At 47.2% G+C, this 72,089-nt stretch overlaps 2 protein-coding genes across 4 annotated transcripts in view; both read right to left on the bottom strand.

Moving 5' to 3' along the window:
* loxl2b (lysyl oxidase-like 2b) overlaps positions 1 to 8,528 on the bottom strand; it is a 118,337-nt gene extending 109,809 nt beyond the window's left edge. Inside the window, exons 1-2 of the mRNA XM_084307669.1 lie at positions 8,390 to 8,528; positions 401 to 808 (exon numbers count right to left, since the gene is read on the bottom strand). Coding sequence (XP_084163795.1) covers positions 401 to 758 — 358 coding nt within the window. The 5' untranslated portion in view covers positions 759 to 808; positions 8,390 to 8,528. The remainder of the gene's footprint in view (positions 1 to 400; positions 809 to 8,389) is intronic.
* A 14,463-nt stretch (positions 8,529 to 22,991) lies between these two features.
* Positions 22,992 to 45,459, bottom strand: cyb561a3a (cytochrome b561 family, member A3a). 3 transcript variants are annotated; one of them, XM_084309333.1, is made up of 6 exons: positions 45,316 to 45,459; positions 36,089 to 36,293; positions 31,538 to 31,746; positions 26,444 to 26,598; positions 23,356 to 23,524; positions 22,992 to 23,247 (listed from the first exon to the last, which is right to left on the bottom strand). In XM_084309333.1, the coding sequence occupies exons 2-6, from the start codon at positions 36,273 to 36,275 to the stop codon at positions 23,221 to 23,223; spliced, it is 747 nt and encodes a 248-aa protein (XP_084165459.1). In that variant the 5' UTR covers positions 36,276 to 36,293; positions 45,316 to 45,459; the 3' UTR covers positions 22,992 to 23,220. The 3 variants fall into 3 exon arrangements, with proteins under 3 accessions (XP_084165459.1, XP_084165460.1, XP_084165461.1); XM_084309334.1 differs by having other exon boundaries at positions 45,383 to 45,416; XM_084309335.1 differs by lacking the exon at positions 45,316 to 45,459 and adding an exon at positions 36,807 to 36,912.
* Positions 45,460 to 72,089: the final 26,630 nt, after the last annotated feature.

The raw sequence follows: 72,089 nt of genomic DNA, 5'->3' as shown, positions 1-72,089 counted from the left end.
GTAGTGTGGTAGTGAAAGGTTAACCGTCTGTAGTGTGGTAGTGAAAAGGTTAACCTTCTGTAGTGTGGTAGTGAAAGGTTAACCTTCTGTAGTGTGGTAGTGAAATGTTAACCTTCTGTAGTGTGGTAGTGAAAGGTTAACCGTCTGTAGTGTGGTAGTGAAAAGGTTAACCTTCTGTAGTGTGGTAGTGAAAGGTTAACCTTCTGTAGTGTGGTAGTGAAATGTTAACCTTCTGTAGTGTGGTAGTGAAAGGTTAACAGTCTGTAGTGTGGTAGTGAAAAGGTTAACCTTCTGTAGTGTGGTAGTGAAAAGGTTAACCTTCTGTTGTAGTGTGGTAGTGAAAGGGTGTTAAGCCAGTCACGATGACTCGCGGGACTGAATAATAATATATTTCACTCACCCACTCCTTTCCCGTATTTGGAGGACGGGGCCCAGGAGATGGCCTCCATGTAGCCCAGCTCGCGACACACCACCTGGGCGGCGTGGATGGAGAAGTCGTCGTCGCACACCGTGCCCCACTCGCCGTCGTAGAACACCTCCACGCGCCCCTCATTGTGCTTGCGCTTGTCCCCCGCCAGCCGCAGCTGGATCCTGGGCGTGTCGGCGGGCAGCTGGGGGGCGGTGTACTGCTCCTGCTCGGGGTCCGGGAAGCCCGGCGGGTACCCCAGGTGCTCGTACTGGGCGAGGCTCGGCGACGGCGCCAGCAGCAGCCCCAACAGGATGGCCAAGCGGCAGGGTAGAGACCAGGCGACCGGCATGGTGGTGTTGGTGGGAACTCAACACACACACAAGTGATGACAGAGATGATCTGTTGAACAGTGGAGAAGAGGAAGAACACAGTACTAGGTTAAAAATCCCTTGGTTTGCTCTCTCTCTTTATCTCTCCTCTCTCTCTCTTTATCTCTTCTCTCTCTCTCTCCTCTCTCTCTCTTTATCTCTCCTCTCTCCTCTCTCTCTTTATCTCTCCTCTCTCCTCTCTCTCTCTCCTCTCTCTCTCTTCTCTTTATCTCTCCTCTCTCTCTCCCCCCTCTCTCTATTTATCTCTCCTCTCTCTCTTTATCTCTCCTCTCTCTCCTCTCTCTCCTCTATCTCTCTCTTCTCTTTATCTCTCTTCTCTCTCTCTCTCTCTCTCTCTCTCTCTCTCTCTCTCTCTCTCTCTCTCTCTCTCTCTCTAGGTTTCACTGACGCTGTTGCTTTAAGAACACAAACCAATAGCTTTCTGTCAAACTGTTTTCTCAGACAATTGTTCAGCCAATAGGTGACCCATGGACCACCTGACGAGCCTCCTCATTGACCTCAAACCTATAGTAGGAACCTGTGGAAGGACACAATGGCCAACTCCTCCCAGAGGAAGTCAGTGAGTGACGACCAGACTGCAGCTCCTGCGTGTCCCTGGGAGCCTTTGAACAAGAGCAATAAATAACATGGACTGGAAGATACTCCAGTCCTTCTACTCCGGGGCTGTGGAGAGCACCCTGACTGGGGCTGTGGAGAGCACCCTGACTGGGGCTGTGGAGAGCACCCTGACTGGGAACATCACTGCCTGGTTTGGCAACTGCACCGCCCAGGACGCGTGTAGCCTTTTTACAACGCATCCGCGTTTCCGGCGCTCTGATTGGCCAGGTCATGTGACATGTGCGCCCAATAGCGTGTTTGCCTATTTCCGCGTCGAACAGGCTGCAAACTACCTGGCGTTCTATCGTCACGCTCTAAGACAAACTCTAACCTTAACCAATTTCGAAGAGTGCCTAAGCTTAACCAGTGTAGAAACTTTTGCCGCTCATGTCACATGACCTGGCCAATCAGAGCGCGAAACGCGGATGCGTTGTAAAAAGGCTTCAAGCGCCCAGGACAGGAAGGCTCAGACTCAGCTTCTTCCCCCAGGTCATCAGAACACTGATCTCTCCACACACACACACACACACCACACACACACACACACACACACACACACACACACACACACACACACACACACACACACACACACACACACACACACACACACACACACACACACACACACACACACACACACACACACACACACACACACACACACACACACACACACACACACACACACACACACACACACACACACACACACACACACACACACACACCACACATCCTCACTTCCACTCTCACACACACCCACACACCTCACTTCCACTCTCACACACCCACACACTACAAAAAAGGTCACTTTAAAAAACATAACTGTATATTATTAGTATATTATTGTATATAGTACTCATTACCTTTAATTCTTAAGTTTAGCATTGTATTTGATTCTTATTACTTTTTATCATGTTTATTTGATTATCTATTCTATTTTATTTTTATTTTTATTTTGATCTTTCTCCCCCTCCTTTTTCCTCCATTTTCTCTCCCATCCCAATGTTAGTCGTTATGCCAATTCCCAATCCCCTTCCTGGTCGTGATTACTGAATACTATATTATGTATGTAACTCTTGTTAAGGTCCTGGGATGGGTGGGGGGGGGGGGGGGGGGGAGAGCGAGCAAGTGTCAAGGGGGCCGGCGGTGGGGGGGTTTGTAACCGACCTGTAGGAGTCGCTGTCCACAACGTCCAATCCCCACCCACCGGCTTTCCCACCCTCTAATACTGCCAATTGTGTTAGTATAAACGACCGGCCAAGCCGGAAGTAACGCAGAGAGCTGTGCTCGATACCAGCATATCCTGCGTTAGTGGCGAGCGCCTTGCCCACTGTGCCACCCAGCCGCCATTGTCGTTATTATTATTATTATTATTATTATTATTATTATTATTATTATTATTATTATTATTATTATTATTATTACTGTTATTGTCCTGTGATGTCTTGTTTATTAGTATTGTTACTGTATTGTGTTGTCTTGTTTCGTGTTGAAAAGGGAAAATAAAGAAACATTTGAAAAAACATACCCGTTACAAAACGGATGGCTAGCAGCTGGAATCAAGCCCACCGGCGCTGGATCTCCTGCCCGGTCTAAACGTCAGCAGTGATGTTGTCATTAGTGGGGTAACATGTCCATATAGAACTAGAGCTGATCTATATGCTTTGAAGCTTCGCATAATTTATATCATTTGATAATTGATGTCAGAAGAATCACTATTGGAATCCTTCCTTTTCGAATGTTTTTTGTTTTTGGTTGTGTGTGTTGTTTGTTTACATCAGCATAAGAAATAGATTATAGAAATAATAATAATACGGCATTCATTGTGAAAATGGGCATCGTAAGAACTTTCAGAAAACCTCTACTACCACATTGCTCTACTCTACTTTACCACCACGTTAACCCTTTCACTACCACACTACAGAAGGTTAACCCTTTCACTACCACACTACAGACGGTGGTAGTGAAAGGTTAACCTTCTGTAGTGTGGTAGTGAAAGGTTAACCTTCTGTAGTGTGGTAGAAAGGTTAACCTTCTGTAGTGTGGTAGTGAAAAGTTAACCTTCTGTAGTGTGGTAGAAAGGTTAACCTTCTGTAGTGTGGTAGTGAAAGGTTAACCTTCTGTAGTGTGGTAGTGAAAAGTTAACCTTCTGTAGTGTGGTAGAAAGGTTAACCTTCTGTAGTGTGGTAGTGAAAGGTTAACCTTCTGTAGTGCGGTAGTGAAAGGTTAACCTTCTGTAGTGTGGTAGTGAAAGGTTAACCTTCTGTAGTGTGGTAGTGAAAGGGTTAAACTTAAAACTTTCGCGCAGGAAGAGTGAAGCTTTGTTTATTCTATGATAATTATACTACTGAAGCTTCAGAGCCCAAAAATGGTATTCGGGACACAGCGCTCACATAGAAGGTTCAACTACTGCGATGAACATGGGTCATTTGACTGTTACCACCTCACACATTCTATTACAATTTTATAACATTACTTAACCCTTTCACTACCACACTACCAAAGGGTTAACGCTTTCACTGTGGCAATACAGAAGGTTAACCCTTTCACTGCCACGCGACAAAGGGTTAACAACCACACTACAGTGGTAGTGAAAGGTTAACCTTCTGTAGTGTGGTCGTGAAAGGGTTAAAGGGCAGAGGCTTTACTTGGCGCTGAGAGATCAAGTATCTGAAAGTTAACCCTCTCTTTACTGGGTTCCTGGGGCAGCAGAAAAACACCATCAAGAATGGATCAACTTGGAATCAGGTCTCTCAGCAACAACTAATCAAAACAGAGTAAGGTATCCAGGAAGCCCATTGGCTCCCCGCAGCTTTAAAGGGACTCATCATCCACACGAGTTCACATGTGCCCCCCCCCCCCCCCCCCCCGGGAGAGAGATAGAGAGTTTGTTCTGTTCTTGACTTATTGTTATGTTGTCTTCTTGACTTGTTTAAAGAAGACCTGTACGGCCCATGGGGACATTAACGTGTGTTGTCGGGCCCTATAAATAAATTTGATTTGATTTGATTATGTCACCGGGATGTAAATCTGGGGCTCATCCAGAACCAGCCATGGTCTCTGATGTCGTGGAGAATAATAAGTTGGTCAATGAATCAATGATGATACTAACCAGAATCTACACCTCATTTGGGTGCATGACACCACAAACATGACACCACAAACATGGGCCCACAATACTATAGTTTGCCCACAGGACTATATACTTGCATAAACAATCAAAACATACCTGTTCATACTTCTCTGATTCATATTCTTCACACATAACTTTTACACACACACTGTATTGTTATTTCATTTTAATTAGTGTATATACTTGAACACATCTTGCCCAGTTGTACAGCCCTGGCCTATTCCTAATTTATTTTGTACTTATTATATTCTATTGTGCTATATTTAATTTAGTTTATATCCAATTTAATTGTATTCAACCTCTTTATTTACAGTTGTACAGCCATGGCCTGTATTTTATTTCATAATTATATTCTATATTGTGCTTAACTTAGTTCATATTTCATTTTATTTTACTCCATGTCTTTATTGTATTATCTGTCTGTTAATGTCTGTCCGCTAATGTCACACCGAAAACGACCAAAGCAAATGCCTTGTATGTGAAAACGACTTGGTAATAAAGACCTTTCTTATTTCTGATTCTGATTCTGACAATGGCAGGGCTCCATTCGTGGTCTATGGAGCAGTGTCATATTTCAGAGGGTTTTAACTTTTCTCTTTTTCATTTCTACAGTAGTTTCAGCCGAAAGCAATGCATGCATATATTCATACTATCGCCTGGACTGTCCTGGTAGACAGGAACATACTTATTGAAATTCTTTAAAATGGGTGGCATGTAGAAAACGACAGTAACGTTAGATGTCAAGAACTTTGACTGGACCAGCATCCTTGAAAGGCACTGCCTTTAGTCTTAACATTATACAGATTGTTGTGAAGGGCCAGATTAAACCGAATATATATATTTATTTATATATATATATTTAATTGTATTTGTATATTCTCTAATATTCCCTGATATCCCTTGTATATTCCTTGTACAATATGCATTGAATATCCATTCTAGCCTACTGAACATCCCATAATAGTCTCCATTCTACTATTGGTCGAGACCTTGGTGCCAGGCTGCCATACCCCCCAGACCCAGTTCAAACGTACCGCTCAACATGTACGAACAAGTCCTAGTTCCGCGTAGGAATCTGGCTACCGCACCACTAATGGTACTATTTGTTCATAGTGCGTATATATACTGCGCTACTAAAGTAGGACTTCCTTTTTAGTCCAGTTTCTTACCCTCCAATAGAGTGACAGACGTAAAGCCTCCCCGCGACGCCACGTGTGGGAGTAAGGCCAAGTTCGGCCTACCATCGGTATTGAGACATCGTGTATATTAATATTTGAATAGTCATATTTGGCACTATATCGTCGAGTTGGACGTAGTCTATTAAGCTAATAATAGTCTATTCATATGTAGTGCTTCGTGCGGTGAGAATACTATCGTAGTCAGCACCCCCATCGTTTCGGGTAGAACTGGCTGCTTATCCAGGGTGGCCGACCCCATGTGAGGCTGCACCCGAGGAGCCCCAGAGCCGACGAGCGAGTGGACCTGCATACCGGATTATTCTACCGACGACAGCCCGCCTTCCCAGGCACGGATTATGCTTTGTATACAGTGATTATTCTATGGATAAAGACCAACACTGCCGTGTGTTGGAAACCCCCCCCCCGGAGAGGACGACAGGTGAGGAGACGCTCTACACGACGAGGTCGCTTCACGTCTCTCCATCGTGGACCGGAGGAAGCCGGCCCACAGAGAGTCCAACTGCTTTCATCTGTGGATCGAGGATCGCTGAGGCACCGAGCCGCACAACCGTGGGTTCTCCCAGGATACCCTCGGCCAGACGGATACAGCCAGACTCTACCCCCCCCCCCCCTTCTCCAGTTGTCTTACAAGCGACCGGAATTCCCCCCTAGTGTATCCAGTTCTATAATCATTAAAGTATCATTGCTATTATTCCTTAAATATTCCAGGTTGTATATTTACCGCCTGCGCCACCAGAGATTGGACGTTCTCTATTGATATACCAACGAATACTCATTTGCCATAAAAGTGCATCCTATTTCAAATCATAAATGTAATTAAGTGATTGCTCTACATACCTTTTGCTATGTATTAATTATTATTAAACGCAGACTTTCGACTTGGTACATTTGTGTTGGATCGTTTCATCTACGTGGGAGTGTTTACCATAATTATTTATGCCTAGTACTGGGTGGCCAGAGTCTAAAGTACAAGAGGTAGTGGTAGTAAGTATCATATCTAACAATACAGTCAGGGAATTGTACCCCTCAGTTACACAGATAGCACAAACAATATCAAAAGTAAACTGTGTAATGTAAGTACCTACACAGCCATTTCACAGACAAATCCCACATAGCATAACGCATTACACGCGGCTGGTGGAGCTGTAACAGAGGGATGAAACCAGCTTCCATTATCATGTCAGTTCCATCAGAGCTTTCTGTGACCTCTACTCAAGTTGCACCTTCCTCCCAAGAGACTAAACACACATGACTCAACAACCCACTATTGGAGGGGAAATCTGAGCGTATAGGTTCAAAGGTCAAAATGTCAGGTCATAGGAATGTCAGCTCTATACTACATGGTCCTTTTCTAATCCAATTAACCGTAAAGCATCATTAAAATGATAGGCGATGTGTCAAGATGAGAAGGGCTAAAAGCATAAACATAGGGCACATATAGATATAATAGAGCAGCAGTTAGACTGTCCACTTAGCCCAGTGCTTCTCAAACTTTTCTGTCAGGCCCCCCTTTGGCGGACCAAAATATTTTTGGGCCCCCCCACCCCTCGCCCCAACAAAATAGTCATGAAATGGGCCATGTTTAAATTTATTGAAATAACACCAATATCGTGACCTTTCAAATTGGCCCTATATTTTGTTTTCAGAGCTGTCATGGATGAAAAGCCAGCTTCACACAGATACTGTATGTGGTGCTGAATGGTATCAACACCTTAACTGCTGCATCATGAGATACTTGGTACTCAGCACCACACTCTGAAACTAGCTCTCTAGGTGGTATCAGATGAGATTTCAAAGAGTTCTTCCAAGAGTTTGGATGGAGATGTGTCAGAAAGCTTTGTCTCAATGTTGTCTGTAAAGGTTTTTTTTATCCAGAGTAACTTGGTGATCCTTTTCTGTGTTTTATTAAATAATGATTTTCAGATTTTGAGAAATTGTATTTTCATGGAGAACAGTGCAGCTGCAACAGATAGCACTTTAGTGATCATTTTCTGTAATCCATTTTTTTTTTTTATAAATCTCAAGGCCCCCCTGTCATGCCTCTGCGCCCCCCCCCCCCCCCCCCCCCACACTTTGAGAAACACTGACTTAGCCCACTGTAGAGTACACTTTGAAATATTGAAAATGACACAAGACAAAGGGGGGGGGGGGATTTGTTCCAAAGGTTCCTCATGACTAAAATACAATCAAGATCAAGATTTGGCAAGAAAGGTAGTAGTTCAAAATCAAAATCACCTTCATAATATAATAGGCTCATAGGTCTACATGTGAAAATTTGTCTATGCAGTATACATCATGCCACACCATAACAGCCTGATGAATTGAAAATGGGGGACCCTGGTGTAAACAAGACGAACGTCTTTCTCTGGTCTGCATCCCCTTAACAATTGTGTGTATTGAGCTGTACTGTACTGTACCCATTCTGCAATCTGTTAAATAAAGTTTTCAATCAATCAATCAGCCTGCAACATCTGCTGGGCATCACATGTGCATTGTCCACAATAATATGTTACAATAAAGGAACGATGGACAGAAAGTTAGAAAACACAAACAAGCTTCTTCTTTGCACTTTGACAAGTTCGAGGAGGAGATGCTAAATCGAGATATCATTCTAGCATCATTAACCAAAGTATAAGTGTCCAGCAGTTCAACTTACAGTACTTTGGTTTTCGCCACCGAGAGGGGTTGTTTCCCTGTTAATAATCTCTGGTCCGATTGCCCGGAATGTACCCTGTGCGTCGACCTGCTCCTCCACACCCGGACTGGAGAGACAGCTGCGAGCTGCTTCTCGGAGTCTCTCCGTTTAGTCCGTTAGCTTTAACTCCCTCCCTTGCGGATTCAGTGGGGTTTTCGTCCACGTTAACCCCTCCTGCCCACACACACACACACACACACACACACACACACACACACACACACACACACACACACCACACACACTTGTACAATGACCTCACTAATGGCCTAGGAGCTGGAAATAGCGGATTCCAAGCGCGGTGATTATTTGGAGCGACAGACTTGTACAGGACAGTCAGGAGGAGTAGGTGGGGTTTGGTTTGGGCTTGCAGCGTCCCTGCTCTCTATTCGATATTGTTATTATGCTGCTGTCTCAGTTAAACAATTAATGTTACAAACTGCGTGAGCGCATTAATTAAAGTGTTATTTATAGCCTTCTATTGAATAAGGATGGGATTGAGGCCATGGTTACACTGCTGAATACAGCAACGTTTTTGTTGCTGAATGATTACGTTTGCTGTCCAAGTTAAAAAGAAACGCAGTTTTTGGTGTAACCGCAGCCTGAGACACATTTGCGGGGGAAAACACGTGGTAACTGGTTAATATCACAAACACCCAGTGATGCAGTCGTAATATGGGAACTGCCCAAACGCCCCCGCGCACGCGCATACATGTTCCCTCGGTTGCGCACAGAACAGATGATTATTATGCATAACAATGTTTTAAATGTAATTGTGGTTACAATTTCTTTAATTGAATTAACTTAAACTAGAAAAGTAAATACAAACTAAATTAACAATGTAACTTATAGTTAGTTTACAGAAGGACAGTTTCCTTCAGACTGAAGCACAACTTGTCTCATCCTTACAGTCGGGAGTGGGGACCACAGATCAAGCAGCCCCCCACCAATTGGTAGCCTACAGGGCTTGTATTTTGGTTTGGCACTTCTCGTTGTTATGCTATCGGTATCCTATTATTATGCAAAGTCTAGGTGATAAGTGCCGGCCGGGTAATTATCGCACGGCGCAACAAGTCCAGTGAGAACGCATTTTTGTGTGCGCGCGTGCACATCATTGCGCGCACTTCTGCCTCAGTGACCTACTACAACGGCGTGTAACCGCGTGTGTGCACGACTGCATGCCTGCAAACACCCCCAAACACTGAAGCCCAGGGGTCTCATCCATCAGCTATTGGGGGGCTAGGCGGTTGGCCCAACAACAAAGCGCCAAGTTTGTCGTTTGTTGGTGTTATGGCTTATGTAGGATTACTGCTATTACCAACCAATGTGCCTAACCAGATGGACTGTGAGATGCTCGATTCACTTTAACCAGAGACCATATTAACCATTGTTTTTTTTACTTCAAGACGAATGGGGTGTTTAATCGTAACTTTGATTAAGGGGGAGCGGGGATGGGATAGTCTTAATGGACCTATGACTACTTCAGTGGGAAACGGAAGGAAGCTGACTATCTGTAGCGGATGGGTCATTAGGGTTAGAATATATGGTAAGTATAAGAAGTCAATCCTTATGGTTGACGGAACAGTGTATAGATTAGAAGGGGGGGGGGGGTAAGGGCGGTCAGGTGGCGTAACGGGGATTGCGTTCGTCACCAACCCCAGAGCGGCTGGATTCGCCTGTTCGAATCCAGCTCACAGCTCCGGGGTTGTCACCAGCTTGGCTGGCCGTTCACACTAATACAATTGGCAGTATTAGAGGGTGGGAGAAGCTGGCGGGGTGGGTCCGGGTCGTTGTAAACAGCGACTCCTACAGTTCGGTCAGGGCGCCTGCTAAGCGCGGATAGGATCTAAGTGGGATAGTGTGATCCTTCCACACACTACGCCCCCTCTCAGTGAGAATCCACGCTGCCAGGTGAAAAGAAGCGGTTGATTGGGTGGACGTGTGTCGGAGGAAGCGCGTGGTAGCCTCCACTCTCCCAGACCGACTGTGGGGGGTAAGTGCGCAGCGACCAGGAAGGGGATTGGGAATTGGCATAACGACTAACATTGGGATGGGAGAAAATCGGAGGAAAAAGGAGGGGGAAAAATATCAATAAAAAAAAATAAAAAAAGGGGGGGGGGGTATAGGTGATAGATTAGAAGGGGGGTATTAGTGTTCCCCCTCCCACCTCCCCCTCCTCCCAACACCTTAATGTTCATTAAAGGTAGAATCTGTAATGCCGGCAAACAGCGACATCTATAGGCAAAAGCGCCCTGCATGGTACTTCACGTTGTTTACATTTTTTGTCGATGTATGTGTGGGATTTTTTGGTAACTTTTTATAGTGTCAATTTCCACAGACCTCTCTTGGCAGAGCCTGTGGCCGGCAATGTTAACCCTTCCCCTATCTAGTATGTCACAAATGTAACAGTACTGCATACCTGTCTGTAATATATGTCATGTACCCCCCCCCCCCCCACCCCCTCCTAATGTACAGTTTCCTCCCCCTCGTATATTTTCTGTTAGAATCTCTGTTTAAGTACTGTATATTTGCATATCTTGTATGTCACAAATGTAACAGTATATCTGTATGTCATCTATGTCATAAATGTCATGATATAATATCTGTATAATATCTGTATATGTGGTGTCATAAATGTCATTATGAATTGAAAATGGGGGACCCTGATGTAAACAAAACCAACGTTTTCAATCAATCAATCAATCCCACTCAACTCCAACCCATCAGACCAAAACAAAACATGTAAACAAAGTGTAATACCAAGCAGGGCTCTTTTGCCTAGACTAGAGGTAGCTGTTTGACTGCATTAGATTCAACCTTTAATGTCTCAAATTACAAAGCAGTAGTCTAAATGAAAGTGTATAGACAAACTGGAATGATTATAGGCATTAAGAGAATGTGGAAAGTAATGGACAAAGATAGCGCGCACACGTGCAAACACACACATTCAATGACGTTTTATTATTACCGTCTTAATAACTGATATTATCCATGCATTGGTCTCACAGAATAGCGTACTGTTGGCTACATTAAAGCCTTTTAATGGCCTGTAAAATGTTTTACGTCTCTCCATTTCATTGCAAGCGATGAGTGTGTAAATGTGCATGGTATGAGTCACTCTATTTCTGTCCCGCTTTATTCTCTTCTTGCCCCCTCTCTCTGTGTTTCTCCTCCAGTCTCCTGTTAGAACGCATCAGAGAGCTCGTCTGTGAAAGGCAGTGATGCCACAGATTACTTGTAAAAATAATCTGATTACTCCTTTAAAAAGTAATCTAGTTACTTTACTGATTACTTGATTATCAAAGAAGTAACTAGGTTACGAAGTCGTCGTCCCTGCTGCTGCCACAAGAATGACAACATTTTTTTTTTTTTAAATAATGCTTTATTGAAAGTGCATATGTCATAAATCATGATTGGCTGCTCAGACAGGTCATCATGAGACGTCATCAGCCATCAGGCCATACTCCGGTCTAGGTGACTGCACCCCTGGCTCTCTTATCATCAGCATTATGAGATAGTAACTAAATAGTAACTCACAGCCACTTGGAAAAGTAACTGTAATCAGATTACTGGCTTGTAAAAAGTAACAAGTTAGATTACTATTTACTGAAAAAAGTAATCAGATTACAGTAACTAGTTACTTAGTAACTGGTTACTGGCATCACTGGTGACAGGCTGCAGTGGATTCTATCTTATGGAGAGGAGTATACATGATACTTCCAGTGTATAACTGCTAAGCAGACCTCAGAAGAAGCTTCTATCCCCAGGCCATCAGGTTGCTCAACGAACAATAACACTATACAACAACCATCAAATGCACTCACAGCACACACAACCACACGCACACACTCACTTTAAACAAACAACTCACTGCAGCACCCACTCTACACACTTTAGAACACCTAAACAGTAACACACTTTATATTTATTGGCAAAGAATTTGCACTACAACCCATACCTCAGTACACCTTACTGTAAATTGTACCTAAATTGTACCTCATCCCATTTCTGCTTTGCACTATATAGTATATTGTATATTAGTATATTGTATAGTATATTGTATGGTAACTCAGTTACTTCTACTTGCATTGAACATTGTACATATGTACATACTGAACACTTGTGTATACGTACGTGACTTCTATTTTATACTTGCTATACTTATTTTATTTCATACTTATCTTTTTTGTCTAGCACAGTCTCTGGAGCGTAACAGAAAGAAGCATTTTGTATAAAAGTATTCTGTACTTCTGTATGACAACTAATAAAGAAACTTGAAACTTGAAACTATTAAGGAGAAGGGGAAAAGTAAACAGCAAAAAACAACCTTTACACGTGGAAGCCTCAAAATGAGTATTTAAGAAAATAAATCAAGTCCAAAAAACAGGACAACACTCAATAAAGAGGTTTGATTGAATTGATTGAACATTTTATTAACAGATTGCAGAATGGGTACAATACAGTACAGCTCAATATACACACAATTGTTAAGGGGATGCAGACCAGAGAAAGACTTTCGTCTTGTTTACATCAGGGTCCCCCAGGTATTATAGAACAACTGAAATAAGCCACAAAGGCACCTCCTAATAACGGAGTTCATACAAATAACTTAAATAAAAATAAACCTCCACTAAGGGAGTTTATGTGTAGTAGTGGACTAATGACAGTTCAAAAGGAAACAAAAGAAAACTGTTGTGAAAAGAAACACACTACAATAAAAGGTTAAGCTATTAGAAAATAAAGTGCTAAATAAGCCAGTAGCCTAAAACCAGAATGGCCTAACCAGACAGGCTCAATGCTGGCAGAGAATAGCACTACACTTTAACATAACAAAGCCTGGTCGGAAGGATAGCCAACACAAAAGGGAATGAGAAAGCAGCTGACCCTGCGAGACTCAAACTTAAATAGACTCAGCTACCATAGGCACAGCTGCACTGAATCAGGTTCAATCAAGCACACACCTGCCCTACCAAGGGGCACTTAACCACAGAGCCTGTCCATCACAGGAATACGAAACAAAGCAGAAACCAAGACATAATGACATGAGAGTGAGGTGGGTGAATGATCCCATGGGCTGGTAACTCGCTCTCTGACCGCCTGCCTGCTCTCTCTTCATCTTCAGCACCAGGTTCTGCCACGTGCGCTCCAAGGTCACGCAGGGGTCGCCGTGCATGGCGGTGTGAGTGGCGCGTGGGCTGTTTGTTTTTCCTTCGGTCATGACATGCTTTATCTGGTAGGGGTTGATGTGTGGGGTGGTTGGGGGACTGGCTGTGGGGGGGGGGGGGGGGTTCACATGCCTTCGAGCGTCATTGTAGGCTACTTATTTTATACCTATTCTTAAGTCTGCACATTTACATTGCACTACTTTTATTGTCTTTTAAACCTATTCTTATGTCTGCAATTTATGCATTGTTTTTTTTATTCTGTCAATTGTGTGCTGATTTAATGCCTATGTTCATTTTATACTAATTGCTGTGGGGCACTCTGGACTGCGGTCCATGTGTTAAAAAAAGAAAACGTCTCGACGACATTGAAAATGAGGGTGACCTCAATTCTCTTTTGGAGAATAAATAAAGGTTTGAATGTGTGTGTGTATAGTGTCTGATCTCTGCGTGGCGCCACACTAGTCATCATCGCTGAGGTGGCTGGTTTGGAAGTCTCTGTGAGGTATACAGGTGGCATTCGATATCACGTGCTCCACTGCTTCCGTCCTCAACCTCTGTGTCGTCAGCGTGGATCGTCGCTGGGTGCCGGCCAGCCCTTTCAACAATGAGCAGAAGATGACGACGTGCCAATAAGCCACTTTGATGGTGATTGCTGTTATATGGACTCTCTCTCCATCCTCATATCCCTTCATCCCAGTGCAACCCAACTGGCACAAAGTGCTGGCACATGGTGCTCCCATTGATCTCAAATCTAGAGATCTGTCTGCGAGTGTCATGCACCTCCAAGCCACCAGGCCCCCCCCCCCCCCTCCCCCTCTCTCTGTCTCAGGCTGAGGTTAGACTAGTGTATTCCTGGCGTTTTTTTATACGTTTTTGACGACGTATCATGTCCTATCTACACAGAAACGCGTTTTTTGGCGTTTTTTTGTGGATACGGCTGAAACGCAAAATTGTGTTTGCGTTTGGAGATACGCAAAAAAAACGCTTCGACAACAGCGTGTAGTCAGCAGCAGTTGTTGCGAAAACGCCCATGCGCAGTAGATACCATCTGCGTGCCCTTCCGGTGACAACAGTGTGTGTGTTTGGGACAGAGGCAGAGCTCCGTGTCCCAAATAGCTTCAGCTACCATGTGTTGTCAAGTTATTGTTATAAGGACCCCAGTCCAAGCTACAACAGTCTGCATTCCCTTAACAATTGTTTGTATTGAGCCGTATTGTATTGTACCCATATGCAATATGTTAAATAAAGTTTACATCCATTCATTCTGCTAGCATTACCGATTGCATGAGCATCTGGCTAACGTGAGCTATCAGGATTCAGACCCTGTTAGCTCAGAGTTCCTCTTTCAACTTAACAAGCATTAAACAAAATGGCCCAGTCATCTATTCACCTTTGTTTAATACACACAGCGTTGTCTCTAATGTTATCTAACTACTGATAGCTCGCGATATCATCAGTTTTGATGCTGGCTAAGTAGCGTGAGCTAACGTTAGCTTCTAGCCACAATGCTATATTGTTATAATGGCATACTCCATTGACGTTAGCATGCAGCTAACAATGCTACCGCTAACAATGCTACCGATCGTTTTTTAGACTAAACTATCCGCTCTTGGTGGTCACTTGTGTTGATGTTAGTTTTGTTTCATCAACAAATGACAGGCAGAACACACAGTGAATGTATCCGTTTTGTTTATTGCACTTTTATTAGGCTTTGCTGAAAAATTATTGCTGCATTGAGTAACTAGGCAAAAGATGGTGGCCGCCTTGTTGACATTTTCTTTGCTGGAGCTTCCACCAGGAAGTGTATTGGCACATTCGTTCTGATTGGTTGAAATTGCCTTCATGTTTGCCACCTACTGCTTTGGCAGTGTACTACATCAGTGTGCTTGGCTGACAAAAACGGAAAAAAAACGAAAGTGTGACTCAGGCGCACGACGTCGCGGCGATACGCATAAGAAAACAATACGAAGATGATACGAAAGGTGTAACCTCTGCCTCAATCAAGCAGAAGTGTGGATCCAGGTGTGGGGAGTCAGGTCAGATCAGCTGTTTCCTATCCAATCAACCCTGTGCCATAAAAGACGGGTCACAATTCTTCCACTTTGCCAGATCGTAGTCGAGTCCTATGCCTTTTCCATTTAGATACCAGCTGATATTCCGTGCTCTGTTTTGGTTTGAGTTGTAACTTTTTCTCTGTTGTACCACAGTCTCAGCCTGACCAGGTTGCCTGGTGAACCTCCTGCTGCCTGGTGAACCTCCTGCCTGGTGAACCTCCCGCCTGGTGAACCTCCTGCCTGCCTGGTGAACCTCCTGCCTGGTGAACCTCCTGCCTGCCTGGTGAACCTCCTGCTGCCTGGTGAACCTCCTGCTGCCTGGTGAACCTCCTGCCTGGTGAACCTCCTGCCTGGTGAACCTCCTGCCTGGTGAACCTCCTGCCTGGTGAACCTCCTGCTGCCTGGTGAACCTCCTGCTGCCTGGTGAACCTGCTGCCTGGTGAACCTCCGGCCTGGTGAACCTCCCGCCTGGTGAACCTGCTGCCTGGTGAACCTCCGGCCTGGTGAACCTCCCGCCTGGTGAACCTCCCGCCTGGTGAACCTCCTGCCTGGTGAACCTCCTGCCTGGTGAACCTGCTGTCTGGTGAACCTCCTGCCTGGTGAACCTCCTGCCTGGTGAACCTCCTGCCTGCTCCTTTATTTATTCCCTGGATTTATATTTTTATACTTTTTGTTTTGTCCCGTGATATATTTTTTAATCTTTTTGTTCCCAGGCAATTGGACTTTAATTGTTCCTGTGTTTAAAAAAAATATGTTATCTACTTTTTCTCCCCCATTTTCAATTTTTCTCCCTTCCCCAATTTCGTATTGTCCAATTCTAGCCTCCCCTAACGTTGTTAGGCCATGCCTCCCACTGGTCGGCTGCAATGTGGACGAAGCCTTGCATCACGTGTCCCCTCCGGTACGCAGCCGTTGCATCTTTTCACCTGCAGAGCGCAATCTCTCAGTGGCGAGGAGTAACGTGTGGGAGGGACACGCCGCCCCCGTTGCTTCCTGATTCTACTGCGCAGGCGCACCAACCGACCTGTAGGAGTCGCTGTCCACAACGTCCGATCCCCACCCACCAGCTTCCCACCCCCTAACACTGCCAATTGTATTAGTATGAACGACCAGCCAAGCTGGTAGCAACGCCGAGAGCTGGGCTCGAACCCAGCATCTCCTGCGTTGGTGGCGAGTGCCTTGTCCACTGCGCCACTCAGCCGCCCCAGATTGTTAACCCTTTCACTGCCACATGACAAAGGGTTACCCCTTTCACTACCACACGACAGAAGGTTAGCCCTTTCACTACCACACTACAGACGGTTAACCCTTTCACTGCCACATGACAAAGGGTTACCCCTTTCACTACCACACGACAGAAGGTTAACCTTTCACTACCACACGACAGAAGGTTAGCCCTTTCACTACCACACTACAGAAGGTTAACCCTTTACAGACGGTTAACCTTCTGTAGTGTGGTAGTGAAAGGGTTCATGTGAAAACAAACATAGGTATAATCTCACAGATAGCCTGCCTGTGCTAGGCCACAAGGTTGATCCCTCTCCCGACAAGATCACCCCATTCACACCTGTGGTTACTCCACCTCACGTTGCTTACATACTGTAATGCAATTGATTGATTGGTTGATTGAAAACTTTAACAGATCTCTTGCAGAATGGGTACAATACAGTACGGCTCAATACACACAATTGTTAAGGGGATGCAGACCAGAGAAAGACTTTCGTCTTGTTTACATCAGGGTCCCCCATTTTCAATTCATCATAGCTTAAAATAGCAACTTAAATAATGACTAAGAGGGCCAGATCTCATCTTTCAGGGATGCACAGTGAATATGTTTTGGGATATTGGCTTAATCCTCTCTTGATTAACAGCATCTCAGATTTACTCAGGAGGCTGCTGCATGGCTGGCAACAATGAATCTGCGGTAAACTGACGGATGCTTTTATCAGCTTATTACAGATGAATCTCCAACATCTATTAACATCCAGATATTTAGAGCTTAATGAGAGTGAGGTGTTAATGAATTTACAGCAATACATCATAAAGCACTTCCCAATGAACTCAGTATCTCTCCTTCTCTTTTAAGGTCTTGTTAGAATATTGCATGCTAATATAAGACTATCCATAAAAAGTATCTACAGGATATATAATCTACCATATCTATCTATTTATAAATTCCATCTATTGTAAATGGCTTAAACAGTGCCTACAACATACTTATCTACTGTGTTAAAACTGATTCTATGTGAATTGAATATATGACACTATGTGTGCCTATGCAGGAATGCCATACATTCCTGTGGACCTATACAACAAGCACCTGTTGAGAGTCTGTGTTCTAATAATGTTGAGCTCAGTTGTAATCCAATCTTACAGTAGCTGACCAATACCTATTTCCCTATTTGGTTTTGTGTCAGTCTTGTTTCTCTGATCCTATTTCTGAAGATGCATTTCCATTGGCTAATGGACGATCAGTCACTGGTTACTTTCTGCTCCGGGCAGAATCTAGAATGTCTGCCCGTTGAAAATGTCCACATTTCAACGTATAGTATGCCCGTCTGTAACTTATGTTGATTCACTTTGGAATAAAACCATTGAAAGATGTTCTACCTTTCATTATTGGATATGATTGATCATGACAATTTGGATATTGAATATAGTCAGATATACGAGTCAAATTGGATTATGTGACCATTTATAAATGAGGATTATTTCACAATTTGGATGGAATACCTTACAGTCTCTCATACACCACCCTATACAATATTTCATACGGATGCCTGGATTGTCTGCTTGCATTCATTTTTAGGGAAAAGATGAAAGACATTCACACTAGTTTCTCAGAAAGCCCCAAACATGCCTGGATATGGCAGCGGGTGGAGGGGAGACATTTTGATCTTTCATGTGGACTTCAATGACTTATTAATCAAAGTGCATTTATAGATGCTTATGAAACACCACTGGAAATGGATTCCTTGGTCTTGGGAGGAGTGCAAAAGAGCGAATAGTTAAATAAAATATAGAAACATAAGACAAATCACTAATGTCTGGATGTGCTTGCTCTCAACTTCAGGCTAATACCTCTACTGCAAATGAACCAGGCAATGAATGACTCATGTTGTAACATATACTGTATATGCTATGAACTCATTATGCTATTAGAAAACATATTCAATTAAATATATCACTTTATTTATTTAGTCCAGCTATTTTAGTCAAACATTGCAATATTAAAGTCCTTGGTCACATACAACAGTGTTTCTCAAAGTGGGGCCTGGGGGCCCCTGAAGGGTCTTCAGATGGGGTTCCAGCGGGTCCCCAGAAAAAATAGAGAAGAGCTTAACCCTTTCACTACCACACTACAGAAGGTTAACCATTTCACTACCACACTACAGGTTAACAGTCGGTAGTGTGGTAGTGAAAGGGTTAACCTTCTGTAGTGTGGTAGTGAAATGGTTAACCTTCTGTAGTGTGGTTGTGACAGGGTTAACCTTTTGTCGTGTGGCAGTGAAAGGGTTAACCTTCTGTATTGTCGCAGTAGTGAAAGGGTTAATTTATCTATTTCATCCACTAGAAGCTAGCCAATGAGAATATATTATTGTATAGTAAATACCGGTAATGTGGCAATTCTGATAATAGGTTTCACCTTCTCCCCCATCGACACTCGACAGACTTATTCATATTCAACAACAGAATCTTCTCAGGTGGGGGTCCCCGAGACAGAATCTTCTCAGGTGGGGGTCCCCGAGACAATCTTCTCAGGTGGGGGTCCCAGAGACAGAATCTTCTCAGGTGGGGGTCCCGAGACAGAATCTTCTCAGGTGGGGGTCCCAGAGACAGAATCTTCTCAGGTGGGGGTCCCCGAGACAGAATCTTCTCAGGTGGGGGTCCCCGAGACAGAATCTTCTCAGGTGGGGGTCCCAGAGACAGAATCTTCTCAGGTGGGGGTCCCCGAGACAGAATCTTCTCAGGTGGGGGTCCCCGAGATAGAATCTTCTCAGGTGGGGGTCCCAGAGACAGAATCTTCTCAGGTGGGGGTCCCCGAGACAGAATCTTCTCAGGTGGGGGTCCCCGAGATAGAATCTTCTCAGGTGGGGGTCCCAGAGACATAATCTTTTCAGGGGGTTTGCAAATGTGTATCAATTAGGGGTCCTCCTCGACACGATGGCGGCTGAGAACCACAGAACATAAGTAATTCTGTGATGGAGGCCAATAGAGGCCATAGCAATGGAAGAGACAACAGTTGCTATGTATTGATAATATATGAGATATCAAACAATATTTTGTTGTCTTATTACTGGATCTTATAAACAAGTCACAGTAGAAAAGTAATATCATGCTTTCCCACTGCATAGAAATGAGCCATTTTCTTTTTAATAACCCTTTCACCACCACACTACAGAAGGTTAACCTTTCACTACCACACTACAGACAGTTAACCTTTCACTACCACACTACAGAAGGTTAACCTTTCACTACCACACTACAGAAGGTTAACCTTTCACTACCACACTACAGAAGGTTAACCTTTCACTACCACACTACAGACGGTTAACCTTTCACTACCACACTACAGACGGTTAACCTCTCACTACCACACTACAGAAGGTTAACCTTTCACTACCACACTACAGACGGTTAACCTTTCACTACCACACTACAGAAGGTTAACCTTTCACTACCACACTACAGACGGTTAACCTTCGGCTCAAAACGAAACAACTGCTAAGAGGATGCAGACCAGAAAAAGACTTTCATCTTGTTTACATCGGGGTCCCCCATTTTAAATTCATCAGGACATTTATCACATACAAGACATAGTACATACATGTAGTAATAAGAGATCATACAAATATATGCATCCGAAGGGGAAGAAACTGTACATTGGTGGGGGGGTTTGGCCATTTACAGGGGCCAGTTTCTAATTGCAGCCACCCGTAGGTGCTCTTTGAGTTAATCTTCTGTAGTGTGGTAGTGAAAGGGTTAACCATTTGATGGTGGCAGTGAAAGGGTTAACCTTCTGTATTGTCGCAGTGAAAGGGTTAAAGTGGTTACCAATGGTTACAGGCAGCCCTACTGGGGGCGACAGTGGCTCGGGAGGTAGAGCAGTCGTCTGGTAATCCGTAGGTTCCCGGTTCGATTCCCGCTCCTCCCGGGCAGCGTGTCGAAGTGTCCTTGAGCAAGACACTTAACCCCTAATTGCTCCCGATGAGCAGGTTGGCACTTTGCATGGTCGCCTCTGCCGTCGCTGTGTGAGTGAGTGGGTAAAATGTGAGGAAAAAATTGTAAAGCGCTTTGGATAAAAGCTGCTATATAAATGCAGCCATTTACCATACTGGAAGAGAACTACACAAACATGCCGTGCAAGGCCTCTATCGAGTACATCAGATGAAGAACCATATAACTATGTTTTTATATTAACAGAGGAACAATGTTTTCAAACTTTATCTGAAGATGTTAAGTTGGGAGTGTTGTGTTCCTTCATACTTAACACTTTGGTTGCCTTGGGTTAAATTAATGATATACCATAGATTGCCAGCGCTATTTGTCTATGGAGAAAGTCCCCTTCTTTGCAGGGCTATAACTTTTTAAATTCTATTGCTACATTGCCATTATTAGGGCCCATTCAAAGTCCTATATGTATTGTTCATTGTGTAGCAACGTTAAACTTTTTCATTCACATATTCATAGTAAAGTATGGTCTAATGTATAAGTATGTTTTCATCTCTTTCTGCAGCTTTCTCCAGAACGTGATATATAGCCCCAAATGCATTATATTGATGATGAAATACAGTTTGATGGCAATCAGCGCGATATAAAAAATTCCAACTAGACGTACTTCTAGAAGTTACTACACGTCATCTGATGTTGACCGGATGGGCGAGGGGGCGTTTATAATTCCGTGGGCAGCGTTATACCAATCATCTAATGTGGGTCAAATGTTGATAATATCAGTTATTATCGAAGACGGTAACGTTACACGCTGAAACTCACCCCAGTCTCCGCGCGCCGTTGGGCGATCATCGTCGAGTAGAAATTTTATCATTATGGGATATATTATTACCCGGTCCATCTCCAGCTTGTATAATGGTATATACGTCCAAATCATGTTGTTTATCGAGTTATTGGCAATCGATCGCTATGTAGTGTGACGAGCTAGAGTGCCGGAACCTATACCGAGTGCCCGGAAGTAATATGGCCGACCAGCAAAACCTCTACTGCGCTTCCTGTTAAGCGGTTGCGCCGATCGGCCACCAGATGGCGCTCCTGAACCGCCAGAGAGCTCAGTGGGTCCTGCTGGTGGATCTCAGGCCAGCGGAGGGGGAATATGAATCCGATCGCAGATTTTTGAAATATTGATATAAGGACGCTGTACAGCGTCCCTCGGCAACTTTAGCATGACCAGCAAAGATGTGAAAAGACGTGTCCCGGCAGTCAAAGTGTTAAGACAGTAGTTTAAAAAAAAAAATTATTTCTCTGATTTTCTCCCTGTCCCAATTAGTCGTTGTGCCAATTCCCCCCCCCCCCCCCCTCCCCTACCTGGCTGCTGTATGCATGTTCTCCTACGAGTCGGTACAAGGCGTCCCGAGTCGATCGCACGCTTCCTCCAAGACGTGCGCCGACAGCCAGTGACGTCTTTTCACTTGGCAGCGAGGACTCTCATTGGTGAAGTGTAACGCGTGGGAGGGCACGCTATCTCCACCAAGTCCTGCCCCGCTTAGCAAGCGCTGAGACCTGACCTGACGCTGTCACACAACGCCAGATTCCCACCCACCAGCTTCCCCACCCCCTAATACTGCCAATTGTATTAGTGTGAACGGCCAGCCAAGCTGGTGGCAACGCCGAGAGCTGGGCTCGAACCCATTAAGACAGTAGTTTTGAGTACTTTCTTGTGATATATCACAGTCACATTCCAAGTGATTTGAATTGGCAAATACATGTGCTTTTTGAAAAAGTTACATGGTTTTTCGTCTGAAGGGTTCAATTGCATCCTTTGTGCACTGCAATTCAAACAACGTGACTGGGACGTCCAGTCAAACATTACGATTATCCCAAGATGTGGGAATCGCTCAATTGCTACCTTTCTTGTTGTGTGTAACCACTTAGTTGTACTGTAATTATTATTAAGATGCTTTGTGTTTGCATTTAAAGTAATTTTTACAACCAACATTTTGTAACTACAAAGCTATCCATGAATTCTTAAAAGAAAAAGTAAATACTTATTGCCAGGGCTGTAGAGTATATTGTACATACTTATTACAGTAGGCCTGCATGATAAAACGTGAGAATGAAAGGATAGTTCAGTGTGAAGAGAGGGAGGTACGGTCAAGGCGATGATACCATGAGGCACGGATATATTTATTCTTTGGTGAAAAATGACTTTAAATATAATCAAATAATTATATACATCCAGTAGAGCTAGAGCTATTTCTTACAGCACTGTCCCAGCAGTGTCTAGTACATTCAGAATTACGGTGTACGAATTATAGGCGACTTGTGAACAGGAGTGGATTTCCGGAGCGATGGTCTTGAGGACGGAAAGCCTGTAGCATCAGTCAGTTTTGAGTTTCCTTCACTGAGTGTCTTCTTGAAGTAATGGCTGTGGAAACGTTAAAATAAAAGGTTATTTTCACTCTACAATCTTCTATTAAAAGCTTTCATTTAAAATGCTACATACACAACGTGTCATTTGCATTGATTTTCTCACCCTGTAGGTTGTATCCTCGGGCCCAGGCTCTGGTCTCTGCCAGTTACTATTGGACAGAATCTTCAGGACAACCAATGCAAAGGCTACAATCAAAACTCCTAGTGAATTTCCAAATAAAGCCTCAGGTGGCAGTATGGAGTATGGCTGAGTTATGTTGGTTTTCCCGTTCCTTTAAAAAGAAAAATAATCATTATAAAACAGCATTTTACAAAATGTTCATGTCATTCTGTTGATGTGTAATTTTCTTTACGGTCATACTTTTATTTTACTGTAGATTATCTACTTCTCATCAGTAGTGTGTCAGTTGACTGTAGTATCTAGACTTTTAATATCATCGGTAGACAGTCAGGGTAGTGTTGGGAAACTACTAACTACTTCACAATGAAAAGAAGTTAAACTAAATCTGAAGATCCTCATTTGTGTTCATTTTGGCGACATCTATTGGTGATAAGTGGTCATTGCTGTAGTTTTCCACTGTATTGACTTGCTTTCCATCTTTAAAATCCATGTTAACTACTGAGTTAGTCTTAATTAAACAAACTGTTGTGGCTGCTGCTGCTGATGTAAAACACATCACTTCCTCTGTGCTGGATGATTTCACCAGGAAGGTCCTGCCAGACACCAGTGTGTACAACAGCCAAGAACAGCAATTGTAAAGACATTCATGTATGGTTATAGGTAGAATTACTATTGTGTTATATCAGCTGGTGATAGAGAGCAGCAAAGTAGCAAAACATTTCATTATCTGAATGATAAATCTATAGGGAAATATGTAGTATGTAATTAACTACCTAAACTACATGACCCAAAGTAGTGAAAAAGCTACTGTAGTTAACTTAGTTAGTAGTTAATAAACAGTACTGTATATTTGTATATCTTGTATGTCATAAATATCTGGATGAAACAGTACTGTCTACCTGTATGTTGTGTATGTCATAAATGTTATCATGAATTGAAAATGGGGGACCATGATGTAAACAAGACGTGCAGATTGATTGATTGAATGAAAATGTTATTAACAGATTGCAGAATGGGTACAATACAGTACGGCTCAATACACACAATTGTTAAGGGGATGCAGACCTGGGCCCTATTCCCCGTACCTGGTTCAACTAAGTCGATCAAGATGTCATTATCCAGATTCAGTTAACCCGATGTTTGAAGCCGGGATTTTCCTGTTCCTCGAAGGTGGATTCAGTCTCGTTAACTCAAGCCAGACTTGAGACCCAGGATAAATGCGCCTGCCCGCCTCAGCCGAGAAGGCAGCAAGTGTCGAGGGCAGAGCTCCTGATTCTCTAGCGGCATTGATTGATTAATTGATTTAAAACTTTATTAACATATTGCAGTACGGCTCAATCGCCTCGCCGACAAGTTAAATGCGTTATCTATAGGCTAATTTTAAGTCCCTCATTACCTCAATCAATCAGATTATATTTCTTTAAACTTGCCTGCTGGATTGAATAATCAAATGAGATCTTGCTAGCGAAAATAATTAGTAAAACTGTTATACAGAATAACGATACGGCTCCCTTACCTATTGATTGATGTATGGTCGAACTTTTACTTATCTTCTCTGTGGTGTAACGGGTTCTTCTTTTGACTTTCACGCAGACGACCGGGGTTCGAAACCCAGTCGTCTCCTTCTTTTTGCAATATAGGAATAATTCAATTTGGTGCACGTTGAGAGCTATATAAAGAATGACATCCTCAATGCATGTAGACTTATAATATTTTAACTTAAAACCAGGCTACCTTAAATAACCAGGCTCATTAATATTATATTCCAAAAAATTATATTGGAAACGCCGGGTTGCCAGGATTGAGCACTACCGCTGAGCCACTGTGCCAGATGGGATAAATTCATTGTTTATACATTAATGAACGAGAGACCCGTGTTTAGAATATTCTTTATTTTGTTGTTGTTGCACCGAGCGAGCGCCACGGTATATAACGTGCATTATTTAGGACAAAGTGAATTTAGTATCAGCATTTTGGGTCTATTTTACATTTCAAAAGACCCCTCTGGAAGAATGGAGCACAAAAACGTAATTCAGAATGGTATAACGCAGATCCTAGACTGTGGGAATAATTTCAGGAAACGCGCTGTCACTCCTTTGCGGGGGCGTGGCGATGGTTGATCCGGCTAACTTGAACTTAAACCCTGCTTTCGACCAGGCTCAAACTTTTGGATCTGTTGTCATGGTGATTTGGAAAATCCAGGTACGGGGAGCCGGAAAGTCCGGCTTAAGTCAGACTTAACCGAAAGTTATCCGGCTAACTCAGTTATCCAGGTACGGGGAACGGGGCCCAGAGAAAGACTTTCGTCTTGTTTACATCAGGGTCCCCCATTTTCAATTCATAATGAATTGTAAGTAAGGGTGAAACTTGCTCCGTGCAATCCATTCTTTGTGGATCTAGCCCTGAGTTTCATCAGACAACAATAAATCGTTTAATTGTAGGTAATGGAAATGGTTATGATTAGCGTTAAAGTAAGGGATAGGTAAACAACTTTTTAAGTGAAGATTATGACAAGTTACAGCTTTGCAGGTCGGCCAATGAGTGATGACCCCTGTCGTCGGTCAACTGATGTTGACAAGTTACTGACACGTCACACTACTGATAAAATGTAGAGACTCTCGACACAGAATCTACCATGGACTATCAAAATAAAAGGTTACCTTTTTCTCTGAATGTTATGCAAACCTTTCACCACTCCCTCTCCTACATGTACATACTGCATAGTTTTCTACTGTTTGTCAGACTGCGAATCACACAATTTACGTTGATCAAATTTCGTAAACAAATTAAACAAGCCGAGCAATTCAACCCTTGCACTGAAGAACCATTTAAGTCCGTTTTGAAATTATTTGGACAGCCCATGTATTTGCAGTTTTAAAAATCAACCCAAATCACTTGTGTGTGAATGTGATCACCAGAAAGTACTCAGCCTCTACCGTCTTTAACTATGAGTGAACACAACACTCTAACTTACCATCTTTAAATGATAACGTTTGAAAACATTCAAAGAGACTAATGGTTCTTCGTCTTGAGGTACTCAGTGTTTTACAATGGATGTGCTTCTACTCACAGTACAAAGAAGAGTTTCTCGTTGATGCCAGAGATGCAGGCCACGACGCTGAGTGACAGGATGCTGGCTCCCATCCACACGTGAACAGGTTTCAGGAGCTCACGCAGTGACACGGGGGAGCAAGGCAGCAGGAAACCAGCCAGGCCCACCACCCACTGTTAAAGAGATCCATACAAGTCAGCATCAATATCTCACTGAAAATTAACCATACATTTTGTCCACTATTTTGGACAGCCTATGTATTTGCAGGTGTAAAGTCAAACCCAAATCACTTGGGAGAGTGAATGTGGTGAGTTGTGTTGATGTGCTGAAAGAACGCAACACTCTAAATGAACATCTTTTGATAACAATTAAGCAGTGGTGGAAGTAAAACAAATAGTTTAACACACATGTTGTACAATTTTGAGGTAGTTTACTTGAGCATTTGCATTTTACAGAACCTTTCTTTTGTAACTTATACTTTTTTACTCTTACTACATTTATCTGATTGCATCAGTTACTAGAAGAAAATTATTCTGTATACAAAACATAGGATAATGTGATAAAGATGATGTACTTTCAAATGTTAAGCCTGCCAACTTCAAGATGACGTAATCAGAGCCAGCATTATTGGACCTGTTATGTGTGTCATGTGCCCTGATCAGGCGTTCCTAGTGTGATGTGTCATGTCTAGATGTAGTCCTCTGTCCTAGTGTGTAGTCCCCATTGTTTTCCCCAGGTGTATCCAATTACCATTAACCCAGGTGTGTGTCGTCTCGTCATCTCCTTTTGTATAAGTAGTCTATCATCCCTTCCGTCTGGTGCTGATCCTGTCTCTATAGTCCTGTGTTTGTCTGTCTATTATTTGATGTTCATTTCAGTTACGAAAAAACCATGGTAACTATTAATTAAAATATTCTTTATTTAGATACTTTGGCTGCCGTCTCCTTATTGTGTAACATTGACAAGTTAACGAGCCTTCCTGTAGTCAATGGTTACGTAATAGGACCACATATCACTTTAACATAACCTTGAGAGGTCAAGGGATTGAGAATTGAATGCTCCTAAGCACTGAAATGCACAAAAGTAATATACTGTAGAATATGTACTTTTACTACTTCAGTACATTCAATATCAAATACTTCTATACTTTTAACGAAAGATCCAGTACAATGATGTTTCAGTTTATTATGATTCACTTATTGTGGAATGTTAATGTCATGAGTATCATTTGATTTGATTAGTGTTTTAGTGCACCCTCTCTGAGCGCAGCCAACTCAGTGTGTTGAGGGGGCGTGGCCTTCTATTCGGACTGATGGGCCAATCAGAGTAGCTAGATGTGACTGATGGGCCAATCAGACAAAGTGGTCATTGACTGATGGACTAACCAGAGTAGCTAGATGTGACTGATGGGCCAATTGGAGTAACCTGTGTGTATTATGAAATACTTGAGAGGAAGCAGATTGGATATAAATGCATATAATATACATGCATGCTTGGTTATGTATGCTGATGACACTACACTATATGTATCTTAAGAAAACACTAAGGAGATAAACAAAATGCTTCAAGAAGAGTTCATGCTGGTGTCTGAAAACTAATATACAATATACTTACCTTATGCATACCGCACCTTATGTGAATACTGTATACTTCATCAGAGCATATATTTAGCATTTAGCATTTTTTTTTATTATATATTAGATTAGATTTAGATTATTAGATTATATATTGCATATATTTAGCATTTTAGCATTTCGTTTTTTGAGATTATATATTAGATTTAGATTATTAGATGATATATTGAATTTCCCCAAGGGGATCAATAAAGGAATATCTTATCTTATCTTAAAGACTAAAAACCAAAAGCCTGTTATGTGCTCCAGACATGATCTATGGATGGTCAAGAGTTGAATATATATGGTCGCTCGATTTTGGAAGACCATAACTGCTAAACTTTCAGACATGTGATTTGACAAACCACTATAAGCAACGACACTACTACTGAATGATATCTCCCAGCTGTCGGCTCCTATACAGCAAAAAATACTTGTTTTAGCGGGACTTAGAGCAGCCAAAAAATGTATAGCCATGAGATGGAAACAGCCCGACAAACTTACAGTAATTAATTGGGCTTGAACATTCTTAGATGTAATTTATTTAGAGATCTCCACAGCTCGGATAATTGGAGTCCAGGAATCTAATATTAATTTGTGGACATCGGCAGCTGGGAGAGTAAAGTCCATGGTCTAGCGGCGGAGCGGGATCGAGATGGTTGGTCCTGAATGGGTCCTGGGGTGGGAAGACATTTATTTGAAATGTCTTTTAATGTCTTTTAGTATTTTTATAATTTTTTTACATTTAAATCTTTTGTATTTTTATAATTATATTGTCTTGTGACTTTAGGTGTTATTGTTATTATCAGTTGATCTGTTCATTATTATTATTATTATATATATAATATATATATATTTGATTGCTCCTTCATTGTTATTTATATTATTATTTATTGTTGTGTCCTGTTATGTCTTGTTGTATATTATATGTGAAAAATATATAAAAATAACTAAACATTTGATCACTTGAGGGAACAACCGGAACATTCTCATGGTCTACTCACTCATCAATAATATCACTGCCACATGAGTAGAGCCATTTCCATCATCAGAAGGTGCGTTTATCTTTTAACAAAGATAACAATCATCAGAAGGTGCGTTTATCTTTTAACAAAGATAACAATCAAACAAGTAATACAATCTTTAGGCTTATCCCACTTAGATTACTGCCCAGCAATCTGGTCTAGTGCTTTAACCCTTTCACTACCACACTACCAAAGGGTTAACCCTTTCACTGCAACAATACAGAAGGTTAACCCTTTCACTGCCACACGACAAAGGGTTAACCCTTCAACAACCACACTACAGAAGGTTAACACAGATATGCTTTTACCAAATGCTTCATGTTACCATTACCTAAAACCAATGCTTTAAAGAAAACTATAATGTATAGAGTTATGTAAAACTGGAACTACCGGTATTTAACCCAGATTACAAGTAAAATCAGTTTTAAGAAAATAAATGAAGAACAGCAATTATTCAGAAATCAGTTTGGAATATATATGATATTGATATGATGTGATATTCTCTGAGGTGATGGTTGACTGTAATTGTGGTGCTTTAACTATACATTAACTTGTTATTCTGGTGAGAGAACTTCCTATATATATATATTTTTTTTTTAAATTGTACAGCATGTGATGGTTACATTTTATTTTGTCTTTTGTGTAGATCCCAGGAAGAATGTTGTTTCTAAGGCAACGACTAATCCTAAATAAACATAAACATCTGAAATGACTCGATTTCGTTGATATCCACGGGAATCAACATCAAAGGGCTTTAGTCATCATTTTCACAACAACTGCTCTAACAATTTGGGTCATTTTATGTCAATATACTTTTTGTAAAAAAATTTAAAAAGATTGAAAAACACTTTTTATTCTACTGAATCTATAATTCGGAGTGCTGTTCTATCTGCATATTTCTACTTTTACTTCTACCAGAGTGCTGTTCTATGGGTATTTCTACTTAAGTAAAGGAAATGTGTACTTCTTCCACCACTGGAATTAGGTTTGAAAATAGAGTTCATCTGAAAACATTAAATGGAATTACATAATACATTGTATAATTCTTCGTCACAATGGTAATGCTGACTGACTGGCAATAACCGAGGCTAGATAATTGTGTTCCAATGTGTTTTATTTAAAAGGCACATTCTGTGATTACAGTGCGGTGCCCTCTGTTGAAACACTGGCACCTCACCCCACCACAGGACTAGTTTACGTGGCAATTCATTGGATTGAAGACATTTGTTTCAGTATGAAGTTCACCATCTGAGCCTTTGAAACAAGGTCTGCCAGCATGAGACCACTAAACACAACTTTTACGTGACATTTAAGGCTAGAAAAGAGTTCTTACTCCTGAAGCACAAAAGTGCATGATGGTGAAATCAGTGTATGTGTGTGTGTGTGTGTGTGTGTAACTTGCACATTTTCTTTTCTGATTTGGCTCAAACCTGGTGGATAGGTCGCTCCGTCAACAGAAATGTCCCCACCCTCTAGCCCACAGGTTTTGCTCTAGGAAGCTCAAATTTGGAGGTAAATTCTGTGGGAGTTAAAGTGTGTGTGTGTTCATGCCAATTGGCTAAAAGGGGGCGTGGCAATGGGAGTGACGTATTTGCAAAAGAAATTCAAACATCTATTGTGGATTCACACTTGTTATTCTATTCGTTCAGATCGAGGTTAACCTTTTAGCCATTCGTGTATGTAAGGACCAAGATGGTGACACCATATCAGTAAAAAATAAAAGAATAAAAAAAGGATATATCTAATATACAGTATATGTGGATATACCTAAAGTTTTTATTTTTTTCTATCCACTTTTTCTCCTCTTTTTCTACTTTTTCTCCCATCCCAATTCCAGTGTGCCAATTCTTTCCTCCCCTGTCTTGAACGTTGCTCGCATATGCCCCCCACTGGCCGGTTGTAGGGAGGATAGAAGCCTTGCATCACGTGTCCCCTCCGATACACAAGGAGGCAGCCTGTCACATCTTTTCACCTGGCAGCGCGGACTCTCATTGGCGAGGTGTAACGTGTGGGAGGCTCACACTACCCCCGCCCTTTCCTGTCTCTGCTGTGCAGGCGTCCCCCAACCGACCTGTAGGAGTCGCTGTCCACAACGTCCAGATTACCACCCATCGACTTCCACCCGCTAACTCTGCCAATTGAGTTAGTATGACAGCTGGCCCAAGTCAGAGGCAACCCCGACAGCCGGAGTCGAACCCGGTGTCTCTTGCGTTGGTGACGAGCGCAAAGTCCGCTGCGCCACCCAGACGCCATGATATACCTAAAGTTTCTATGGTCAAATCAATTCTGGATTCTAGCTTTAACCCTTTCACTGCCGCACTACCAAATGGTTAACCGTTTCACTGCGACAACACAGAGGGTTGACCATTTCACTGCCACACGACACATGGTTAACCCTTTCACTACCACACTACAGAAGGTTAACCCTTTTTACTATCACACTACAGACGGTTAACCGGTTCAAATGCTATTACCTGTATCGTGAAAAGAGCCGCGGTGCCAATTCCAATCCAGCTGTGCAAGGAATAGAGGTTGGGAATCTTGTTGGCGTTGTGGAAGCCGAACGCGGCGCGGAGCCCCAGGACGGAGCAGACCATGGCGAGCAGCATCACCGCGGCGTGCAGCAGCTTCCAGGGGAGCTTGTTCTGCCCCCAGGTGAGAGGGACTCTGTACAGCACGGCTCCTGCAGGGAGAGGGTGCATTCAAACTAGGGCTGACCCCCTATTAGTCGACTAATCGCACAATTGGAGGGGGGCTTCCCACCCTCCAGAACATTTACAACAAGCGGTGCAAGGGGAAGGCTAAGAGAATTATTAAGGACTCGAGCCACCCGAACAACTGCCTCTTTGAACTGCTGCGGTCAGGCAAGCGATACCGGAGTCTTAAGGCGAGCACAGAAAGACTCAGAAGAAGCTTCTATCCCCAGGCCATCAGGCTGCTAAACGAACAATAAACACTATGCAACAACCATCAAATGCACACAGCACACACACCCACACGCACACACTCACTCAAACAAACAACACACTGCAGCACCCACTCTCCACACTTTAGATCACACAAACACACTTTACACTTTATATTTATTGATAAAGGATTTGCACTACAACTCGTACACCTACTGTGAATTGTACCTAAATTGCACCTCGTCCCATTTCTGCCTTGCACTATATAGTATTGTATATTAGTACACTGCACAGTATTGTATATTGTATGGTAACTACGTCTATTCTGCATCGAACATTGTACATATGTCTAAACTGAACACTGTGACCTCATTTTTTTACTTCTAATTTTACTATGTTATTTTATTTCATACTTATCTTGTCTTGCACAGTCTCTGGAGCGTAACAGTAAGAAGCATTTTGTATAAAAGTATTCTGTACTTCTGTATGACAAATATTAAAGAAACTTGAACTTGAAACTTGAACTTGAAAGGAGCCGTAGTCGACTGGCCAACCTCTTAGTCGAATACAAAAAAAAATATTCTAATATTTTTTTTTATCATTCTTTCCAAAAGAAAAGAGGCCTAGAAGTGTGGCTAACGCTAATGGCACGCAGACCAGAGGCTAACTGCCTACGAAAACAGGCACAGAGGCACTGAAAGAGGATTTCACCCATCTAATGAACACACTAGACTAGACAAATATCAAGATGTATCCATCAGTGGACCAATTGCATGCTTTTGCAGAGCACAAGAAGCATTCAGTCGACTCCCTCAGACATTAAGCACCCCCACAGCCCAAATGGAATGATCAAAACTAAATTAAATATATATATACTTTTTTTTAAATATTATACCTTTTTTCTTTTTTTTGTCGACCAATAGTCGACTAACGGCAAATTTTGGCCAATCATAGTCGACCATCCTAGTCCTTAGTCGGGGACAGCCCTAAAACACACGCATATTGGGACATCAATACATACCTGTATGTCATGTAAAGGTACACGTATCCGTACCGAACCGTTTCAGTGTGTACCGTCCGTACCGAACGGCTGTGTAGTGTACCGAACGAATGCAACGGTATGTTAACCACTAACAACCGCCCACCGGGGGCTGTTTTTTTCACTATCCAATATAATAATAATAATTATTTTTTTAAATGTACACGTCGATTATTAATTTCAATATAGAATATTCGTTGACAACCCTACAAGTACAATTAGTTACTGCACACTACATCACCCCTCAGTGGAACATGGAAAGCCAAACTTCCCCCCACTGTACCGAAAACCTGTACCGAACCGTGACTTCAAAACCGAGGTACGTACCGTACCGTGGTTTTTGTGTACCGTTACACCCCTAGTCCCTGTCATAAATGTCATGATGTCATGTATGTTGTGTATGTCATGAATTTTTTTTTTAATTTCTCTTTTAAATATAAATAAATATGAATCTAACCCTAACTAACCTTACTGCCATGCACATGTCCTAATAAACTAACCTACACTGTAGCACTCAAAACTTTGATGAACATTGTTACTTGTCGTACAGAACTTGTAAGTCGCTTTGGATAAAAGCGTCAGCTATGACTAAATGTAATGTAAATGTAAATGTCATGAATGTCACTATGAATTGAAAATGGGGGACCCTGATGTAAACAAGAAGACACACGTCTTTCTCTGGTCTGCATCCCCTTAACAATTGTGTGTATTGAGCCGTACTGTATTGTACCCATTCTGCAATCTGTTAAATAAAGTTTTCATTCATTCATTCATTAAAAACATCTCAGTTCTACATTTACATTTACATTTAGTCATTTAGCTGACGCTTTTATCCAAAGCGACTTACAAGTTCTGTACGACAAGACAGCAAGAAGGGTACAACTCTATCAGCTGAGTAACAATGTTCATCAAAGTGTTGCGTGTTACAGTATAGGTTAGTTTATTAGGACAAGTGCATGACAGTAAGGTTAGTCAGGGTTAGATTTTTGAATTTCTTTTTTAAATTTCAGATACTGGTTGAAGAAGTGCGTCTTTAGTCGACGGCGAAAGATTGGACAGGATTCGGCTGTCCTAACTGGGGTGGGTAGTTCATTCCACCATTGTGGAGCAAGGACTGAGAATAGGCGGCTTCTCTTTGATGACCCTCCCGGAGCTTGGATAGGAGTAGGTCTGAGGCGGCCAGAAGATGCAGAGCGTAGGGGTCTTGAGGTGTGTAGTTAGAGACCATTGATCGGAGGTAGGCGGGAGCGGTTCCCTTTGCCGCACGGTATGCTAGGTCGAGGGCCTTGAAGCGGATACGTGCAGCAATGGGGAGCCAGTGCAGGTCCCTAAGAAGTGGGGTGACATGGGCCGACTTCGGTAGGTTTGAGATCAGCTGCGTTTTGAACGAGTTGAAGAGGCTTGGTGGCGGTGGCCGGGAGGCCAGCGAGCAGTGCGTTGCAGTAGTCGAGGCGGGACATGACTGTTGATTGGACGAGGAGTTGGGTGGCTTCTTTTGTCAGGAAGGGGCGGATCCTTCTGACGTTGCTCAGGAGGAATCTGCAGGTTCTGGTTGACGCTGCGATGTGAGCAGAGAAGTTCAACTGGTTGTCGAGGACAAGACCAAGGTTCTTGGCGGTCGGGGACGCAGTCACAGCTGCATTCTCGACTGTGATGGAAAGGTCGGTCAGGGGGGTGGATTTGGCCGGCAGGTGGAGCAATTCTGTTTTGCTTAGGTTCAGTTTGAGGTGGTTGGTCGTCATCCAGGCGGAGATGTCGGACAGACAGGCTATCTGGATATCTGAGGGAGGGAAGGAGAGGAAGAGTTGAGTATCATCGGCATAACAATGGTACGAGAAGCCATGAGACGTGATAATGTTACCCAGTGATTTAGTGTAGAGAGAGAAGAGAAGGGGTCCTAGGACCGAGCCCTGGGGGACACCCGTCCGCAGGGGGCGAGTGGCCGACAGGGTCCCTCTCCATGACACTTGGTAGGAGCGGTCATTGAGGTATGATGACAGCCATGTCAGCGCAGATCCAGCCACTCCCATTCCTGCGAGGGCCACGAGGAGGATCTGATGGTTGACTGTGTCGAAGGCTGCAGATAGATCTAGGAGAATCAGGACAGAGGAGAGGCCTTTAGCTTTTTCTAGGTGAAGTGCCTCTGTGACCGCAATGAGGGCCGTTTCTGTGGAGTGGCCAGTCCGGAAGCCAGACTGATTAGGGTCTAGGAGATCATTCTGTAAGAGATAAGCAGTAAGTTGGTTGGATACAGCACGTTCAAGTGTTTTAGAAAGGAAGGAGAGAAGAGAGACAGGACGATAGTTGCCTATGACGGTGGGGTTCAGGGTTTTTTTTTTATGAGGGGCGTGACTTGGCTTGTTTTAGGGAGGTGGGGACCACCCCCGAGTTGAGTGAGGAGTTGATGGTTGCAGTTAGGAATGGGAGGATGTCCGGTGCTATGGTCTGGAGGAGTGGGGAGGGTAGCCGATCCAGCTGGCATGTAGTCGGACGGTTCGACGTTACCAGTGTCAGGGTCTCGGCTTCTGTAATGGGAGAGAAAGATGACAGAGTGAAGGATGAGGTTCTCGATTCAGTGTTTGGAATGGGTGGGGTTTGGGAGAAGGAGCTGCGGATGTTCTCACTTTTTCCTTTCCTTTTTGATTACTGAAAACGGATGAAGAAATCCTGTAAAACATTAAAAGGAACACGTCAACATTTGGGGAAATTAGCTTACCGTCTTCTCCAGAGAGAGAGACAAGAAGATGGATACCAGTTTCCTCTCTGTGCGTTCAGTAGAAAATAGAATCTGGCTGCACGTTAGCCTAGCTTAGCACAATGAATGGAAGCGGACAGTGCCGGTTAGCCTAGGCATTGTCCAACTAACACCTCCCCCCGAAGGCTAACCGACCATGTCCGCTTCCATTCATTGTGCTAAGCTAGGCTAACGTGCGGCCAGATAGCTTTCTACTGAACGCACAGAGAGGAAACTGGTATCTATTGTCTTGTCTCTCTCTGGAGAAGACGGTAAGCTAATTTCCCAAAATGTTGGCATGTTCCTTTAACAATTGAAATAGAATCAAACAGCAAGAGCTACTCACCATTACCATAGAGCACCACTAGACCTGTGACCATCAGGACAGGGTGCCAGTTGAACTGACGGGGCGAGCCGTCCCATGCAAAGCCACCGCGCCACTGGTTGTTCCAGTGGCACACGAACAGCACGCAGGCCACGCCAAGGCTTAGGCACAGAAGATAACACAAGTAGAAGGACACCACGGATCTCATCCTGGAGAAATATGCACACTAGAATACAAAAAAAATAACTATAAATAAACTACCACGTTACAGAAGGTTAACCCTTTCACTACCACACTACAGACGGTTTAACCGGCTGTAGTGTGGTAGTGAAAGGGTTAACCCTTTGTCGCGTGGCAGTGGAAGGGTTAGTCGCAGTGAAAGGGTTAACCATTTGGTAGTGTGGTAGTGAAAGGGTTAAAGAAAAAGAAAAAACGAGGTGCACATTTTAGCATAACGTAGCATAACTCTTGACCTGTGATGAAAACTTGAGGTGTCAGATCAATTTAGGATATATCTCCGTAAATCTGAATAATTAATAGCCCCTTCATTATTTAATCAAATAGCATGCAATTATATTATATTCAGTTTTGTGCCCCCTACCTTGTTCACAGCTATACTGCAACACTGAGACTGGATTCTGACCATCCCAGATCATCTGGAGGAGTTTACATGATACAAGATACGTGATCGCAACTCTCGGGGTGGGGAACCATATCCCCCTCTCTCACCGGTACTCACAATTGTATTAAATCTCACTTCTGCTTTCACTCTATCAGCTTTTGTCTCGCTTCCACATTCCGCAGCATCGAGGCGGATGAAAAGAAGGTCATCGGCGGGGGAACAGCTGGGAGAGGAGGGGTCCACCTGCAGCATCTGCTCGCTATAAGTGGCCATGGAAACGGTGAGAGTGTGTGTGTGTGTGTGTGTGTGTGTGTGTGTGCGTGTGTGTGTGTGTGTGTGTGTGTCTCTCATCGGGTCATGGAACCTGATGCACTTTGTGACATAAGCTGACGAGAAAATACATTATGATCCTGGTTCTGTAAAAGTAACGTCACGCTTATTGTTCTGGTCAAAAACCCACAATGCAACAGTAATTAATTAAAGCCCATTAAAAAACAATAAAAAATAAGATGTATGACCTGTATCATGTCTTCTACCATCACATGTACCTGTACCTCCCCTCCCCCCTCCTGCTATGATGCCTGCATTTCCCCCAAGGGGATCAATAAAGGAATATCGTATCTTATTACGAAGATAGTTTTGCTAAATTGGAAGTTGCAAAATGAAAATAAATAAATTCTACACAATTTTGTTCAAATTATTTAAAACCTTGGGGTCAAGATTCCATATAGAGCCAGCCTTTGATATCATATCTGAGTGATTCTGCGAGATGAATAATAATGACTGACAAAAAGCTTTTGAAATGCACACAAAGGCAGCTTTAACCTTTTCACCAAAAATCTAATCTACGAATTCCAATCTGGCTTCAGAACATCCCACTCCACTGACACTGCCTTCTCTATTTAAACGACCACATCAAACAAGAGGTGGACACGGGCAAATACTGCGGCATGATGGTCATGCTGGACCTACAAAAGGCCTTCGACACTGTCAATCACACCATTCTGATTGACAGTCTATCAGTGAGCTGGATACAATCCTACCTGGAGGGGAGAGAACAGATGGTGGAGGTAAACGGTACCCTACCCCCCCCCCCCCCCCCCTCCCAGCGAGCTGTGGTGTTCCACAAGGAAGCATACTAGGACAGCTACTGTTCCTAATTTATGCAAATGACATGTCGTCAGCTTGTGACTGCAACTTGTTCCTGTTTGCGGACGACTCAGCCCTGCTGGTCTCTGACAAGAACAAGTTAATTACAGGTTGAAAAAAAAAACAGCTCGGAACTAGGCATAATCTGCATATGGCTCGCTGATAACAAACTATCATTACACATGGGCAAAACAGAGTCCATTCTCTTCGGTTCAAATAACAAACTCAGCAAGACCGACGGCTTCTCAGTTACAGTGGGTGGGTGACAATATTGTCACAAGGAAAGAAGAAATTACCTACCTGGGTTCCATCCTAGAGGCAAATCTTTCCTGTGACAAAATGGCATCCAATGTAATAAAAAAAGTCAACCAACGAACTCGATTCTTGTACCGGATCTCCTCACTGGTAAACAAGAATACCCTGAAGACTCTGGCAGGAGCACTCATTCAAGGGTACTACGACTATGCTTGCACCTCATGGTACCAAAGCACCTCAAAGGCGCTAAAAACAAAATTACAAACATCTCAAAACAAACTGGTCAGACTACTGCTTGACCTTACTCCTAGAACCCACCTCACCCCTGCCCACTTTGACAACCTAGGATGGCTTAGAGTAGACGACAGAGTACAGCAACTTGCAATGGGCCTGGTCTACAAGATACACTACATGACCAAGGTACCCATGTGTACATGTCAAAATACTTCCCAAAGGTCAGTGAATACCACGATCACAACACCAGAGGGAGCTCCACAAATCATGTTAAACCCAGATTCGGCTCAAACAAGGGACTTAACACGTTTCGCAATTATGCCACATCAATGTGGAACGCCCTACCCAAAGCTGTAAAGGAATGTGAATCACTACCCACTTTCAAAAACACTCTCAAAGAACACCTACGGGAGACTGCAATTCGAAACTGGCCCCTGTAAATGTCCTAACCCAACCCCCTCCAATGTACAGTAAATTACCAAGTATGGTTGTCAATATTCCAATGTACAGTTTTGCTTGTACAGTTGTACAGTGTCCCCCACCCACCCACCCCTCCTACCCAACGTCCCCCCCCCCCACCCAACCACCTCCAATGTACAGTCCCCCCCCACCCCCCCAACCCCACCCCACCTACCCAACCTCCTGCAATGTACAGTTTCTACGTCAAATGTATATACTCTCTTTTCTGGATTCTTTCTGTCACAAACAGTACTGTATTTGCAAATCTGGTATGTCATAAATGTATAGATGTAGCAGTACCGTCTATCTGTATGTCATGTATGTCATATATGTTATGATGAATTGAAAATGGGGGACCCCGGACCCTGATCATGTAAACAAGACGAAAGTCTTTCTCTGGTCTGCATCCCCTTAACAATTGTATACATGTATTGAGCTGTACTGTACCCATTCTGCAATCTGTTAATAAAGTTTTCAATCAATCAATCAAAACCGCACTACCAAAACGGTTAACCCTTTCACTGCGACAATATACAGAAGGTTCTGTATCGTTAGTGGCTTAGCTTGGCATCGCCTTCTGCACTATCTCGCGTACGTGCACGCGTACTGAATAAACCACAAATGTACCTCTAATACCAGTATTAGTCTGACCACACCCCTCATCAGCTTACCTTCATAAGCAGGTGTGTGGTCACCTGCTCTCCTCCTTCTCGCTTTCACCACAAGGAAGAGGTGCCTCGGTAGATCCCCACACTTGACACCATGATGGAAGAAATTGGATTAGGAACAGCTTGGGAAACAAGGATACGTTGACATCATATCTTTATTTTCTCTCTCACTATTTTCGAGAAAATACGGCGATATTGTCTTCGTACTGGAGTGTCTAGAAGATGATGATCATTCTACAAACCCTCCACCGGTTTTCGTATTGGGAGCACGCCGCTGCATGCTTCTCAACTGCAGTTCCTTGCTGTGTTTGTTGGGGTGAAACCTGTCAGGCCACAGCTGAACTGTCGGACATGCCGCTGTTGTGAGGAGCGGTGCGTTCCAGGTTGGGTGAGTAGTGTTTGCTGGCGGGCTCCACTTGTCTGTTGGTGCTATGGGGGCTACTAGACAAAGTTTATGGAAACCGGCCCCAGGCTAGGGTCCTTTGTTTAGCCGTCTAGGCGACAGAAGGCCTTGGTCTGGCGACCATTTTAGTTTTAACTAGTGGGCCGCGACCATTGACACTGGTGATCCCTGTGTGTTCTGGACGAGTGGATTCTCTCTGTCACCGTGTTAAGACCCCATCTTTCATATCCAAATGAGAGTATTCCTTCACGAGGGGATATGTGCATGTAATGTGCGATAGCGGCAGATTCATGTTCAAAGTCAGCTATACAGGCCAGTTGGTACTGTGCTGATTCCGCCGGACGTGTTATTGTCACCGTTGTGAAGCGGTGTTGACGTCTTGTTTTCTCTTTTCTCTTAAAAAGTGAGGAGGGTTCAGAACGGCGGCCTGTCTGGGTGAGTGTTATGTCATTGTTTACATGTTCATAGCTTACGGTTAGTCGGTCGGTGGCCTGGCGCGGGGTAGCTTAGGCTTCTCGCGCGCCGCCGGGAGCTCGCTCCTGATCGCGTGCGTCGTAGATCGGCGTCTCGCGAGCGGAAGCGATAGCACCCGAACGGTTGGAGCAGCCGTTAGCTTGATGCTATTCTGTTGAACGTGCTTTGATTTTTAACATGTTTTACACTCTTGACCACGACGTCATCTTTGACAGGGGATGTTCGTCAACCCTGCCTGAGCCTAGACGGGGATTGCGTCAACAAAGAGGGCTGTGTTCTACGGTGGCTTATGACTGCACTTCGCTGATCTGCGTTCCGGGCAGGTACGGGGTTGGCCAGACCCTCATCACACGTCTTCTGGTTTTACCTTGCTAAATGTATTGTGAATGACGGTGTTTTTTCCCAAAACGTGTGTTGTTGCAATGCATTTGAGATACGTTGCGGGTTGTGTGTGAGCTGTTTTTGTCACTGGCAGTAGCTTCTCTGTGCAGGTCGTGATGTATTGATCTGGTTGTTGTGTGAGAAACATCATGGTGTTTATGTGTACCGTGTACTCACTACTAAGGCAACTAACCTATGAAGCTATGCTTGGTGACGAGTGAGTAAAAGAATGTTCTTTCTCAGACTGTAATGACAATGGACAGTGAGTTCACACATTAACAGGTTTTCCTGTTTTAACTGGCCGTATTAAGGGTAAAATAGGAGGATTGTGTTTTTCCCCCCCCGGTTCCCTGGGGACTTTATCACCTCCTATCAGACATGTTGTGCATTAATTGTGTCTTTTGTGTGGTAGGGATACGATGTAACTCTCAGCTTGATTGCTGAGGTTGTGCTAAATCTGCTGGAGAAACTTATTTCCTAAAGGGAAATTGGTTTGGTTGCGGTCATGTGTGCTTAGCAAGGCCTGTGGTCGATACTAATCAAGAATGATGTATTCTCTCATTGTGATGATGATGGGTTGTGTGTGTCATGTGACCTACAACTGGGTTGTACTGACCACAGAAGCACATGTGTATGTTGGACCGGGGTTCTTAGAGCCCTCTCTATTCTGTGTTTTTCCTTAGTAAAAATCAGATAGCAGGTTAGCTCGTGCGCTGTGTGGAGCTGTGAAACGCTTCATAGGGTTGACTATGACTGTGTCATATTCTCTTTTTGTCGTTACGTCGTATCATGGGTGTGGGGTCGTAAAGGGGTGAACTGGTAACCTTTCCTCTCCCCGTTGTTCTGTCGGTCAGGGGTACACCCCCTGTCCTTCAAGGTTCCCGTCACGTGGCGGTTCGGCACGTTACGGGGGGGGGGGGGGGGGGGGGGGGGGAGGGAGTTCCTGGTCCCACGGCCTGGTATATTGGGCGTGTGCACCGCAGGAATTCCCCCGCCATAGAGTACGTCACCGTGCGCGTCTCTGTTGGTAGGACTTCCGTGTGCTGTTCAGGTCCATGTGATGGATCTGTTTTCAGGGGGGGTGGTCAGGGCTCCTCCTCACCAAGCGCCTACTCAGGCCTTCTGTGAGTTCGGACTCCTTCTTCCATGTGATCCATGTGAGGAAGCCTCCATCAGAGTACAGAGCCTTCCTCCTCAGATTGTCAAAGTGAGTGGACCCTCTAGAAGGGTCCTTTTCTATTGTATGTATATTCGATTCAATTCGTTTATTGAGTGTGTATGGGTTCGGTGCCTCTTCCCCGGAGGCCCTAAAACCAGTTTTTTACATGGCTCAAGGTGCAATATATTCTTTTCAATCTGTACAGCTCGCGTGGGAAGTCTCTCTGGGGATCCCCGTCTCTTTCCTATGGGAGGGTGGTGGGATGTAAAAATGTGAACATTTTTTACCCCGGCTGTGTAGACTGGGATACATACTGTTGATGCTTCCTTCTTTCTATTCCAGAAGTGTTGGAGTTAGGGAGTGTCACACCCCTCTTGTCGTTCCCCTGGGCGCCTTGGGGATTCAATGGCAGGTCTAAATAGCCTGTTCATTGATGGGGGTGTGTCCCGACGCACGTATAGTGCTAGCTCGCTGTAAACAGGCGATTGACTGGCACGCCTTAGTTGCTTGTGGTTGAAACAGCGTTTTTATAAAGCAACTGAGATGGGGGTTTTTCCTCTTCCGGCGACCACATCCCATGACCTGGGTGGGTTGTCGACGGATCCTCGTTCATGTCTGGGGGATGATGACGGGATGGATCTGAACATATGTAGTGGGGTCTCACGCCCTTGGGGTGGGCCACCAGGCGCGGTTCGTCCCGACGTCTGGGTGGCGCCTTCTTTTCATGTTAAGATCAACACGCATATCTGCCCTTTTCCTGGGGCATGTCGGCGTGGTTAGGGCACGGGACTGGTTCTGGTCACGCTGGTCCAGATCAGTTGAACCCGTTGTCCGCCGGGGATGCAGATCTGCTGTTCTGGTACCCTGAGGGACTTGGGCTTTTTTCAGGGGGAAAAATGCCAGGTCGGTCTGGGTGTCACAGGGTTAAGCGCTATGGAGACCCTGGTTGGGTATGTTTTTACTCAGCACTGTCGTCATGGCTTACAGCCATGCCATTCTGTACGCGCTCGATCTCGTCGGATCTCGGCCGCTACACAGGTTGGTCCTGGTTAGTACTTGGTTGGGAGACCGCCGGGGAATACCAGGTACGGTGTGCTTAGGGGCTGGTTCTCCATTGTTTTTCGCTCCTCTCTCACGCATGGCGAAGAGGGGCCTGTGGGGGTGGTTTTTTGACCTCCTCTGGTGACCCTGTGCTTCCCGTACCGCCAGGCCCGGTCCGAAGTGATGTTTGCGACCCGTAGGCCTGGGTTAACCCTTTTTGGAAACTGAAACACTTGTACTGCGGTATAGCCGGTGTATACCCGCAGGTGTGTTTTGGAGTTTTTTCTTGAGGGGTTATAGGAACAACCACCGCATTGGGTAACACCGAGGTGGTTGATTCCCTGGTGTGTTGGAGCAGTGTCAACTCCCGGGTTCACCGGTTGAGGGTGCCCCTGCACGTTCATGACGTCTGCCAATCGTGTCAGCCTTCTCTGCCTCGACCCCTCTGGGTGGGGGTTGTTAAATGGAGGCTTGGTCATGCAACACCGCCAGCTTACGCTCCTTCCGCCGGGGCGGCTGTGTTCAGCTGTCCCCTCTGGCGCCTGTCTCGTCCGCAGTCTCCAGGCTAGGGTTAACAGCCTGTTGCCTGGTTTTTCCCCGGTGCGCTGCCTGCTTCCGTTGGTTAACCTTTTTTGTGTGCTTACGGCCATGCTGACTGCCTATTCTGCAGGGTCAGTGTGCCAGGCGGTGTACTATTGGGGGGACGGGGCCCGCTCGGCTTACTGGCCTGGTTGGTTCCGCCTGGGAATACCAGGTGCAGTAACTGAGGGGCCTTTGTCCGAATACGCTGGCGATGTGGGGGGCGGGGCACTACGTGCCCACCTGGTGGGGTCTTGATGCTGGCATCATGGACTTCTCCGGGCCCCCATTCCAGGGAGTCCAGTCCTTTTGGTGGGTCTGGGTCTTCCTTCGTGCTCCGCTGCTACGGCCTTGCCACGGGGTTGGGTTTGCCCTTGACCCCGTGATTCTGGGGGCAGTAACGAGGTTGTTCCTCCGTTCGTTCCCGGGTGGCATGCGGGTTGTGCGTGTGTGTAGTCGTGGGTCAAGCCACGGTCTGCTCACCCTGTGCGTTGAGTTGCTTGAGTGCCTCTTCGCACGGTCGGGTCCGTCGCCCTCCCGTGACGTCCCTAATAGGGGGGCTACCCTCCATTAGGGGGGGTCGGGGGGGCTCGGCCCTCCCTGTTCTGATGGTTTTGGGGGGCTGTCAGCGGGGTGTATTTGTCAGCCAAGTGGCTCCGCTTGGCCTCCCTTGTGCAGAAGGCGATGCCAAGCTAAGCCACTAACGATACAGAACGTTAGGTTATGACTATAACCAAGTTCTGTTAGTTAGGGGCGATGCTTGGCATCGGACGCCGCTGCAGCCCTTGTCCTCACCTTGTGGTGAAAGCTTGGGAAGGAGGAGAGCAGGTGACCACACACCTGCTTATGAAGGTAAGCTGATGAGGGGTGTGGTCAGACTAATACTGGTATTAGAGGTACATTTGTGGTTTATTCAGTACGCGTGCACGTACGCGAGATAGTGCAGAAGGCGATGCCAAGCATCGCCCCTAACTAACAGAACTTGGTTATAGTCATAACCTAACGTTAACCCTTTCACTGCCACAAGACAGCCGGTTAACCCTTTCACTGCCACACGACAGAAGGTTAACCCGTCGGTTGTGTGATAGTAAGGGGTTAACCTTATGTCGTGTGGCAGTGAAAGGGTTGACACAGCTTGATTTCTATAGACTGGTTTCAACTTGACAACATAAACTTACTAAAGGGACAACAGTTTATGTCCTGTTGCAGTGTTTTGCTAATACATAACTGCTAGACGACAGGAAACGGTACACTTGGGTCCAAGTAGCCCCTTTCCGGACTGTGGGCTTGGGTCCAATCTGTTCCCTAGCAACGCAATTTGAGCATACTTTTTTGGATGGAACAAATGGAATATCGTTCTTATTTACTTTTAGCATTTTGTCACGCAGTAAGTCCCAGTAGACTGTTATGATGGTTGCAGATATATGTACAGTTTCTTCGTCAAATGTATACTCTCTTTTTAGACAATTTTTGTATCACAAACAGTACTGTATTTGTAGATCTGGTATACATGTCATAAATGTCTAGATGTAACAGTACTGTCTATCTGTATGTCATATGATGAATTGAAAATGGGGGACCCTGATGTAAACAAGACGAAAGTCTTTCTCTGGTCTGCATCCCCTTAACAATTGTGTGTATTGAGCTGTACTGTACCCATTCTGCAATCTGTTAATAAAGTTTTCAATCAATCAATCAATCAATCAATCAATCAATCAATCAATCAGTCACCTGACCAGTTGGCCTCGGGCATTTAAGGACATCGCATAGGCCAGCTAGCTTAATACAAACTATCCACAAACAAAGAGCAGCCTCGTCCAATACCTTATTTGCAAAACATCCTCATCTGTAGAGATGTTTGAAGAGAAACCTCGCGTCCAAAATAATGTACCTTTTTCTTTTTAGAAATGACGTATATTCAAGTCTGATCGACACATAACACAACACAAGCAACCTTTGTTTTCTCAAAACACTTCCTTGTAGATTAGTTGCACGTATTTATGGGAAACGTAGTCCTGCTTCTTCTTCTTCTTCTCCTTCTTCCGTAGTTTGTTGCATTACTGACATCTTCTGGAGTTTAATAATAACTCCTACTCCGGTTTGTCAAAACTTTCAGTTATCTTTAAAGGGGAACAACACCCAAATTAAGAATCTAATCATGTTATTCCCATGCCCTAGGAAAGTTCCATTCACTTTTGTGAACACGAGTTTCTCAATCCTAAACCAGAAACAAGAGAAGTAAGAATCAAACTTGTGATGTCATAAGGTATTTTAAAAAGTATAATCAGAACATTCCCCTCTGTGCTCTTATAGTGTCACCTTTACAATCGTTTCCAATTCATAGTCTATAGCAGCTTCAAACTTGATACTTGATGACATCACAAAAGTTGAGCGCTCTAGTTTTGTGATTTTGTGATTTTGGAGGGCTTTCTTAGAACCATAGAAATAACATGAACATGCAATTCCGTAGTTCAACTTCCTGCTCCTGTCCACTCCCTCTACATCTCAGTATTTCACTACCACACTACCAAATGGTTAACCCTTTCACTGCAACAATACAGAAGGTTAACCCTTTCACTACCACACTACCAAATGGTTAACCCTTTCACTGCAACAATACAGAAGGTTAACCCTTTCACTGCCACACGACAAATGGTTAACCCTTTCACTACCACACTACAGACGGTTAACCTCACTACCACAGCCACACTATAGATGGTTAACCCTTTCACTACCACACTACAGAAGGTTAAACCTTTCACAACCACACTACAGAAGGTTAACCCTTTCACAACCACACTACAGACGGTTAACCCTTTCACTGCCACACGACAAAGGGTTAACCCTTTCACTACCACACTACATAAGGTTAACCCTTTCACTACCACACTACAGACGGTTAACCCTTTCACTACCACACTACAGACGGTTAACCTTTCACTACCACACTACAGACGGTTAACCTGCTCCATCCCCTCCACCGTGTCCTTTCCTTCTGAGGTATATTTTCTACAGTTAACAATGTTCTACTATTCTGAAACCTGACAACCTGTTCACACAGTCCAGTTGGATGCTTCCCTGTAATGAGTCTCGTTCAGGTGACTGTGTCCTCTTCTTAGTCTGATCACTACTGCCTCCTCCTTTCTATTTCCTCCCTCTCCCCTGACCACCAGATTCGGCTCAAACAAGGGACTAAACACGTTTCGCAATTATGCCACAACAATGTGGAACGCCCTACCCAAAGCTGTAAAGGAATGTGAATCCCTGCCCACATTCAAAACCGCTCTTAAAGAGCACCTACGGGAGGCTGCAATTCGAAACTGGCCACCGTAAATGCCCAAAACCCCCACCACCTATAGACAGTCTCCTCCCCACCGCATGTATATATTCCCTCCCCGCCGTATGTATATTTCCCTCCCACCCACCCACCCCCTCCTAATGTACAGTCCCCTCCCCATCATATGTATATACTCTGTCAGGATCTAGGGGTAACAGTACTGTATATTTGAATACCGCTTATGTCACAAATGTATCAGTACTAAATACCTATATGTCCCTATGCCATAAATGTCATGTATGTTGTGTATGTCATAAATGTCTATATGAATTGAAAATGGGGGACCCTGATGGAAACAAGACAAACGTCTTTCTCAGGTCTGCATCCCCTTAACAATTGTATGTATTGAGCCGTACTGTATTGTACCCATTCTGCAATCTGTTAAATAAAGTTTTCATTCATTCATTCACACCACCTCTGTTTTGTGTTGCATGTAGATCATTTTATCTCCTGATCCCAGTACTGCCGTCTCTCTTTATTGATTTCCTTCCATGCAATACCCCTTTCCTCTGATTTTGAAAGTGTAATTGTGGTCTCTTATGTTTTCTTCTTTTTTCTTAACAGCTTGTTTGGCTAGTTCCACTCTCTCATTACCCATAAATCCCCAAGTGCACAGGAACCCAAATGAGTGTGACCACAGTGGCTTGTTTTATTACTCGTGAATGTGTATTCCATTATTTCAAATAGCAGGTCTTGGCGATTACTGGATGTACCTAACCTTAGGCTATATACAAAGCAGATGCTGAACCACTACAGATCAGAGCTCTGTTTGGTTTGGCCTGTTCCACCCACTCTAAAGCCATCCAAATGGCTTACAACCGCATATTGCAACTCTGTGTCTCCAGTATGCCCTCCTTCCCCCTGGAACATTAATTCCTTGATTCTATCCCTTGACAGAGAGCTGCTTTGGCATCTAGTTTGTGTGTTTTCTGTAATGACAATGACTAATGACACTCCAATATAGGGGACATAAACACGTTTAGTAAATGGGGCTGTGGTTTTAACTCAATCTAAATGATCTCCTGAGATCCTTTGGGTAATGGCTCCCCCTTGAGGCAGTAGCCTAATAGTCCTGGGGAGTCACGTGAACTGCCTGGTTCCACATTAATTATCAGAGCCCTTTATTGCCAGAGTTTGGCCAGTGAGGTAATAAATGGGTCTGGTTTTTACCATGGGAGTTTCTCAAGGTAGCAGGTTAATATGGCTCCATTTATTCTGTCATTTGAGCATAATTAAATGAGATCTGCGTTTTTACAAGTCAAGATTCAATTGCATTAGGTTACACATTACACAGTAAAGATTAGTACACAGTCTTGTACCTAAGGCAATTGAATATTTACTAATTCCCATGATGACTACTACAGTGCCCATAAGCCTCGCCATTTGAAGACCATGCAAGCAAATGCTGTGGAGCAGAGAGGACAACGCTACGAAACCAAAATATTGGAATTATATCATTATTTTGTTTTTAAACACCGTAGTTTTCATGTTTTGTGCATTTTATTCATGGCTTCACTAAACAAAGATGGTGGCGACGGCCACATTAACCAACAAAAAATGACAAGCACAAACGTTGAAGTGGTTGTGCTCTTGTGATTGGTCTATAGAATGTAAAAGATTGGCAAGACTTATGGGTATTAAAACACATTTACCTTTATTAGGCTATAAGAATTCCCTTTACTGAGCCTTTCACCAACTGATGCTGGTGCGTCTAACGCTGTAGACCTGGCATTAGTGGAAGACACATTGGTGATGGACGTGGTGGTGACTGGTTATCACAAACACCCCCAAAAACTGCGGCAGTGAAAGGCACTATTTCATATTCATTCGTAGAGGCAATTAGGCATTGTCTTTAGTCTTTGAGTATGCAAGGGAACATTTATGCGCATGCCCGGGAGCGCGCGTGCATGTGGCGTCATTAAAACACAGTGCAACCAGCTTTGAAATCAGCAACGCACCCCTGGTTGTCCCATGGTGGTAAAAGCCAGTAACAAGAACATTACAACCTCAGCTTCAGTTCAGTCATCACCACGGTATGTTCTCTGGTCCTTGTATTTGCTATTCCACGAGAACTACTGTGTGTCTACGAGGGACGCCAGTGTCCTTCTCAGACAAAGAGAGCCCGGGCCTTGCTGGTAAAGCAGAGACAGACAAGAAGGACATTGTCCATTAGGATGCAAGTCTCGGCACGATGCCATCAAGGTCCCTGAGATTGTCTGGACATGTTGTTTGAACTGCTGTGTTCAATCGCTTCTAAGTCCTAACGCTGTGAGGACTAAAGTGTTTGTGAGGATGTTTGAGAGATCGCAGCCAGCTTCTCTCCTGCAGTTTCTGCAGTGCTGGCCGGGTGGTAGATAGATGCCTCTTTCTTATGCAGGCATCTGAGCTCTTGTATTTTGCCTCCGTTTTCACGATTAGATTAGATTAGATTAGATTCAATTCAAATTTATTGTCATTAATTGTCAGTTTGGCATCTAACCAGAGTGCGAATATCACAGTAAAGTGCAATAGCAATGTGATTCAACTGGATATAAAATATATAAAGAGTACTATTGAGTAATAATGCTAATCAGATGCATTGTGTACAGTGATACACATGACACTATGGTAGTAAGTTATACTGGCCAGCAGTATGACTAGTAAGAGTAGGTAAGGGATATGTACAGATATAGATATAGTATCTACAGATATGTAAAAAGGATCATATGCAGGTATATACAGACAGATGTGGATATTTTATATAGGGTAAATCTATACGGGATATACAGCATTATTGTACATGCTATCATGCAGAGTTATATGAGTTATATGCGTGTGTATAAGTGTATATGTATATAGAAATGATTATATTCAGGTATATTCTGACAGATATGTCGAATATATATATATATATATATATATATATATATATATATATATATCAGGCTTTCTGCTCATCCGCTCCCAGTCTGTGGAATGATGATTTTTAGCTCCACACATTTTATGTTCTTTTACCAGTTTTAGCCCTTCTTATTTTATGTTTTTAATTTTTTACTATTTTACTAGTTTTAGTTGTTATTTTATTTACTCCTTACTAGTTTTAGTCTTGCTTATTTTATATTCTTTTTTTACTCTCTTGCTAGTGTAGCACCCTGAATATGTTGCTATTATTCAGAAGTGCTGACTTGCCTTTTATCTCCCCTTGGTGCACCAAGATATATTAACTAGTTTCCATTGATATTCCCTCGGGGCGGCGGTGGCAGGCAGGCAGAGCGTACGAGAGAGACAGAGAAGGAAGCAAGTCAACTGAGACGGAAGTGGGAGGAACCAGTCTCTTCGGCGTTGAATGTGAACCCAGAAGGACGTGTGTCGTTGAGCCCCGTTGTGGATCACGCGGGTGAACGTATTGAACTTGAGTATATTACGGGTTATACTAGAAATGTGAACGTAGTAGCGTGTTGCATGTTTTCCCACTGAATAACCCTAGTGATATAGAAGAAACGCGGTATAACCAAGTGTTGGTTTATGTTAACGATATTCCCTCTAGTGAGGTGCCCCAGCCAGCGTGGCTTGAAGAGGACCGGTGTTTAGAGGCACCCTGCGTCATTATATGTTGCGGCTAGCAGGAGGGCTGTTTGGGACCCAAAGAGTAGCTTCAGTTAAGGTATAGGGCTAGATTATTGCCGCGCGTCTACCCAGCAACGGCCATCAACAACCAGTCTTCGCCGGCGTTCGACGTCTGCTCTGCACCGGCTGTCTTCAGCCCAGCACGGGAGTTCTTCCCGTCCAGCAGAGGTCGCCATCACCCAGCACGCGCTCTCAGCCCGCTACTGCTCCCTCTGCTCCAGCCCCGCTTGCTAGCGCCCGTGACGAGAGCGTTCGACGGCATCTTGCTACCCGGACAGTGGTGGCGCGGCGAGGCCGCCATCTTGATTGAGTACATTAGAGCGTCAGTGCTCAGGATCTTATTGCACAGTACACAGTGTGATGCGGCCTACGGGTGAAGCTAACGTTGCTCAATACAGTTCATAGGGGTACCCCATAAACATTATATGCCGGCATTAGTATAGGACTTTTGTTTTGGTAAAGTGGGCCCACCTTTTTGATTTCCTTTGAGTGTAATAACGTGTTGGTTCTTTAATAATAATTCCCATCTAATTAACCCTTCCCCTGCGGGAAGGTTACTGACCAGTGGTGTCACAAGTAAAGCCTTAGAGAGGTATTATCCTTACCATATAATTAAAGCCTGAGAGAGGTATTATACATGGTACTAGCCCAGACGTGGATGAGGAGTTAAGCACATTGGTGTGTCATATAGGTGCCTAAAAGGTACTGAGTTACAGCTTGGGTAATGGTAAGATTCCATCCTATTTCAACATGCCATTAAATCTTTGTAACTGCACAGTACAAATAACATAAAGAATTAGATGGGGTTCTGTGTGCATGTCCATTCCTGTGCCTAGTATTAACTCTTTTGGTGTGGGTAACGTTAATACAATTAACCCCTTCCTATTCAACCCTTCCCTTTCTACTGTAAGGTTTCTAATGTCACTGAGGGAGGGTACTGCTTGCGGGGGGAACTAAGTTATTTATTTACAATTCAGTCACTAGGTGTGGGAGGGTTAAAGGAGTAATTGGGGGAAGTGAGAGCGAGTTGGGGAGTACTGCTGACTGCCCTGCTGCAGGGGAGGAAGACCAGAGTACCAGACCAGGTTGATAATCCCGGGCCCCATCCACTCCCACTGCCAGCCTCCAGTTGAAGCTCCAGACCCAAAGATGGAGGTGCAGTCAGACGGAGCTCTACTGTGTCTCGCTACCCAGTGGCTGTGCACACCCGTTCCCACGAAGCAGGGATAATCCACCCTGCTACATTTGGCGTCACGAACAGGATCAACATCCTACTCCACTCCCTCGTACGTGACGACCAAGAGACCTAAGATGTCGGAGAGCGACGCCCCGAAGCCGGAGGTCAGAGCCGGGTCGTCCCAAGCGGAGCAACGAGATGACTCACCGGCCCTTCTCAAGGAGGAAGGAGGGGAGGCCGAGACGGTGCAGACCTTGGCCGCACAAGTGGAGTTCCTAAGGGGTCAACTCCAAGACCAGGCGGGCGTCCTGGACCACCAGCACGAACACCTGGAGCAGGCCAGACGCCAAGAGTCGCTTGCCTTGGCGCAGGCCATGATCCAACAGCTCCCTCCAGCACCCCTCCCGGTGGTGTACGTCCAATGAGAGCGGAAGTGCAGCGAATTTGGAGGTGAAAAAGAGAGGGGGGAACTGCCTGTGGAAGACTGGATCCAGGCAATGAGGACCCATCTCCGTGCCAGTCGAGTGCCCGCGGAGGAACAAGCGGAGGTCGTACAGCTCCACCTCAAAGGCGATGGTACGCTTCCTGACGGAGGGAACCGTCCCCGACACTGAAGCCTTGTTCTCGCTCCTCGAGGAAACCTATGGGGACAAGGTCCCGGTCAGCGTTCGCCTGGGGGAGTTCTTTGACCGAAGACAGGTCGCCGGCGAGACTGTGCGCCAGTTCGCCTATGACCTGCAGGAGAGGATCCGTCGCCTACGACGTCGGGCGCCTGCACAGGTCACCAACGCCGCCGCCCTGCTGCAGGAGCGGTTTGTGGTGGGCCTCAGAGACGAGGCCCTGAGGGGAGAAATGCGGAAGTACATGAGGGAGGACGGGACGCGGCCGTTTCCCCAGGTGCTGAAGGCGGCGATCGATTGGTCGGAGGACGAGCTGGTCCTCCCCTCCGACAAGGGTCCCCCCCGGGGCTTAGTCCACGCCGCGGCCGTGGAGGGACGAGAGGCCCCGCTACGCTGCAGAAAGCTAATAAGCAGCTCAAGGCAGGACAGGAGCGGCTGGGTGCGCGCCAGGAGCAACTATTCCAGGCCTTCCAACAGGAGCGTGACGCGCCACGAAATGCATATTCATACTAAAAGACGATCCCACCCGAGTGGCCCCAGGAGACGCCGTCCAGGGACTTCTGGGCATGAACGTGCTCGGCGGGGTAGACGGCCTGTTCAAGGGGATCAAGGGGATGCGCCTGGCGAGCCGAAGACGTGTCGACGCTAGAAGCATCGCCATCCGCCGTGTGGTCGCCGCCATGGCCCATGAAGCCTGAGAGTGTACCGCCCCGGGAAGAATGGGGTACGTCAAGGTGGCCGGCAGAAGACGGCCGTCACAACGCCCTTCGGCCTCTACCAGTGGACCCGTATGCCCTTCGGGCTGTGTAATGCACCAGCGACATTCCAGCGGTTGATGACCGCCGTGCTGGGGGACCTGGCCTTCGACGTCCTGCTTGTCTATCTAGACGACGTCTTGGAAAGAAAAAAAGGGGTTCGCCAAAGGGCGGCCCGAGGCCTTCAAGTGGACTCCGCAGTGTCAGACGGCCTTCGACCATCTCCTGGTACTCTCCTGGCACTCTCCTGGTACTCTCCTGGCTCTCTCCTGGCACTCTCCTGGCTCTCTCCTGGCTCTCTCCTGGCTCTCTCCTGGCACTCTCCTGGTACTCTCCTGGCTCTCTCCTGGCACTCTCCTGGCTCTCTCCTGGCACTCTCCTGGCTCTCTCCTGGCTCTCTCCTGGCACTCTCCTGGCTCTCTCCTGGCTATCTCCTGGCACTCTCCTGGCTCTCTCCTGGCTCTCTCCTGGCACTCTCCTGTCACTCTCCTGGTACTCTCCTGGCACTCTCCTGGCTCTCTACTGGCTCTCTCCTGGCACTCTCCTGGCTCTCTCCTGGCTCTCTCTTGGCACTCTCCTGGCTCTCTCCTGGCTCTCTCCTGGCTCTCTCCTGGTACTCTCCTGGCTCTCTCCTGGCACTCTCCTGGTACTCTCCTGGCTCTCTCCTGGTACTCTCCTGGCTCTCTCCTGGCTCTCTCCTGGCTCTCTCCTGGCTCTCTCCTGGTACTCTCCTGGTACTCTCCTGGCTCTCTCCTGGTACTCTCCTGGCACTCTCCTGGTACTCTCCTGGCTCTCTCCTGGCTCTCTCCTGGCACTCTCCTGGCTCTCTCCTGGCTCTCTCCTGGTACTCTCCTGGCTCTCTCCTGGCACTCTCCTGGTACTCTCCTGGCACTCTCCTGGCTCTCTCCTGGCTCTCTCCTGGTACTCTCCTGGCTCTCTCCTGGTACTCTCCTGGCACTCTCCTGGCTCTCTCCTGGCACTCTCCTGGTACTCTCCTGGCTCTCTCCTGGTACTCTCCTGGCACTCTCCTGGCTCTCTCCTGGCTCTCTCCTGGCTCTCTCCTGGCTCTCTCCTGGTACTCTGCTGGCTCTCTCCTGGCTCTCTCCTGGCTCTCTCCTGGCTCTCTCCTGGCTCTTTCCTGGCTCTCTCCTGGTACTCTCCTGGCACTCTCCTGGCTCTCTCCTGGCACTCTCATGGCACTCTCCTGGCTCTCTCCTGGCTCTCTCCTGGCACTCTCCTGGCACTCTCCTGGTACTCTCCTGGTACTCTCCTGGCTCTCTCCTGGCTCTCTCCTGGTACTCTCCTGGCACTCTCCTGGCTCTCTCCTGGCTCTCTCCTGGCACTCTCCTGGTACTCTCCTGGCACTCTCCTGGCTTTCTCCTGGTACTCTCCTGGCACTCTCCTGGCTCTCTCCTGGTACTCTCCTGGCTCTCTCCTGGCTCTCTCCTGGTACTCTCCTGGCTCTCTCCTGGCTCTCTCCTGGCTCTCTCCTGGCTCTCTCCTGGCACTCTCCTGGCTCTCTCCTGGCTCTCTCCTGGCTCTCTCCTGGCTCTCTCCTGGTACTCTCCTGGCACTCTCCTGGCTCTCTCCTGACACTCTCCTGGCACTCTCCTGGCTCTCTCCTGGCTCTCTCCTGGTACTCTGCTGGCACTCTCCTGGCTCTCTCCTGGTACTCTCCTGGCTCTCTCCTGGTACTCTCCTGGCACTCTCCTGGCTCTCTCCTGGCTCTCTCCTGGTACTCTCCTGGCTCTCTCCTGGCTCTCTCCTGGTACTCTCCTGGCACTCTCCTGGCTCTCTCCTGGCACTCTCATGGCACTCTCCTGGCTCTCTCCTGGCACTCTCCTGGCACTCTCCTGGTACTCTCCTGGTACTCTCCTGGCTCTCTCCTGGCTCTCTCCTGGTACTCTCCTGGCACTCTCCTGGCTCTCTCCTGGCTCTCTCCTGGCACTCTCCTGGTACTCTCCTGGCACTCTCCTGGCTTTCTCCTGGTACTCTCCTGGCACTCTCCTGGCTCTCTCCTGGTACTCTCCTGGCTCTCTCCTGGCTCTCTCCTGGTACTCTCCTGGCTCTCTCCTGGCTCTCTCCTGGCTCTCTCCTGGCTCTCTCCTGGCACTCTCCTGGCTCTCTCCTGGCTCTCTCCTGGCTCTCTCCTGGCTCTCTCCTGGTACTCTCCTGGCACTCTCCTGGCTCTCTCCTGGCTCTCTCCTGACACTCTCCTGGCACTCTCCTGGCTCTCTCCTGGCTCTCTCCTGGTACTCTGCTGGCACTCTCCTGGCTCTCTCCTGGTACTCTCCTGGCTCTCTCCTGGTACTCTCCTGGCACTCTCCTGGCTCTCTCCTGGCTCTCTCCTGGTACTCTCCTGGCACTCTCCTGGCTCTCTCCTGGCTCTCTCCTGGTACTCTCCTGGCTCTCTCCTGGCTCTCTCCTGGTACTCTCCTGGCTCTCTCCCTGGTACTCTCCTGGCTCTCTCCTGGTACTCTCCTGGTACTCTCCTGGTACTCTCCTGGCACTCTCCTGGTACTCTCCTGGCTCTCTCCTGGCTCTCTCCTGGCTCTCTCCTGCCACTCTCCTGGCTCTCTCCTGCCACTCTCCTGGCTCTTTCCTGTCACTCTTCTGGCTCTCTCCTGGCTCTCTCCTAGCTCTCTCCTGGCTCTCTCCTGGCTCTCTCCTGGCTCTCTCCTGGCTCTCTCCTGGTACTCTCCTGGCTCTCTCCTGGCTCTCTCCTGGCTCTCTCCTGGCTCTCTCCTGGCTCTCTCCTGGCACTCTCCTGGCTCTCTCCTGGTACTCTCCTGGTACTCTCCTGGTACTCTCCTGGCTCTCTCCTGCCACTCTCCTGGTACTCTCCTGGCTCTCTCCTGGCTCTCTCCTGGCTCTCTCCTGGTACTCTCCTGGCTCTCTCCTGGTACTCTCCTGGCTCTCTCCTGGTACTCTCCTGGCTCTCTCCTAGCTCTCTCCTGGCTCTCTCCTGCCACTCTCCTGGCACTCTCCTGGCTCTCTCCTGCCACTCTCCTGGTACTCTCCTGGCTCTCTCCTGGCTCTCTCCTGGCTCTCTCCTGGCTCTCTCCTGCCACTCTCCTGGCACTCTCCTGGCTCTCTCCTGCCACTCTCCTGGTACTCTCCTGGCTCTCTCCTGGTACTCTCCTGCCACTCTCCTGGCTCTCTCCTGGCTCTCTCCTGGTACTCTCCTGGCTCTCTCCTGGCTCTCTCCTGGCTCTCTCCTGCCACTCTCCTGGCTCTCTCCTGGCACTCTCCTGGCTCTCTCCTGGTACTTTCCTGGTACTCTCCTGGCACTCTCCTGGCTCTCTCCTGGCACTCTCATGGCACTCTCCTGGCTCTCTCCTGGCACTCTCCTGGCACTCTCCTGGTACTCTCCTGGTACTCTCCTGGCTCTCTCCTGGCTCTCTCCTGGTACTCTCCTGGCACTCTCCTGGCTCTCTCCTGGCTCTCTCCTGGCACTCTCCTGGTACTCTCCTGGCACTCTCCTGGCTTTCTCCTGGTACTCTCCTGGCACTCTCCTGGCTCTCTCCTGGTACTCTCCTGGCTCTCTCCTGGCTCTCTCCTGGTACTCTCCTGGCTCTCTCCTGGCTCTCTCCTGGCTCTCTCCTGGCTCTCTCCTGGCTCTCTCCTGGCTCTCTCCTGGCTCTCTCCTGGCTCTCTCCTGGTACTCTCCTGGCACTCTCCTGGCTCTCTCCTGGCTCTCTCCTGACACTCTCCTGGCACTCTCCTGGCTCTCTCCTGGCTCTCTCCTGGTACTCTGCTGGCACTCTCCTGGCTCTCTCCTGGTACTCTCCTGGCTCTCTCCTGGTACTCTCCTGGCACTCTCCTGGCTCTCTCCTGGCTCTCTCCTGGTACTCTCCTGGCACTCTCCTGGCTCTCTCCTGGCTCTCTCCTGGTACTCTCCTGGCTCTCTCCTGGCTCTCTCCTGGTACTCTCCTGGCTCTCTCCCTGGTACTCTCCTGGCTCTCTCCTGGTACTCTCCTGGTACTCTCCTGGTACTCTCCTGGCACTCTCCTGGTACTCTCCTGGCTCTCTCCTGGCTCTCTCCTGGCTCTCTCCTGCCACTCTCCTGGCTCTCTCCTGCCACTCTCCTGGCTCTTTCCTGTCACTCTTCTGGCTCTCTCCTGGCTCTCTCCTAGCTCTCTCCTGGCTCTCTCCTGGCTCTCTCCTGGCTCTCTCCTGGCTCTCTCCTGGTACTCTCCTGGTACTCTCCTGGTACTCTCCTGGTTCTCTCCTGCCACTCTCCTGGTACTCTCCTGGCTCTCTCCTGGCTCTCTCCTGGCTCTCTCCTGGTACTCTCCTGGCTCTCTCCTGGTACTCTCCTGGCTCTCTCCTGGTACTCTCCTGGCTCTCTCCTAGCTCTCTCCTGGCTCTCTCCTGCCACTCTCCTGGCACTCTCCTGGCTCTCTCCTGCCACTCTCCTGGTACTCTCCTGGCTCTCTCCTGGCTCTCTCCTGGCTCTCTCCTGGCTCTCTCCTGCCACTCTCCTGGCACTCTCCTGGCTCTCTCCTGCCACTCTCCTGGTACTCTCCTGGCTCTCTCCTGGTACTCTCCTGCCACTCTCCTGGCTCTCTCCTGGCTCTCTCCTGGTACTCTCCTGGCTCTCTCCTGGCTCTCTCCTGGCTCTCTCCTGCCACTCTCCTGGCTCTCTCCTGGCACTCTCCTGGCTCTCTCCTGGTACTTTCCTGGTACTCTCCTGGTACTCTCCTGGCACTCTCCTGGCTCTCTCCTGGCTCTCTCCTGGTACTCTCCTGGCACTCTCCTGGCACTCTCCTGGCTCTCTCCTGGCTCTCTCCTGGTACTCTGCTGGCTCTCTCCTGGCTCTCTCCTGGCTCTCTCCTGGCTCTCTCCTGGTACTCTCCTGGCTCTCTCCTGGCTCTCTCTTGGCACTCTCCTGGCTCTCTCCTGGTACTCTCCTGGCTCTCTCCTGGTACTCTCCTGGTACTCTCCTGGTACTCTCCTGGCTCTCTCCTGGTACTCTGCTGGCACTCTCCTGGCTCTCTCCTGGCACTCTCCTGGCTCTCTCCTGCCACTCTCCTGGCTCTCTCCTGGCTCTCTCCTGGTACTCTCCTGGTACTCTCCTGGCTCTCTCCTGGTACTCTGCTGGCACTCTCCTGGCTCTCTCCTGGCACTCTCCTGGCTCTCTCCTGCCACTCTCCTGGCACTCTCCTGGCTCTCTCCTGCCACTCTCCTGGCTCTCTCCTGGTACTCTCCTGGCTCTCTCCTGGCTCTCTCCTGGCACTCTTCTGGCTCTCTTCTGGTACTCTCCTGGCTCTCTCCTGGCTCTCTCCTGGCTCTCTCCTGGCTCTCTCCTGGCACTCTTCTGGCTCTCTCCTGGTACTCTCCTGGCTCTCTCCTGGCTCTCTCCTGGCTCTCTCCTGGCTCTCTTCTGGCTCTCTCCTGGCTCTCTCCTGGCTCTCTCCTGGCTCTCTCCTGGCACTCTCCTGGCTCTCTCCTGGCTCTCTCCTGGTACTCTCCTGGCTCTCTCCTGGCTCTCTCCTGGCTCTCTCCTGGTACTCTCTCCTGGCTCTCTCCTGGTACTCTCCTGGCTCTCTCCTGGCTCTCTCCTGGTACTCTCCTGGCTCTCTCCTGGTACTCTCCTGGCTCTCTCCTGGCACTCTCCTGGTACTCTCTCCTGGCCCTCTCCTGGTACTCTCCTGGCTCTCTCCTGGCTCTCTCCTGGTACTCTCCTGGCTCTCTCCTGGTACTCTCCTGGCTCTCTCCTGGTACTCTCCTGGCACTCTCCTGGTACTCTCCTGGCTCTCTCCTGGCTCTCTCCTGGCACTCTCCTGGCTCTCTCCTGGCTCTCTCCTGGCACTCTTCTGGCACTCTCCTGGCTCTCCTGGCACTCTCCTGGCTCTCTCCTGGCTCTCTCCTGGTACTCTCCTGGCTCTCTCCTAGTACTCTCCTGGCACTCTCCTGGCTCTCTCCTGGTACTCTCCTGGCTCTCTCCTGGCTCTCTCCTGGTACTCTCCTGGCACTCTCCTGGCTCTCTCCTGGCTCTCTCCTGGTACTCTCCTGGCTCTCTCCTGGCTCTCTCCTGGCTCTCTCCTGGCTCTCTCCTGGCTCTCTCCTGGCTCTCTCCTGGTACTCTCCTGGCTCTCTCCTGGCTCTCTCCTGGCTCTCTCCTGGCACTCTCCTGGTACTCTCCTGGCACTCTCCTGGCTCTCTCCTGGTACTCTCCTGGCTCTCTCCTGGCTCTCTCCTGGCTCTCTCCTGGCTCTCTCCTGGTACTCTCCTGGTACTCTCCTGGCTCTCTCCTGGCTCTCTCCTGGCTCTCTCCTGGCTCTCTCCTGGCACTCTCCTGGTACTCTCCTGGCACTCTCCTGGCTCTCTCCTGGCACTCTCCTGGCTCTCTCCTGGCACTCTCCTGGCTCTCTCCTGGCACTCTCCTGGCTCTCTCCTGGCTCTCTCCTGGCTCTCTCCTGGTACTCTCCTGGCTCTCTCCTGGCTCTCTCATGGCACTCTCCTGGCTCTCTCCTGGCTCTCTCCTGGCTCTCTCCTGCCACTCTCCTGGTACTCTCCTGGCTCTCTCCTGGCTCTCTCCTGGCACTCTCCTGGCTCTCTCCTGCCACTCTCCTGGTACTCTCCTGGCTCTCTCCTGGCTCTCTCCTGGCACTCTCCTGGCTCTCTCCTGCCACTCTCCTGGCACTCTCCTGGCTCTCTCATGGCACTCTCCTGGCTCTCTCCTGGCTCTCTCCTGGCTCTCTCCTGGCTCTCTCCTGGCTCTCTCCTGGCACTCTCCTGGCTCTCTCCTGGTACTCTCCTGGCTCTCTCCTGTCACTCTCCTGGTACTCTCCTGGCTCTCTCCTGGCTCTCTCCTGGTACTCTCCTGGCACTCTCCTGGCACTCTGCTGGCACTCTCCTGGCTCTCTCCTGGCACTCTTCTGGCTCTCTCCTGGCTCTCTCCTGGCTCTCTCCTGGCTCTCTCCTGGCACTCTCCTGGCTCTCTCCTGACTCTCTCCTGACACTCTCCTGGCTCTCTCCTGGCTCTCTCCTGATACTCTCCTGGTACTCTCCTGGCTCTCTCCTGCCACTCTCCTGGTACTCTCCTGGCTCTCTCCTGGCTCTCTCCTGGTACTCTCCTGGCACTCTCCTGGCACTCTCCTGGCTCTCTCCTGGCTCTCTCCTGGCTCTCTCCTGGCACTCTCCTGGCTCTCTCCTGGCTCTCTCCTGGCTCTCTCCTGGCACTCTCCTGGCTCTCTCCTGGCTCTCTCCTGGTACTCTCCTGGCTCTCTCCTGGCTCTCTCCTGGCACTCTCCTGGCACTCTGCTGGCACTCTCCTGGTACTCTCCTGGTACTCTCCTGGCACTCTCCTGGCACTCTCCTGGCTCTCTCCTGGCTCTCTCCTGGCTCTCTCCTGTCACTCTCCTGGCACTCTCCTGGCACTCTCCTGGCTCTCTCCTGGCACTCTCCTGGCTCTCTCCTGTCACTCTCCTGTCACTCTCCTGGCACTCTCCTGGTACTCTCCTGGTACTCTCCTGGCACTCTCCTGGCTCTCTCCTAGCTCTCTCCTGGCTCTCTCCTGGTACTCTCCTGGCTCTCTCCTGGCTCTCTCCTGGCACTCTCCTGGCACTCTCCTGGCTCTCTCCTGGCTCTCTCCTGTCACTCTCCTGGCACTCTCCTGGCACTCTCCTGGCTCTCTCCTGGCTCTCTCCTGGCACTCTCCTGGCACTCTCCTGGTACTCTCCTGGCTCTCTCCTGGCTCTCTCCTGGCACTCTCCTGGCACTCTGCTGGCTCTCTCCTGGCTCTCTCCTGGCACTCTCCTGGCACTCTGCTGGCTCTCTCCTGGCTCTCTCCTGGCACTCTCCTGGCTCTCTCCTGGCTCTCTCCTGGCACTCTCCTGGCACTCTCCTGGTACTCTCCTGGCACTCTCCTGGCTCTCTCCTGGCTCTCTCCTGGTACTCTCCTGGCTCTCTCCTGTCACTCTCCTGGTACTCTCCTGGCTCTCTCCTGGTACTCTCCTGGCACTCTCCTGGTACTCTCCTGGCTCTCTCCTGGCACTCTCCTGGCTCTCTCCTGGTACTCTCCTGGCTCTCTCCTGGCTCTCTCCTGGTACTCTCCTGATACTCTCCTGTTACTCTCCTGGCTCTCTCCTGCCACTCTCCTGGTACTCTCCTGGCTCTCTCCTGGCTCTCTCCTGGCTCTCTCCTGGTACTCTCCTGGCACTCTCCTGGCACTCTCCTGGCTCTCTCCTGGCTCTCTCCTGGCTCTCTCCTGGCACTCTCCTGGCTCTCTCCTGGCTCTCTCCTGGCTCTCTCCTGGCTCTCTTCTGGCTCTCTGCTGGCACTCTCCTGGCTCTCTCCTGGTACTCTCCTGGCACTCTGCTGACACTCTCCTGGCTCTCTCCTGGTACTCTCCTGGCTCTCTCCTGGCTCTCTCCTGGCTCTCTCCTGGTACTCTCCTGGCACTCTGCTGGCACTCTCCTGGCACTACCACACTACAGAAGGTTAACCCTTTACTATCACACTACAGACAGTCGTAATGTGATAATAAAGGGTTAACAAAAGGTTATGTATATAACCTAGTTATATGAGTACTGGCTGAGCGTCCCGCTCTTAAGCCTATCGAGATATACCTCATCTCATGTACCTACTGTACTCCACTAACGAAAAAACAAATACGCCCATCACCTGCCGGGTCCCGCCCCTATGGAGGCGTAGCCTATAAGACACTAGGCATGGTCACCAAACACTCTTCCTTGCCAAAAAACCCGTTTCCAGGAAAAGATTCCTCAAAAGGGAACTCAGGGCCGTTAAGAGCGGGACGCTCAGCCAGTACTCATATAACTAGGTTATATACATAACCTTTCGTTATATTATCGTACTTGGCCATCGCGTCCCGCTCTTAAGCCTATCGAGATATGGGGTAGAGCGGACGCGAGGCCCGACAGATGTACCCCCTGAGGACCCGTAAGCCCACATCAAGGGGTTGGGGAGTCCCGTCACCCCATCCTTCCTAATGAAGGGGGGGGCGCAGTCAACTCCACCTGAGTGCGAGCAAGAGGGAACTAGAACCCCTTGAACACACAGCACAGGCGGAACCATGTGTGACCTAACACACTGTGGCCCATACCCACGCACTCCTGCTACCCTACCAAAGGACGGGAAGCAGGAAAGGCCACAGACCCCATAACCGCCTGGGAGACAGAACCCCCGGTTATGTCCATGAGGTAAAACCTTACAAAGGGGCCCGGGGAGGACCATGAAGCTGCAGCACAGATATCCTCCACCGAGGCCCCACCCAGCAGTGCGGCAGAGGCAGCCACCCCACGAGTGGAGTGCACCCTGACGCCCCCAGGGGGATCCAGCCCGGCCAACGTGTAGCAGAGGGCAATGCCCTCGCACAACCAATGGGACAGGCGCTGTTTCGATAGTGCCTTACCGGCACGAGAACCACCGTGACAGACAAAAAGCTGATCGGTAACCCTGAGGTCCTGAGTACGGCTGAGGTAAATTCTCAAAGCACGGACCGGACATGACAGGTGAAGGCCTGCATCTAACTCACTAGCGTGAGGAGGCGGACGAAACGCCTGAACCACAATATCCCTGGAGCGGAAGGAACTCCGGATATTCTTAGGCACGAAAGCAGGATTAGGCCGCAGAGTGGCACCGCAATCGGAACGAAAAGACAGGCACTCTGGACGTACCGAAAGAGCACAGAGCTCACCCACGCGCTTAGCGGAGGTGACAGCCAGCAAGAATGCGGTCTTGAAAGACAGCTGTCCCAACGGCGCTTGCTCAAGCGGCTCAAACAGGGCCAAGGACAACCGACCGAGGACCAATTGAAGATCCCAACTCGGAGCCAAAGAGCGTTCAAGCAGGAAACGCTTCACAAAAGGGTGGCTGAACAAGACATCCCCCTCAAACCCCTCATGATAGGAGGATATAGCTGCTGCATATACCCTCACCGTCGAAGCCGACAGTCTACCAAGGAGAGACTGGAGATAACTAAGGACAGCATCCAGGGGGCAGGAGACTGGGTCCCGGCCCCCCGCCTTACACCACTCTTGGAACATACGCCATCTGCCCGCGTAAAGCGCGACAGTGGAGGGAGCATGCGCATTCCGGATGGTATTAACCACAGAAGGGTCCATCCTCTCCAGACCTACCCTCCCACCAGCCACACCAACAGGCGTTGGCTCAACACCGGGTACTGGAACAGCGACCCGTATTGCTGAGAGAGGGCCGTCGCCGACCAAGGAATAACCCAAGGCGGAGCGACCAGTAGCTGGATCAAGACCGGAAACCACACTGCCGTGCCCCGGTCCAGCGCGACCAGGATCACCGTCCTGCGCTCCCTCCGTATCCGCTCCAACAGCTGACCCAACAGCTGTACAGGAGGAAAGGCGTACAGAAGACCGGGCGGCCATGGAAAGGTCGAGAAGGCATCCACCCCCAAGGGGGGATGATCTGCTCGACTGACCGAGAACCACAAGGGCACTTATGAGAGCGTCGGCTCGCAAACAGATCTACCGTGGCCTCCCCGAAACGATCCCAGATCTGTCTGACTATGTCGGGGCGGAGTTCCCACTCGTCATAACGAGGACCGCCCCGAGACATCATATCCGCGCCCACATTCTCTGCACCAGGGATGTGGAGCGCCCTCAGACTGCGCAGCCTGCGAGATGCCCATAGCCAAAGTTCGACCGCCGGCCGGTGCAGGCGGATGGAACGAGTCCCACCCTGCCTGTTGATATACGCCGCTGCCGTCATACTGTCTGTCCTGACCAAAACGTGCTCGCCTACCACCAGGTGGTCGAACCGTTTGAGGACCAGGAGGACCGCCTTCAATTCCAACACATTGATGTGCGGGGTAGACGGGCCAGCATGGACCTTCGTCCAGCTGCCCCCCACTGCGTGGGTCGGACACGTCCCTCCCCAACCCGTGAGAGAGGCGTCGGTGAAGACCGTGACGTGTGAGCGCCTGCTGCCCATGGGGACCCCAATGGTGAGGATACCCAGCCTCCTCCAATGGGCGAGATCTCCCCATATTGACAAAGGAACCGTCAACCGTTTCCATTTGTCCCTCACCGGATCTATTCCCATAGAGAAAAAAACCACCTCTGTATCCTCCTCATGAAGAGGAGGCCAAGAGGAACCACCGTGTGAGCAGATGCCATCATACCGAGCAGGCGCATCACTTGCAGCGCCGTGACCGTCCCGCCCAGACGGAAACCCCCGAGCGTGTGAAGGATAGACACCCGCCGCTGCTCCGAGAGGGTTACAATCATGGGCCTTGACCTCAACGTCAAGCCCAAGTACTCCTGTTGACTGGGAAGAGGCGTACTCTTCTTCCAGTTCACAGCAAAACCCAGTCTGGTGAGGAATTCCACCACCAGCCTGGTATGAGACCTGGCAACCTCCTCCGAACGACTGAGGAGTAGAATGTCGTCGAGATAGAATAGAACCCGTATTCCCCGACGACGTAGAGGCTCCAGCGCAGTCGCTACGCACTTGGTGAATGTGCGGGGAGCCAGAGAATAGCCGAACGGCAACCTCTGGTACTCGTACGCTACGCCCTGAAACAGGAACCGCAGGAACTTCCTGTGAGGAGGGAAAATCGGGATGTGAAAATACGCATCCTTCAGGTCTATGGAGGTGAACCAGTCTCCCCTTCTGACAGCAAGCAGAAGGAGTTTGACGGTCAACATCCTGAACGGTCTCGCTACAATCAACCGATTGAACGCGGACAGATCCAGTATAGGTCTGACCCCCCCCTTTTTCTTGGGCACCAGAAAATAACGGGAGTAGACGCCTGACATCGCGTCCTCTCTCGGGACCACGACTACGGCCTGCTTCGCCAACAGAGATTGGATCTCGTCGGCCAGGGCTGTCACTGCTTCTGACCCTGACAATAGGGTCGGCACCAAACCTGAGAACGGAGGGTGGGGTTGCGCAAACTGCAACACAAGCCCCTCCTTCAACGTTCTCTCTATCCACCCCTCCAAACGGCATTCTTGTCGCCATATGTGAAAATAATCCCACAGCGCAACCGCCGTCAACTGACGCTGGGCCGCAAGGAACAGTAGATAGTTGGCCCGGTCCCTCCCGCTGTGCGACGCACCCAAGGGGGGACCCCGACAGAAAGGGCCGGTTTGATACGGGAGAAGCTGTCATCAAACTGGTTGACACACCCCCCCCCCCCTGAACACCCCTCTAGCGCATGCTGAGGAGTTGTTCTACAGCTAGACACGCAAGGCATGAGGACCCCATGGGCTCCTACACGCCGAAGCCCTGCAGTGATATTGCTATCACCCAAATCACGCTCGCCTCTTCTTTGCAGACCACTGCCGCTCTCACGGGAGTGGGAGGCATCAGCGTGATACCCCGCCAGGCAAAGGCGAGGCCGGGGTAACCCTTGCTGTGCATTCAACAGAAGAGGCCTCGAGTCCCCCTGCTGACCACTGTAGCTAGTGGCAGCCGTAACACCAGGCTCCCCCATCACACAACGTGTGGTGCAGGACCCACGCGACAGCACAACATTCTCACGGACAGACCCAGGCTCAGCCATCAACTGGGTGTCAGCCCCTGTCCCCATGAGAAGTGAAGAATGGGGCCGCATGCGCTTCAAAGAAGGTTCGCGGCCGGCAGCCAAAGGAAAACGATCAGAGCCCCGCTTCCGTGGGTAACAGAGAGAGGATTGAATGGGGAGCGGGCTGCTCGCGGCAGAATGACAACGGCTTGTTTTATCCAAGCCAAATACACCCAAAATGGCCGATCCCTCGGCCGCCAAGGCTGTCGGCCTTGTGGATCCCTGTTGACTCTCCGCCCAGGGCACCACTGGCGGGGGAACCATGGCCGCCTGTTGAGGGCCTCGCCACAGTCGTTGACGAGGCCGTGCTCCCACCTCTGGCTGCACAGCGTGAGGCGGTGTGGGACCCAGATCAACAACCGCCTGCGCCTCCACAGAATGACCAAAAAGTCTTTCCGTGGAAAAAGGAGTCGTGAGGAGAGAAAACCTATCCTCTTCCCCAAGAGGAGAGTGCTCCAACCAAACATGCCTAACAACAAACGTTGATAGCATCCTAATCCTCCCCGCAGTTATAGCTTGCGACTGAGTCAAGATCTCTATAACACCACAAACATGCAACATGTTTACAATGTCGGCTGGACCCATAGCCCCACTACCCGACGCCAATGTGGATAGGAAACTAGCCAGCTGAGCCATAACACTGGCCGCCGCTACAAACCATCCTGCAGCAGTATACCACTCATCCGTCCATACTGCCACCCTCCGAGCCGATTCGTTCTCAAGCATCGTCCGGGTGGGACATCGTTCATCCCCGCCGGGGCACAGGAACAAAGCTACCTGGCTACGTAGCCACGGTACCCCCGGCCTGCACCCTGTTGTTAGCCCTTTTACCCGTAAAAAAGGTAAATAAGACTCAGCGAAACCCCCCACATTAGCAACCGACTGACCTTCATCAATGAACCGGGCAAGAGGAGGGAAAAGCGGCAACGTCCCGCGGCGGGGAATATTAGAACAACGACCCATTTCAGCATCAACATTAGCATTAGCAGTAGCATTAGTAGCATTAGTGTAAGCAGCATGCTCCAGGATAGCCAGGAAATCGTCCACTGCAGTGGAACGTTCACCAAGCCACCCCGGCCGTGGCGCCGAAACACACTTCCCAGCATTACTAACACCAACATCAATGCCTGATGACACAGGGCCTACCTGTGTACAAGCTGGCCCGATAGCCAAACCTTGTACGCTGCTCCTTGGTCTGCTGCCACCAGACGAGGAAACATCAACATAGGCCCGACGTGTCGCTGAAACATGCCCCGAAGATTCCAGGGGTAAGCAAACCTCCGGTAAGCTTTCAACATTACGCAATTTCTCTAATCTTTTCATAACAACTAGTTACATAAGGCGCACTGCGACCGTTATGATGGAAACGAAATAGAGGAAGAGTGTTTGGTGACCATGCCTAGTGTCTTATAGGCTACGCCTCCATAGGGGCGGGACCCGGCAGGTGATGGGCGTATTTGTTTTTTTGTTAGTGGAGTACAGTAGGTACATGAGATGAGGTATATCTCGATAGGCTTAAGAGCGGGACGCGATGGCCAAGTACGATAATATAACCTTCTGTAGTGTGGTAGTGAAAGGGTTAATCCCCCCAACCTCACTGGCAGGAGCTTGGAAAGATCTACACTGTGCTTCTGGAAATAGAACGGCTCTGACAGAAAGAATTATTACATCAATAAACATTGTTCTAATTCACTTTACATCGGTGAAGCTTACTGCTCGCGGTGATTACTATCATGTTATTCAATAGAGAGAAAACATGAGCCTCTTTCATTCATTTTGAATGCCAAGAGGTTTCACCCATATAACAATAACATATTATGGATACCCAAGACAGGATAATGTTTAGTTTCAGTTTATTTTAAAAAGGACAGTACACAGTGCGGTCAGGTGGCGTAGCGGAGATTGCGTTTGTCACCAACGCCGGAGATGCTGGATTCGCCTGTTCGAATCCAGCTCCCGGCGTTGTCACCAGCTTGGCTGGCCGTTCACACTAATACAATTGGCAGTATTAGAGGGTGGGAAAGCTGGCGGGGTGGGTCCGGGTCGTTGTAAACAGCGACTCCTACAGTTCGGTCGGGGCGCCTGCTCAGCGCGGATAGGATCTAAGGGGGGTAGTGCGATCCTTCCACACGTTACACCCTCTCAGTGAGAGTCCACACTGCCAGGTGAAAAGAAGCGGTTGATTGGTTAGACGTGTGTCGGAGGAAGCACGTGATAGCCTCCACTCTCCCAGACCGACTGTGGGGGGTAAGTGCGCAGCGACCAGGAAGGGGATTGGGAATTGGCATAACGACTAACATTAGGATGGGAGAAAATTGGAGGAAAAAGGAGGGGGGGAAAAGATAAAAAAAAAAAAAAAAAAAAAAAAAAAAAAGGACAATACACATTAATGTCACACTCCCAGGTCAGGTGAACACCACAGCACTCCCAGGTCAGGTCAGACCTGGGAGAGAGAACACTACAGACATGGTGTGAACATTGGTCCCCTACCTCCTGACATTGGTCCCCTACCTCCTGACATTGGTTCCGTACCTCCCTCTAGTGGCCAGACTAGCCTGATGGTACAGGCGGCCATCTTGTTTTGGTTCCAAGTTATAGAATTAGTTTCTAATTATTTGTTATCTTGGGCCATCCCTGTCTGTGTGTGATGTCGTCTCCCTGTCTGGTTGTTATGTGTGATTATGTCTTCTGTGTTTAGGTTGGGTTATTCCAACTTTCCACCTCCGACCATAAACTAATGCAGCAAAAGAACATTTCAATAAATCATGATAAAATAATCATCACCCACTTTGTCAATTGTAGTAGACTCAGATACAATATATATCTTGGGATTTCTAAATTCTGAGGAAACCCACATTGTTATTATCAGTAATTTTAATAATAATAATAAACAAGACATCACAGGACAGTAACAGCAATAATAATAATAATAATAATAATAATAATAATAATAATAATAATAATAATAATAATAATAATAATAATAATAATAATAATAATAATAATAATAATAATAATAATAATAATAATAATAATAATAATAACACTAATGAAAAATGATATTGCTAAAGACATTTCTAAAAGACATTTATTCCCCCATATATTACTATTATCAGTAAATTGTGACATCTCGGTGGGGCTGTGAATGTGATTGTAGTAGGTCCTCCACATCGCTGGTTATTTTGGGAGTTGCTTCGTGTGGATATCTCACTTTGAGTTCTCACCGAAACACATCTGTTTTAAATTGCTTTTGAGTTTTAGTGTCACCCGGATGAGTTCCGAGTGACAGTTTTGGGGAAAGTGGCCACTCTTGGAGAGTGGCTGTTCATGGACGTGTCCTCATAAATAATTCCCTCTGAGAGAGTCTGTTCTCTGGCAGTTGCATGTTGTGTGAATGCAATCGGAGGTTGAATAAATAGTAAATAGTCTGATGGAAGAGAGAGAGTCGTGTGGTTTCTCTGTGGTGATGGTGTTATTCATAGTGTGTGTTGATTTTGTATTCTGGGGTTGCCTGGCTTCTACCAGGTGTTGCTCGTCACAATTAGTCAGTGTATTTAAGTGTGGATTTGTCATCACCTCCTCGTGGCGTCATTGTCTCCTCTACCCTCACTCTTGCTTGTACCTTGCCCGTCGTGCCTCTTCGTTCCTTGTGTCTTGTAAGTAGCTTATGTATTCCGTTTTCGATTCATCTTTGTTTTCCCGTGTCCTTCAGTGTTTTGTATTGTTTCGTCGTCCCAGTAAAGACTGTATATATTTCCACGTATCCTGCCGTCTCTGCCTCCTCTCTTCCCTGTCTGCAAATTGCGTTCGCACCCTCACAGCACCCCAAATCGTAACACATTAATAAACATTTCTGTAAATGTGTCAGTTTTAGCCAGCTGGCTAATTCACAACTGTAGTCCTTTTGGCAAGATGTTATAAGACCGAAAATACACCTAGAACAGAAGCATTAAAAGTAAAACACAGTACAATTAACTGATTAAAAGTGATTACATGTTTGATTGGTCAATAACCAGGTCTTGAGTTTTTTTTGTAAAGTTGTGGTAGGTAGCACAGTATCATATTTCAGTTGATTGGATGTTCCAAAACTTGAGTGGCTCTGACTGCAAAACAGGACTGACTGAAGGAGCTGGACCTAAACGGCACAGTACAGTCCCCTCTCTGGGTAGATCTTGTGGACCTATTACGAGATGTTTGACAAAAGTACTGAGAGGTGGAGGGGCCTTGCCATTTAAGATCTTGAACAGTAGGCAGGCATCAGTGTATTCTGTCAGGTTTTCCCAGCTAAGGATTCTGTACTTGCTGATGATATTGCACATACTGTACCACAGAAAGTCTAAACATGAGATTTTATTTTATTTGAAATCGAGTTCAAATTTAGTCAGACCTCTAGGCATGCCAAAACTAACTATGAACACGCATAATTGACTATTGTGACAGAAATCACATACAATACATCTAACATCAAGTATAATAGTAAACTGGTTCAGAAGCTAAAAACTCTGTGTAATTACCAGTGAGAGAAGAAAGCTGATGGGAGAGACATGCAGTTACCCTCCAATTGACCACATTCACGTAGTGGCCATTTTGCTCTTATATCATGCTCAGGTTGGGATTTCTTGGGTGGAAAGAAATCCCAACCTGAGCATGACATATAGAGCAATATGGCCAGCATGTGAATATGGGGTCATATGTTCCCACGGCCCTATGGTCCCACAGCCCTATGTTCCCACAGCCCAATGCTCCCACAGCCCTATGTTCCCACAGCCCAATGGTCCCCCACAGCCCTATGTTCCCACAGCCCTATGTTCCCACAGCCCTATGTTCCCACAGCCCAATGGTCCCACAGCCCTATGTTCCCACAGCCCTATGTTCCCACAGCCCTATGTTCCCACAGCCCTATGGTCCCACAGCCCTATGTTCCCACAGCCCAATGGTCCCACAGCGCTATCATGTTCCCACAGCCCTATGTTCCCACAGCCCTATGGTCTCACAGCCCTATGTTCCCACAGCCCAATGGTCCCACAGCCCTATGTTCCCACAGCCCTATGTTCCCACAGCCCTATGTTCCCACAGCCCTATGTTCCCACAGCCCTATGGTCCCACAGCCCTATGTTCCCACAGCCCTATGTTCCCACAGCCCTATGTTCCCACAGCCCTATGTTCCCACAGCCCTATGGTCCCACAGCCCTATAGTCCCACACTATGTTTCCACAGCCCTATGTTCCCACAGCCCTATGTTCCCACAGCCCTATGTTCCCACAGCCCTATGGTCCCACAGCCCTATGTTCCCACAGCCCTATGGTCCCACAGCCCTATCATGTTCCCACAGTTTAATCTTTTTATTTATCCTTTATTTATCCAGGAATGTCCCATTGAGATCTCTTCTTCCAGGGAGTCCTGACCAACACGGCACACAACAAGTTTCAACATAAAACAGGGCACTAAACAAAAAACATACAATTCAAATATAAATACAGAAGGCCATTTGTGCAGTGGCAAGGAGCATAATCAGATCAGCAATAGCATCAGGTAAAACAGTTACATGTTTCATGAAGGGCTAATCGTAGCATACCTTTAAAAGCATTCACAGTAGGAAGTGCCTCTAGACAAAGTTTCACTTGCAGCGTATTCCATAAAAAGGGAGCATATGGAGAATGCAGCTTTACCAAGCTCTGACTGCATCAAAGGAACATTTAAAAGCATCCCATTTTCTGCTCGTCTGGTATTAAAAAAGCAAGTATAAAAGGACAGAAGTCTGGAGATATATAAGGGCAGCTTACCTAGCAATGACTTAAGGATAAAAATCAACATGTGTGATTGTCTTCTTTGGTACAGAGAGGACCATCCTAAGGACTGATACAAAGTGCAGTGGTGGGTGCGAGAGCCTGCACCCGTTACAAAACATATGGCAGTATGGTATGCAGAATCCAGCTTTTTAAGCAGGGAGGAAGGAGCATGCATATAGATCACATCGCCATAGTCTAATACAGGCAGAAAGGAACTCTGCACAATTCTCTTCCTGGCTTCAGAAGGGAAACATTTCTTTAACCGGAAGAAAAAAACCAGTTTAGGTCTAAGTTTTCTCAGTAGGTTCAATATGAACATCAAAGGCCATCTTTTCATCAATCCATATGCCCAGATATTTATAGGATGCTACTTTGTCAAGGCATGTCCCTTCCAGTGTCAGAATCGGAGGGACAGCTGTATTAGCTCGAGAGCGAGAGAAGGTCATGTACTTGGTATTTTTTGCATTAAGGATCAGTCTTAGCCTTAGCAAGGAGTGTTGCAGTGTATTAAAAGCATCCTGTAGAAGCTCTATGGCCTGAGTTAAATGTTGTTCTATGTTCCCACAGCCCTATGGTCCCACAGCCCTATCATGTTCCCACAGCCCTATGGTCCCACAGCCCTATCGTGTTCCCACAGCCCTATGTTCCCACAGCCCTATCATGTTCCCACAGCCCTATGTTCCCACAGCCCTATCATGTTCCCACAGCCCTATGTTCCCACAGCCCTATGGTCCCACAGCCCTATCATGTTCCCACAGCCCTATCATGTTCCCACAGCCCTA

The sequence above is a fragment of the Notolepis coatsorum genome (assembly GCF_963971535.1).
Source record: "Notolepis coatsorum genome assembly, chromosome: 2".
In the NCBI taxonomy this organism is placed as follows: domain Eukaryota; kingdom Metazoa; phylum Chordata; class Actinopteri; order Aulopiformes; family Paralepididae; genus Notolepis; species Notolepis coatsorum.
Note: the sequence above shows the minus strand (reverse complement) of the source record. Positions and strands in the feature narration are given on the sequence as shown.

Excerpts from the sequence above, each read along its gene's own strand:
- cyb561a3a (XM_084309333.1), bottom strand. The coding sequence starts at position 36,275 with ATGAGATCCGTGGTGTCCTTCTACTTGTGTTATCTTCTGTGCCTAAGC. Across the intron at positions 31,747-36,088 it reads AGTGGTGCTCTATGGTAATG|GAGCCGTGCTGTACAGAGTC; the intron begins GTGAGTAGCTCT and ends CTCTCCCTGCAG. Across the intron at positions 23,525-26,443 it reads GAGAAACTCTTCTTTGTACT|GAACGGGAAAACCAACATAA; the intron begins GTGAGTAGAAGC and ends TTCTTTTTAAAG.